At 33.1% G+C, this 72,089-nt stretch overlaps 3 protein-coding genes and 1 non-coding gene across 4 annotated transcripts; all 4 read right to left on the reverse strand.

The window, feature by feature from the left end:
- Window positions 1-14,099: 14,099 nt before the first annotated feature.
- On the reverse strand, window positions 14,100-20,708 carry LOC120076869 (Polynucleotide adenylyltransferase family protein). The gene is made up of 15 exons (XM_039030816.2): window positions 20,271-20,708; window positions 19,967-20,097; window positions 19,594-19,711; window positions 19,040-19,095; window positions 18,880-18,929; window positions 18,543-18,641; window positions 17,720-17,829; window positions 17,447-17,574; window positions 17,089-17,155; window positions 16,845-16,928; window positions 16,678-16,740; window positions 16,381-16,522; window positions 15,022-15,189; window positions 14,811-14,908; window positions 14,100-14,583 (listed from the first exon to the last, which is right to left on the reverse strand). Exons 1-15 carry the CDS (start codon window positions 20,586-20,588, stop codon window positions 14,476-14,478), a joined length of 1,740 nt encoding a protein of 579 aa, XP_038886744.1. The 5' UTR covers window positions 20,589-20,708; the 3' UTR covers window positions 14,100-14,475.
- Window positions 15,967-16,066, reverse strand: LOC120076940 (U6 spliceosomal RNA). The gene has a single exon (XR_005481685.1). It is a non-coding gene; the product is annotated as a U6 spliceosomal RNA (small nuclear RNA).
- Window positions 20,709-25,066: 4,358 nt separating the features above from the next.
- Window positions 25,067-28,774, reverse strand: FUT13 (fucosyltransferase 13). Its single transcript, XM_039029687.2, has 3 exons — window positions 27,877-28,774; window positions 26,006-26,179; window positions 25,067-25,874 (listed from the first exon to the last, which is right to left on the reverse strand). The coding sequence occupies exons 1-3, from the start codon at window positions 28,360-28,362 to the stop codon at window positions 25,314-25,316; spliced, it is 1,221 nt and encodes a 406-aa protein (XP_038885615.1). The 5' UTR covers window positions 28,363-28,774; the 3' UTR covers window positions 25,067-25,313.
- Window positions 28,775-32,105: 3,331 nt separating this feature from the next.
- LOC120075584 (uncharacterized) lies at window positions 32,106-39,539 on the reverse strand. Its single transcript, XM_039029120.2, has 10 exons — window positions 39,050-39,539; window positions 38,596-38,705; window positions 36,625-37,369; window positions 36,388-36,532; window positions 36,126-36,256; window positions 35,823-36,011; window positions 35,483-35,710; window positions 34,295-34,622; window positions 33,797-33,980; window positions 32,106-32,828 (listed from the first exon to the last, which is right to left on the reverse strand). Exons 1-10 carry the CDS (start codon window positions 39,254-39,256, stop codon window positions 32,351-32,353), a joined length of 2,745 nt encoding a protein of 914 aa, XP_038885048.1. The 5' UTR covers window positions 39,257-39,539; the 3' UTR covers window positions 32,106-32,350.
- Window positions 39,540-72,089: the final 32,550 nt, after the last annotated feature.

Here is a 72,089-nt window from a genome sequence, read left to right on the forward strand (position 1 = left end):
GCTCAGTTGGCTGGACAAACCCACGGTTCTCGGTATGTTATTTTAATCCAATTTAATTTTTATATGATTGATCTAGTTAATTCATAATCTAAATTATTGATTTAAAATTTTAGGTGGAGAGATAAATTTTGTGTAATTAGGACAACCACACATGTAGTCAGCCAGTATAAATACATGTTTAATCTGCTTCAACTTGATCAGGTACATTAATACTGAACCAAATTGAATTTTTTATGCAAATTTTTATTGTATTTGTCTATAATATTTTTCAATATAATATTTTGTGTTTCGAATTATTTGGGATGCTTAGAAAGTTGTTATGGACACTTTGCCCAATTTCTATACAAATAGTCAAACATATGGTGAACGATAAGTCCTCTCATACATTTTCACATTGGTGAGTGGCATCTTCCCGATGGGGTAATGAGACAATTCAATTTTCAGCAGGATGTCTCATCTCCTTGTAATACTGAACCTCTACTGCATGACATCGACTTAAGAACTGGAGATTGGTCCGAAAAAGTTGCACATTTGGTAGTGCAATGGCACTATCGTGCAAGGTTTATTTCAATTGGGGTTTCTATTGGGTAGTTTGATAGGGATGTCATTCAAAACTACATCAACTGGTATAATAATATTACAAGGTGCTACGTGACTCGTCCGGGAGCAGTTGTGGGTCATCTGGTACATAAATAAATATTATCTAATTATTTTCAATTTAAATTTATTTTAAATATTGTCTAATTATTTTATAATTCAAAGAGATCGAACAATAATAGACTCTGTGATGTTGCAAATGATCCGAACCAGGTTCTTGCTATATGTAGTGACAACGAGAGCTATATGGAGGAGATACATTATATGTACGATATACCTATTGTTCCTCCATCGGCTCCTAGACGTAGAAGACCTATTCGAGGAGAAGAAGATGAGTTTGATGAGGTTGCCTACAATGTAGAAGAATTGCCCCCCATGATGCAGACACGAGCCAAACTGATTATGTTAGTCTGACGATGATGATGTCAACATTTGGTTCAGGATATTATGATTCAGAGACTGGTCCATCGTCTTCATACGTGCATGGACATGGTTGTGATCGTGGAGAGCATAATGAATATTTATATTATGAAGCGCTTGCAAAAGTACTGGAGCAACATCAAGAGGAACCAGAGCAACCTCAAGTTCAAAGTCGACATCGACAACCAACTCGAAATCGACGACGTCCGCCTTGTGGAACATGTTAATTTTTTTAATTATTTTTAAATAAATGAGATAATAGTTGTATTAATATGAATATTTTAGTTTACATTTTATTATTTTTAAATTATGGAAGAAAACGTGAATGAGATATTATTTTCTATCATATTTCTTAAAGTTAAGTTAAGAAAATGGTGGTCGAAAATAATAACAAAGTGATGTTGAATATAATAAATAATAAAAGGAGAAAAGGAGGTCGAATATTAAAATAATAAAATGGAAAAGGGAGAAAATGAAAAAAATAATAAAATGGGAAAAAGTCGAGTATTCAAAACTCGACTTACCCTTGTCGAGTTTTGAACACTCGACTTCCTTTGTTGAGTTTTCAAAACTCAACATACTGAAACTTTAAAAAAATAATAATAAATAATATTTTTCTAAATTCTTTTGAAATAACCATATTTTTCTAAATAGTTTTAAAAAGAACATTTTTTTCTAGATTATTGGATTTTTAGCCCTCAATCAGCAGCCACCTCTTTCTCTCTCTTCAACATCTCCTTGTTGCTCCATTTTTAGCTTCACGTTAGAAACCCACCTTATGCCAGTCATTGTCTGACCACCGCTCATCGTCGGTAGAAGTGGTCGATGTTTCAGCCCCATTGCACGACCGTCGCGCGTCGGGTGCCCAGTCCATCGTCGGTCGTTACAACTTCCTCCACCAATGGTAAGCTCTCTCTCTCACTCTCTTCCTGATCACTCTATCTCTTTAGATCTCTCACGATTTTTTATCTCTCTAGAAGCTCTGTTCGGTCGTCGCACAGCCTCGTTAGTCTGTCGGTCGTCAAAGCCTTCATCTTGGACCGTCGTACACTTAAGCCACTGTGGATCATGTCTTCATCGGAGCTTTTCGTCTGGTGGACCGTTTGCGTATAGATCAAGTGTTGTCTATCGCATTTTTTGTTTTCCCTCTGTTCATTGATTTGGTGTGGCCAGCCCTCTATTGTTGCCAAAAGTGGTTGCGAGCCTCACCAGAGTTGGTTTTGGGTGAGGTTTTGGTGAGTTTTAGTTGAATTTCTTGAAGATTTTGGTTACCCATTGGCTTTTTGGTTGGTGTTCGTTATTTTCTGATTTATAGATTGAATATTTGGAGGATTTTGAGCTACTGTCCAACACGTTCGAGGTCACTTTTAACATGTTCTAGGTGCGTCCTTAAGGTTATTTAACCTTTTGGGTTGCTAGTAAGAATGTCGTGTGGGTTCTCTTCAAATGGTTGTGCATGGATTAGGAACATGTTGAATTTTGAGGGCTTGAGGTAGGGGTGTTTAAATAACCTGATAACCCAAACAACCCGGACTACCCAACCCAAAATGTAATGGTTATTGAGTTGGATTAGTTTTGTTCTTAGATCAGGTTAGGCTAAACTTTTTTTACTTTTATTGAGTTAGGTTGGGTTGGGTCTTGGGTTGGCTAAAAAAAATTTGAGTTGACCTAACCCAACTCAAACTGTATATATATCTTTGTTTAAAGTTTGGTTACTTTGTATTGATTAATTTGTAAATTTTTAATATTTTTCTTTTAAAATTGTTATGACATTTATCTTTGTTTGAAGTTCGGAATAAATATAATAGATATTTAGTATTTAGCATTTGAATTTTATGAGATTTTAGTTATTGATCATGTGTTGTAGATAAATTTACATATTTTTAATTAAAAAGAAAAAAATAAGTTACAACCCGAGAACTTAACCCAACCCAACCCGAAATTTACGAGTTAGGTTGCCTTAGCTTGGCTTGGAGACTTTATTTGGGTTTTTTGGGTTGCCAACTCAACCAATCCGAATTTTTGGGTTGGTCCAAAAAACATCCCCAACTCAATCCAACCCAACCCATGTTTGATTTTTTTTTTTTTTTTTTTTAACTAAGGCACTTTGGGCAAAAATTATTTGGAGTTACTTGGATAAATTGGTAAACGGAACTAGGCCCTAGAGGTTGAATTTATTTCAATTTGTATTATAGATTTTAATTCAAAATTTTGTTGGAGATTGATTGCTGGATAAATTTTTGGACTTGCAGAACTTGAGGTAAGTATCTTCCTACCGATTTACCCTCGATCCAGATACCCTAACCAAGTTGATGTTAAGATTGTGTATACATGTGAAAGCATGATATTATTGTGATGGAATGATTTGCTATGATTTACTAATGGATGGACTATTGAGGGTATTCTAAGACCTATGAGTCATGTTACTAAGATTATGATAACATGTTTATGGTTTGATACGAAATTTGGATGTTATATGTTGTATGTTAGACTAATGGTGATTGTTAGCAGTCCTATCGAACTATGTACATCTCATATTTGTGAACCTTCAAGTTCATGTCTTATGTTCATATTTTGGTGTCCCTATGGGATCGCCACCTATGCTTATGATTGTGACCTTTCGGGATCACTACCTATGAAAAGCATGTTTTCGAGTTCGCCCCTTATGCTTATGCCTATACTTATACTTATGCCTATGATACGTGATGTACACCTGTGACTCGATAAAAAGGCTAACAATATCACCTAGTGGGTCCAGTAGTAGGTCACTTATTGAGTATTTATATATTCATCCTTTTCTTTACATGTTTTTCAAGTAAAGGTAAGGACTGATCGGTGAATGACAAGAAGAATTCATGATCGAGCCTTTGGAACTTGACATCACGTCCGCACATATATTTCTTGAATGTCTATATTTTGGTTTAGGAGCTAGACACTTAGAATTCTTTGATTATTTATTTTGGTTATTTATTTAACTTATTTTAAATTGTAGTTAGAGGTACTCCGAATAGGGATTTTATGTTTTTATTCTTTTAGAGCTTTATTTAATAAAAAGTGTTTTGTTTCTTTTTCTTAAATTTACAAAAAGACCCATTTTCAAGTTATGCATGTATGTATTAACGTTAGTAATGTTGGGAATAGTGTCTTAAACCTCCTTGTAGTCTCGTACTTTGTAAACTCTGTAAACATATTGTTATTAATAAAATAAGTGTTATTTTATAAACATTTACTAGATCCCATAAACTAAGATCCGTGGTTATTTTATGTAAATTTAAACAAGTATATAGAGGCATACAGATGGATCTTGTTTAAATTAATAACCTAAATGGTCGGTAGTAGATGGATAAGGAGGGATACCTTATCCTGGTGACACTATGGTTACGGCCCACTTTGTAGATGTTACAAGTGGTCTAAAGTGCTACAAATGGTCTAATCCTGATTATTCATGTGGAGACATATGAGCGGGGTATCCTATACAAAGAGTTTGTATAAGATTGGATCACGAAATGTTAGTCTCTTTATATAACGTCATTGATAATAGAGACTTACATTTCACTAGGATGACCATAGGTGACATGACCTGAATCCTGAATGAGTTGGGAACTCCTGCCTATGAGGGCGATCCTTTGATTTGTATGGGTGAGAGTGGTCAGATTTCCAACTCAACAAGCCTACCATTTTGGGGATTCGTCTGATTGGGGAGCTGGGAACTCAACTACAAAAGACGGAATTCACTTCTTCCCCAAAGGAGGGGTAAGTAGATAAATTTCTCCCTTAAGGGCTAATTTCGAGTCTTAAACATAAGGGTCATACCCTCTCTTGGGAAGAGAGGACTCAGTCACAGTGGAACTATAACTTATTGTTCATTAGAAGAATCAGTGGTACTTAAGAAGTTAGATATAACTATAGAGGAAAAACGATAAATTGGCTCAGCTATACTTACGAGCGATTTGTGAAGGGTCATCGCACTGTTGATTGGTTATATCCGATGCACACAAAAATATATCTGCAGTGTGAAAAGTGCAACTGTCGGTCTTTACTGGAGTGTCCGGTAGTTAGCGGATGGTGGATATCGTGATTAAAGAGTTTAGTCAGTTATTCACGTACCATTGGAGCTTCAAGCTACAGGTCTATAAGGTCTCCTTAGTAGCTCAATGGGTTCAAGTTGAAAATCAGATTTTGGGTTAGTTTGAAGTGTTTAAATTAACAAGAGGAAATTTGATTATATATGATATAATTAAATTGATTCAATCATATGTGATATTATTGAAATGATGTATTTGATACATTATTAGATTAGAGGAATTAATATAAATATGATTTATATTAAATTCCATAAAATAGAAAAAGAACTATGGTTTTTATGTTGCATATGATGCAATATTAAAACTATAGGTTATAAATATAATATGATAAGTTAGTTATTATATTTATTTATAATTTATTAATTATATGATAATTAATTTTTCTTTGTCTCAATAACCGACTTGAGTGGGAGGTTATTCACGGTTTTATGGTAACTATGAGATAAAAAGGAAAGATAGTTTTTTCAAATCATTCAGTCGAAACATCTCACAGAAAAACTATCGAGTAAAAACTAGTTTTACTAAACGATAACTTTAGAGCCTAAACGATCAAATATCGAGTTTACTATACGATAGTTACTCGTTGCTACATGATTGAATATCAAGTCTATACAATAGGCTTCTTCTTCTACACGATCGTTTGATTGCATACTCGATCGTTTACTCGATTGATTACCTCCTCCATTCCTCTATCCAAAATCATACATAACCCACGACTCCTGGATTCTCACACCAAGAATACTAAGGTAACCTTGTGGTGGTGTCGAGTTCTTAATGAGGATCGAGGATCGAGTTATACTCGTTGGTGATCGAGGATCTTTCAGTTGCCATTGAGTTCGAGTTCTGATCGTTGCGTTCGAGTTCTTGTTTGGACGCCTTGGAGACTAATCGAAGGAAATACGTGAAGAAAGAGTTCTTCAAAGGTATTATACTCGATCCCCTTGTATTTACTTAAGAATTATGCTGTAATTTATTTTTTATGCATAATTGTTTCTGTATGACTATAAATGTATGTGTTCTTTCTCAATGGAGTTTGAAAATATCTGCTTCCACTCACTGGTTCTCTAGTTTTAGAGTTCTTTCAAGTAAGTGTTAGAGAGTCGGGTTGTTACAGTTGGTATCAGAGCCTAAGTTTTTAGGTTCAGTAGACTGACTTATATTGTAAGTCCAAAATGTCCTTATGACACATTCACAGATTCTTTGTCATCGTTAGGTACATTTGATCAGTAAAAGTATTATGGAAAGTTTTATATGGAAGTATTTCCTCAATTTAATGGCACAAATTATGTCCACTGCTTGTCTAGTGCCTTTACAAAAAGTTAGCATGAGTTTGTGATTTCGTTATGGTTTAATGAGAAATTGATGGATATTGGAAGTCACTTGACATTATATTATCTTATGAAAGGAATGCTAGGAGGACTAGATGTTTTAGTTCAAAGATTTTAAAGCCTAATAAAGCTATGTAACTTTATGATATGGTAGTGAAAGTAGTAAAGAATGTAATTGTTTAAACCATAGAATAAGGTAGGTGAGTTGAGAATTTACTGAGGAATAGTATTAATTGCATTGGGAGAATGAGATTGATGATGATACAAGAAACTTCATCACAGGACACACGTTCTTAGGTTTGAGATTAAAGTTGCTTTATATATAAGAAATAGATGAAAAAGGGACTATGGTTTTATTATATGATACTAGATATTGAAGTCAAATGTTTCCAAGAGGAATTTTAAAAGGATTAATAAGTCATAATTGCTTTTGTGGTAGTGAAGTTTGATGGATTGAGTAAGTTGTTGTGTTTTGCTTCTTCATGAAACGTGCCTAAGAGGAAAAAAAAATTGCTAGTTGGAGTACAAGTAATAACATGAAGATCTCTTTATAAGATAACGGTAAGATGAATTTATCAAAGAAAGCCAACATGATTGAAAATGAAGTTGATTTAAATTGGATAAAAAAAAATGAGTTGTTGAATTTAATTATTGCTTTCAAGATACTTGGGTTGGTCAATGATATCGTTGTGATGGAAAAAATCAAGTTTAATTAACTATGCTAGAGGAAGAATAAGTATCTGGAATTTAAAAGCAATATCAACTAGCAGAGAAATACTCTACTAAAGTATGAGTTTGGAGTTTGATTTTATATTCTTTTTAGGATTATGAATAGTCACATGTTTTAGTTTGGGAATTATGTTTCACTTGGGAAAAAAAAGTCTTGAATTTAATGGTTTTATCCAAAATAAGTGTGAATGAGAGAAAAGTATCTAAGAAAAGTTGCTATTTTGGAGAGAGAAAAAGAAAATGTGTTCAAGGCTCCTAAATACTACAGTATGGTTTGGATTCTAAGATATGAGTTGATCAGTGGCTGCTTGGTGGTTGTTTTGGTGTAAAAGAAGAAGAATCTCCCGTTATCATATGAAAATTTGGGACAATATGTGTTGGTTGGAAAGATAGCTTACTGAGGTGATTGATTGTGGAACTTTGTTTTAGTACAAGAATATATTTCCAGAATAAAAGATTAAGAAAGGATAATTTAAAGCAGGGTTAATGGCAACAATAGATGTCAAGCACTATTAACATGTAATGTTGAGGATTCCTTTATTAAAAGGTGGATCATAGAGATCAACTAAATATTTTGGCATACGATAGGTACGTGACCAATGTCCAATCATTCCATATTGAAAGCATTTATTTTCAACATTTTTTGGACTCTTATCTTGTGAAACTTTTCTTTTGTGATAACTATTTTTTGTGGTTCTTTTGAAATTTGAATTATTAGAACGACCACCACGAAAATAATAATTATTTCTTCCTCTTCCACAGTCACAAACTCAACCATGACCACAATCTCGACCACGATTATTAAAATTCACAGTGTTCATTTCAAGGAATGTTGTTCCAGTTGGTCGATATTCATGATTTTTTATCCACGATTATTAAAATTTACAACATTCACTTCAAGGAATGTTGTTGCTCTAGTTGGCTACGATTGTTTTTTTTTAAAAAAAATCAATAACTTGTTATTTCATTCGGTCACGTGAAGACAGCAGATGAATGCATAATACTTTTAAAATATTTCTCTCGATATTGCTACTATAGGAGCATATCCAAAATGTAGAAAAATGTCTTTTCTAACCTATTGATTTAAAATTTTGGAGCCTCAGGTGTATCCATTTATGACAAGATTTAGAAAGAAAATTTGTTTTCTGATGATCACATTTTTATGGCGTATCGATGTATTTCAGCATCAAGCACTTATGACAAATAATTATTACCATTAATATCAAATACTACAAATTTTTATTTTATAATATTTTTCATAGTAACGATATTAAAAATATTATATTTATATTAGAAATTTAATATATATCAAACATGTAAAACAACATTTAATTTATTAATTATATTGACGAGAGAAAAATCGAACATACCTTTAGGACCTACCTTTAGTGGGAAAAACAATAGAAGCTCATGCTGATGATGTGTTGTAAAATTGGGAGCACAACGGAACATAGATATGGAAAAAATATAATATAATAAGAACAATAAAATAAAGAAATATTAAAATAAAATAAAGAAATAAAGAAAATAAGAAAATCATGAATTTTCTCTAAATTTTTCTCTAAAAGTTTGGATTTCTCACGAATCTTCACCATCCTACAAAAGGCATAAATAACCACTATTTATAGAAGAATTGACAAGTAGGATGTGGCTATCAGGACACTTACCATGTATAAATTTGTGGCACATAGAGTAACATGTTTAAGGACACGTGGTCCTTTTTGGGATGAGTATCTATCTTCCATAATATACAATACTAGTTTAGTTTTTAGTCTCTAATTATAACATTTAATTTTATTTCATATTTTAAAATTTGTCCTATTTTATTATCAATTTTGTCTATCAAGTCATCAAATTAGTATTGGAAAAATTAATGGTTCAATCTCTCACATTCACATTTAACAATGTTGAATTTTAAAAAAAAAAAATATTTACTTGTTTTATGAGTTTTAATATTTAAAATTGATCATTTTAATCCTCGAATTTTCAAGAATAAGTTTAAAAGGTTCCTTTACTAATAAACTCATTGAATTTAATTGATTAAATGATGGCATGGCAAGATGTCAAGATAACTTGTAAAAAAAAAATTATTATTATTATTTTCCTCTTTTCTCTTCTCCTTTCCTCTTCTCTCTCCTCCGATCATTGAGATGTTCATTTAACCCACGACGTCAGAGTTCCGTGGGGACCCGCCTTAAATGGGATGGAAAATTCTCGATTAGACGAGGAATGGAGGAAGAAGTAGGGACACTTTTCTACCCGATGGTTAAATGAGAACGGGAATAGAGATTATATTCCTCATCCTTGAACCTGCATCACCCCGCCTTAATATATTATATATTTATACAAGCTCACTGTGAATTTATAATTATATGTACTTTTCTATATAAAAAATAATCATATCTTTTACACATTAAATGTTAAATATTATTACTTTTAGCAAAGATTTCGTAATGAAATGACCATTTAATATAGAAAAATTTAAAACTTTTATTTGGTTGAGAATGAATTAAAACAACTAGTTAAAAAAGAATAAATCAAACAAACAAACGGGGAATTTTTTTGGTGAAAAATTTTGCATAGATGGGAATTAAAATAAGGAGTGGGAATGGGAATGGAGAAGCCTTTTCCGTCGACATCTTTAGTGACATACCATTGTGAAATCTAGAGATCAAATAAAAATTAAATATAAAACTTATTAAAAAAAAAAAAAAAAAAAAAAAAAAAAACTTCTTTATTAGTTTTATTGGCAAAATTGGACAAGTAGAAAGGCTTCTCAAGTATACTCAAGTGCTAGTTGACACATAAAATTTAACAAGTTTATAAGCAAAAATCCAATAATCTTTAGGTTAACAATTCTTTTGAAAAGATAAATTTGAGAATTACTAAAACATTATAGACTATTTAACAAAATATTAGTTAAACTTTAAAAAAAATTTAAAAAAAAAAAAAAAAAAAAAAAAAAAAAAAAACAGCATTACAATTGAGATTAAATAGTCTTAAAATAAACCAATATTTTAAAGAAAAATTTTCACAAAAAGAAAAAATGTCAAACTATTTACAGAAATAACAAAAAAAAAATATTGATAGACTTCTATCAGCATTTATCACATAGTATCAATAATAGACTTCTATCAATTTCTATTACTGATAGATATAAAGGGTGTGTTTGGGGTAAGAATTATCCTAAGACTATAATAACCACCTCTTGTAAATACTATTTTGTATTCTTCAACTAGGCACGGTCAATACTATTTTAAAATCTCATTTGTTACATTATTTACTATTTGCTACCGTTTTTACTATTTTACATTCATATTTTTTTATTTTTTGTTACATTATTTACTATTTCCTTCTCAAATTAAAATAGTTTACACCTCAAATACATACTATTATAACTCAAACTAAAATAATCTATACCTCAAATAAAAACTATTATAACTCAACTATAATAATATAGGACTTCTATTAGCCTCTATCAGTCTCTATGAAAAAAATAAATAAATTTTGCTATTTTGTGCAAATAGTTTTTCTTATTTTTCTATTTTTAAAAATCCTGCAATTTTAAAGGTTGAACTATGTTTGCATTGGTACGATAAATTATAGTACAATCTCTACTTTTACTCTCATTTTGATCGACCGTGTTTTGTTTATAATTTTAAACCAAAACGCTATCAAAGTCAACATTGCTAATTAATGTTTTCCCATCTTAGGCATAAAGATATCTTTGACGAGATCACGATCAAAGTGTGTACAAACAATATTTGAGAGATTATCATCATTCTTCAGTTCTTCTTTCATGTACTCCATGAGCTCTTCAAAAGGATGAAAGAATAAACATCTTGGGATTTGCCATCCGAAGAACGAATGAAATTCGCTTTCAAAATCGAACTAATTCATGGAATGTTTCCTGCTTCATTTAACACATGATTTTTTAGATTTTTGAAAGACTTGTGCGATAGGTAAGAAAAAGTAGGAACCATAGGATAAAAATCTAAAAGGGTTGCTCAAAAAGTGTTTTCAATAAATATAAGGAAATATTGCAAGATAACATAATATATTAAATTTTAAAATAGTCAAATTTAACCTAATCAAAGTTCTCATCAAATTTCAAGCCTAGAGGTTGATTGGTTAGAAAAGTCTTCTCAATCATAGATATCTTTTTAATTGATTCACACCATTCCATTTAATAAAGAATTTTAAAAAATATATATATTGAGTCTTTCACTTTCCAAAAATACTACATATTTTATTTATTGACACTAATTCCATTTAGCTGAATTTTAGTTTTTTGAGTTCACATTTAAAATAAATTGAACAGATATGTAATATTTTTTTATAAAAAAAAAATACCATTAGAAAAAGAATAATATTGGGTTGAATAAGATAGATCACCATGATGACTTAAATAGGTTATATTTAATTAACTAAATAATAACATAAAAAGCATAGGATAGGTCAACTTTCATGCATTGAAACAGTCCAACATGACCTTCAAATTAAATTTAATTAAACAAATGCAAAATTACTAATATATAGATAACATCAAGTTGAATCTTTCTCGAAAATAATAATAAAAAGATCAATAACAATAATGTAAAAAATATATATATACACTATTATGATTCTATCATTTGAAACTTATATTACTTTAGTCTATACTTTCATTCAAATTTAATTATCTAATTTTCAATCAATCTTAACATTAATCCATAGCCTTAATTTACAGTTAACTTTCCCAAAAAGAGAAAATTCACTATTCTATTAACATTTTTGTTTTTTTTTTTTTTTTTTTTTGTTCCATTTGGGAAACATATTCCACATGGTATATTTTCTTAAATGAAAACTATTGTTTTTTGTGGTCAAATTATATAAAAATTAGCCAAATTTAATCATCTTCCCTTTTTTCCGTCTTCCTCCCTGTCTTCTTTTCCGTTTCCGCCATCTTCTCCTTATCCTTTTCCGTCTCTATCTCTGTCTGCTCCTCCTCCTCCTCCGTCTCTGTCTTCTTCTGTTCGATCTCGGTCTCTCTTTAACCCACGAACTTTCTTCTTCTTCTTCAGTCCAATCTCAGTCTCTCTCTCTAATCCACACACTCTAACATTCAGCAGCCACCACACTCATGCCCTATCGTCAATCCACCACCATTTGGGTCTACATCGCAAATCTAGTTGTACGTCGCTGTCAATGAGCCAATTTTCTCTCTCTACCTGATTCACTGTCTCTCTTCCTCTAACTCTTAGATCCATGTAGCCAATCCTCATCATCGTTGTCTTGTCATCGCCAGTGCTAGAGTTCGTCGGATTTTTGGATGTTTTAGGATAATTTTATTTGGTTCTTGAAACATCCATTAACTTTTGGGGTTAAAATTGATTATTAACCCATGAAGTTGGATACTAGATTTGAGTTATGTTGCTTTTAGATAGTTGTGATAGACATTGTTACATATGGATACTAATAGAATCAACATTTATTAGTGATAGAAACTGATACAAGTCTATCATTGATACTATCAGTAATAAAAACTGATAAAAGTCTATCACTAATGGACGTTGATAGAAGTAATCATTGATAAAGATTGATAGAAGTCTATCAGTGTCTATCAATGTCTATCAGTGATAAAAATGTATAAAAGTCTATCAGTGTTTATCAATGTCTATTGTCTATCAGTGATAAAAATGTATAGAAGTCTATCATTGATACTATAGTACTAGAAAATACAAGTTTGTTAGCGTTTTTTGCTATTTATGTAAATAGTTTGACATTTTTTCTATGTGTGAAAATTTTCTTAAAAGTTAACCTCATAGTAATGTTCTCTAATTAAAAAAATCACACTAATAACGAAAACTTATATTAAAATTTATTGAAAATCTATAACTAAAATAAATGAATTTCTAAGTACATAAACCAAAATTAAACGTAAGTTTAATTTATAGTATTTGAGTATTTGTTACAATCTACAAAATCTAAAATTGGTTGGCCGATTCACCTACAGATAATTTTTGTTAGTTTTAACCAATTTCAATACACTCAATTTTGATTTTTGGTCTTACACGAAAAGAGAACGATTTTGGTCCAATTAGTAGTCGATCGAGTGGTCAATTTGATTTTCAAAAAATTAATTTTGACTTTGATTGTACATTTTTCTAAAATAAATAGGCTTGTTCGAATTAAAAATCAGAGTTCCTGACTTAAACCACAAAATAATGCAAAGGTTAAATTATCATTTCCGTCTCTGCATTACAAATTACCTGCCATGTTCGTTCATATACTTTTACATTCTAATTTTAGCTCTTGAAAATAATCTGGGGTATTAGTTTGTCGCTAATTTTTTAGTTTTGAAAATATATTTATGATTAAATTTCAAATTTATTTAGAAAATCTCAAATATTTTATGATTTAATAAAAACCTCATCAATTGGACTATTTATGATGCTTTATCAAATCATAGTGACTAAATTCTAATTTTTATAAAAACATTCGAAACAAATTTACAATTTAAACCTATATTTATAATGCCTTTATTTTAATAAAAAAAAATATTTTTTTATTTAAATAATTTAATAAAAATTAGTTAAACTTAAGATTTACTGACATGAACTAATTTTTAATAATTGAAAACAGAAAATTAAAATGAAATGAAATTTGAAATATATGAACAATAAGTGGTATTTTAATTTATAATATAATATAAATTCAACGATGTTACTTTAAAAGCCTTCCCAGACGCGCACCTAGGTGCTTAGACATCGCATGGTGCTTGCTTGACAAAATAAGGCGCATGTCTTTTCCATTATTTTTAAGAAATAATAATGACCAATGTTTTCCTTATTTATTAACTAGAAAGATTAATAAGCTTAAATACAAAAATTTGTGTGTTTAGAATTTTGTTTTTCCATATTCCAATTCAGATATGTTTTCTTTATGTAAAATTAATAAATTTAAAAAAAAAAAAAAAATGCTTTATTCTCACTTGTGTTCAAGCTCCAAAAGACTCAAATATCAATAAACAAAAAAAATAATAAAAAATAATATAGTTTCCACTGACTAAATAAATTAAAACAAAAAGACTTATAAAATCCAACCTAAAAATCCTTTTTTTTCTCTAGCTTCTAGTTAATACCTATATGGCTATATACACTACCCCCAATCTCCCAGCTCATTCATATGCATTCTAAGGAATTTTGAGTACCTCAGAACTCAGCATTGTTATCCCTATCCTTTTTAACAAAACACCTACCTCTCCTCCTCTCTAAGTTCTACCAGAAACAGAACCTCAGAAAAAATGTTGAGATATGGAAAAATTAGAGCCAACCTCATTCATCCAATTTAACGCGCTTCGAATGCATTTCCCGTATCCAATCGAGGCATTCTTCAGACGTTCCTGAGGGGCGTGCAAGCTGCCATGCAAGTATCTTTTGTTGCTGTAGAATATTTAAAGATGATCAGTACCAGAAAATCGCTTCGGTTTCATGCCATAATATTTTCTTGATAATTATAATATTCAATCGATATTTATGTATTAGAAATAATGATTGATCCTTCAATATCAGTGTAAAATGACTCAAATCCTTCATTTTCCATTTTATTGAAATATTGGCATAACGGAATTGTAATCCTTGGCTTGGCCTTTACTTGAAAATCCACTCACCCATTCTCTAACAAGTGGTCCTCCTGCTTTCAGCTGCAAAATGTTCATAATCTCCTTCCCATTCACCAGAGGTTTCACCTCCCACACATTTTCCAGACCTGAAAAGCAACAGGAAAATGGGCACGCCCGAGGAGAGGAGTTAGAAGCTAAAGATTGAACGAGGAAACGCAATGTTCTCATAATGCTTTGCTGCGCAGCTTTTGGGTTATACCTAATTTAACAATCTCATTGTAAACAACGTCAAAAAGTTCCTTTCGCTTTTCCAGTTCGTAGTGTCGGTTTAACAGATCTTGTGTATAATCTACATTAGCAGGATATAACAAGGTGGCCATCAATAAAGCTACAGGCCAGAAGTCTTTAATTTCCCGTAAAAGAAGCCCTGCGAAGAAAAAAATGTGTCAACAAAAACAAGGAACGAGTTATTACCCCCTGTAATTAGGACAAAATCATGATCAATAGAAAATCCAATAAACAACACATAATTTAGGAGAGGCCAACAGAAAATCCAATCAACAGATTAGAAGTAGATCGTTGAGGTTAATCTTAAAGGTTCCAAGATCCTTCATTGACAAAAGCTATTCTTGCATTTCTCTGATTGTAGATAACCAATAATTGATTCTCTAATTTTGTAAATTCACCTCTCCAGATATATGGTTGTGAAAGATGCTGTATTTTCTTCCACAAAGGGTCCTTATGATTAGTCTTTGAACATGCAAGCATTTACATACATTACAACAGATGTTTCTTCCATCAAAATGCGAGGAAAAAAACCTCCAAATACAAAACTAATTATCCAACTCCACAGGGACTTTCTGTATTGACTTACTAGGAAAACGAATATAAAACAAGCTCCAAGTAGAATGTAAGATACTTTAGTTTCGGATATTAGTAAGGTCATAAGGGTAATTAGTTAGGGAGTTAGTTTGTGTAATTTGTTAAAAAGAGGAGGGTGAGTGAGAGAAGGAAGACAATTGTTAAGTGATCTAGAGCTTGGGCTGGCATACTGATGAGGGGAGGTTCCAAGTGCCTTTATACTTAAATTATCTTGTTGTTCTTCCTCTTTTATATAAGAGTATATTTCTGATCTTATTCTAGTTAGAAAGTATTCTAAAATAGAATTAAATATATGACCAAGCCCTGCTATCAGAACATTCCTAAAGAATTACATTTTTTTTTTTATTTGTGTGTCATCCTTGCGCAAGGGCCATGCTAATCTTCTATATCATTCCAATTTTATCAGATGTCCCCGAATGAACATTCCTAAAGAATTACATTAAAAGTGGTCATCTATTCTTAAATCCGAAAGTGACTAAGCTGACTGATGCATGCAATGAAGAAGGGTACTGCTTCCAATGAATGAATAGACGGGAAAATAAAATTATGACAATTTTTTTTTTGAAAAAAAAAAGAAGAAGAAGAAAAAGGAGAGAGAGAGAGAGAGAGGAGCTTATTATGAATCTACATCATAAAAATCGTGGCAATAGCTAAATTTTCTTTCAAAGATATCAATCACACCGTTTCTTAATTGTCCATTGCTATAATTTGTTTTATATGAGGTTTTATATAGTACCAGTCAATACTCGAATCCTTGACGTAACAGGAACATCTTCACATCCAACACCCCAATCAAGTCCATTGGGTTGAATCTCCTCTTTAGATACAAGAGGAATCAAGGACAAAAACTTCTCCAAGGCCTGATGTACGTTAACAACCTATATGGGAAAGATGTAATCTGTAAAACAATCTCTGCAGATTCAAAATTCCACGGAAGCGTGTGACTTTGGATATATATATATATATATATATATATATATATATATATATATATATAATTGCAAAGAACAAACTAGGTCAGAGTATAACTAACTGTGTCGGCATCGCTAACTTTTCGCTTCAGAGAATCCCGAAAAATATAGTTGACAACAGGAACCTGCAGGGCACAGGATTCAAAATTTAAAGCAGACAAGAATATCGTAAACATATAATACAACATTTAGTGAAATGTCAAATACCAAAATGACTTTAGATGAATACCTTTTTGGACTTCTTGTCTTTAAATGTGAATTTTCTGAATGGAAGGAAGAGAGAAGCATACATAGAGAGCCTTTTCTGTTCATCCTAAAATTCAAATGTTACAGAACACCATAAGTAAAATAAAAACACTACCAAGGGCATAAAAGAAACAAATAAATAAATACCCATAATAAATTTATGCATATAAAAAAAACTATCAAGGGAGAAACTGCAAGGACATAACTCTAATAGCCCTTTCACTTACATTAAAGGTAAAGCATTTTATAAGTTGAATGAGGTTCCACGTGGCATCCAGACAAGCAATGCAAAGGCTGACAAAAAGGATAACCCAAAAACATAAGAGAGAGAAAGACAAGGAGAGACCGAGTTTCTGAGAATGAACTATAAGGCATATGGTAGAACTGCATGTATTCATTTAACAAGAAGCATTGATTTTTATCAATTTTCTTGATCTAAAGAATAATTATAATGTCAAATAGACAGTATGGGGTAATAGAACCCAGAGTGTTCGTTCTCCAACTTCTTGGCCTTATGCATGGCTCACGATATTATGTACTTGGTAAACTACACAAACAACTTTTTGGCAAGATGAACAGTCATACCTATTACACACCTCAGATATTTCAGGTTCAGTGTTAGCAGGAAGAGTAAAGACAGTCCAAAATAAAGTTAAATCACAAATGTAGCTCATTGCTTTAACTGGCTGATTCCCAGCAATCATAAGATCAATCTACATAAATGATAAAACCAAGAAAGAGTATCAAACCACTAAAATAGAGTAGGTTTACTGGATTTTATATATAAATATATTGTAATTAAATCATTTATGACTTATGAGAGAAACTAGAACATAAGATATTCGATATTAAGTGCACCTCAACTCCAATACGTTCTCTGCTAATCTTTGCAGCAAGAGCAGCCTTTACTTCTTCACATGCTGCAGCTTCTTTCAGTTCTTCGTCCAATGTGAACTCAAATCTTGCACCTGAAATAATAAATAAAGTAAATGTGCCATAAAGATAAAATGTAAATACAGAGCTTGGTTCAGAGAGCATATGCTCTCCTTTTCCAGTAAACAATTTTAGGCAATTAGAGAATAGAAACTAAAACAGTGTGCCACATTGAAGAGAAGTAAAGAGACAGTAGAAAGAGTAAAACGTAGCATATAAAGAAAATATATTTCACTCTAAGACCAAGAAAATGCAAAACACCTGAGAAACGATAGAAATTTAGTAAAAATGAAGGCAAACGAGGAAAAAGTACCGAAGTATTTTAACATAGAATCCTAAGCTAGCTTGTGAGAGAAAAGAAGCCCTAAACCAAATGAAAACCCAATAATTGGAATGATAAAGATTTAGATGATTGGAATGAATGACTTAATATCTTTCTAATATGATCAATTACAACGATATCGAGTTTTAAAGGATATACATTTTCCTATTAAAAAAATGAAATAAAATAAAATAAAAATGTTTTAAGAGATATATTAGTTTCCATATGTTGGTATTGTTTCAAGTAAGCCACGCCTTCAAGAGAATGATAGTATTGATAAACAGAAAATACAAGTAGGTCATGCCCCTTAAAAGAGATTAGAGTTCAAGACCAATGCTAAACCCGTGAACATAGAAGGAGAAAACAACATAAGATAGATGCAAGGCTCACATAATTAGTAAGACAAAGAAATAAATACAAACATACAGAAACGTATGGCTCGAAGGACTCGAAGTGGATCATCCATAAATGTAGCTTTAGCAGGTAAAGGAGTCACAATTTTCCCAAACTTCAAATCTGAAAGGCCTGCAGCAAGGTTGTAAAAGAAGTGGAGAAATGTAGAAAATGTTCCAACTAGTACTATTTTTAGATCTCAATTATCAAAGAATTTTGTAATATTCAATCCTTCTTTTTATGCATTAAATAGCCCATTTCATCTCTTATAATTATTTTATGATAAGAAATGAAGCTTTGTTTCTTTTTTAGAAAAGTTAAATAAATCAGTTCTCAACTTGGATTGCAAACAGAAGTAATTGATACAAACCTCTTTTCGTAAAATCTTCAACTATGCTCAAGTTGATATTGTAGAACAAGCTTTTGGGAAGAAAAAAAACCAACATTAATATAACAAGAAATAAATGTATATAATGTTGAAGGAATATAAGATCTTGAATGGGCAGGCTATGTGATAAAGAAAAATATACCTATTGATTGTTAAATCCCTTCTATATGCATCCTCTTCTGCCGTCCCAAACTTTTGCTGTAAAATCAAGTAAACGATTAACCATCATGCATATAACATACATTTAGACAAAATATCCAGCATTAGTTATACAAAATGTTGCAGATGACGTGATTGATTAAAGGTTTAAGCAAAGGTGCCTGAGTTAGCCCTTGCAAATCTAACAAGAACTTGGCCAAAATATCAATAACCAATGAAGATTTCTGCACTCACAACTAACCAGTCATCTTATGGCCAAAAATACACTATTTCTTACAGTCTGAAGTAGAAAATTTTTTATCTCCATAAGAACAAATATTAACAAATAAAGGGGGAAAACACATAGTCCAAAAGCTAAAAAGCTTTTCATCCTACAATGTTTGACATTTTAGACCATTGATCTCCCAGGTCGTTGCCTGGTAAAATTCCAACCTATAACTATAATCTTAAGGACAGCTGAAATTTCCCTATTAAAAACAAAACATGAACGTGGAAATTAATAAGACTGCACGTGGAAAACAGCAAATGACTACATACCTTAGCAGGAATACGGCTATTCTCACTGTACTCCTCACACCTCAAGTTTACAAAATCAATCCATATATCAAAGATACGCATCCTTGCTGTTTCTAGATGTTTTGATTGGTCAGGGTTACTGGAAAAATATAATTAGAAGTTAGGAATCGCTTCCAAACTGTTCAAAGGAATCCAAAAACTCACAAAGATCATGGGGGATTGAAACAGAATGTTCTGTCAATAACTTCATGCAGTGAAAATAAGGCCACAGCATAACAAACTTGAAAAGTTAAAATGAAACTATCTCCTCCTTAAACTAAAATGCCACCAAATATTCTCTTCAATACTCCTCCTAATTAGCATATAACTATGCAAATACACGCGATTCTCATACCATGGAATAACAGCGACTCCTTGCGCTTCTTCCCCAACTGTCAACAAATACTCTCTAACCTTATCCACAAACTCGCTACCCAACATATTGTCCAGAGCGATATCGATGTCATAACAATCTTTGCCGAGAAGCTGTAGAAACAAAAACCCATAAAAATTTATCCAAACCCAAATGAAATAAAAGAAATCTCCAAAACCCCACGAAATAGTTCCTAAATTCTGGCCCGTCAAAAGCAAGCAAACAATAATTAACACAATCTCAAAGCATGAGGGAGGGAGAGAGAGAGAGAGAGAGAGAGTGGGACCTTATCGCGAACCCAACCGCCAGCAACACGAAGCTGTGTTTGGAGATTGAAGTGACGAAGAGTCCCGAGAAGCCTATGAAAAATCTTTTCCTCGGTTTCAGTGAGTTCGATGTTGTCCTTGACTTGAACAAGTGGTTTGGGGGAAGAGATTGAGGTCGCCATTGATTTTGGAGAGGGAGTCGATGGGGGTCTGGTTGTGGGGAATTTGAGGGCAGGGAGAGAAGTTGAAAACTTGAGGAAAGAAGTGTGGAAAGAGAGTGAGGGAAGGATGAGAGAGTGGAGCTTCAGAGGTGATTTGAAAGAGAGAAGCAGTTTCATGGCTTTGTAGAGAAGAAGAAGAATAACTTGTCGCCTTCCATTTTCTCACAAACCTCAAAACTACGCGCCCTCCCGCCTGCTCTGTAATTTTTCGACCCTCTTCTGATTTTGTTCCATTGTAAAGGTTAAAAATTAAATAATAGTAATAATAATAACAATAATAATAATGGTTTAAATCAATTTGGGTCCCGAATGCACCAGTTGAACGGAGTCGATTTTTTATCAAATTTTCGATGAATAGACTATGATCGATTTAGTAGATGTTCAACTCGATCCTGACTATCAAGGGGTGTAAACTGTCAATCAACTTAATTCTTCAAAAAAAAAGTTTAAATGTCGGTTTAGATTTTTTTTCATACCGATGTCGACCAAGCCCCTCCTCTTCTCCGATCGACAGACTTCGGTTCAATCTTTAGTTGGTTGACTCGATTTTTCGGTCAATCATGCATACTCCTACTAAGGACCCATTAGATGACGTCTTTGTTTCTTGTTTTTCATTTTTGTTTCTCATTTTTTAAAATACTAGTTTACATATATCTCATTTGATAATCATTTTATTTTTTGTTTCCGTGTTTTAAAATTAAGTCTTGGATACTACTTTCACCTCTAAATTTATTCCTTTGTTATATAGTTTTTACTAATAGGACGTTTTTGGGCAAAGAGCTGGTTATTATAGTCATAGGTTATTATAGCTGGGTTATAATATAAACTATTTTAGTTTGAGAATAAAATAGTAAACACAATGAATTAAAACATGATGAATGTAAAATAGTAAAATTTGTAGTAAATAGTAAATAGGGAATACAAATTAGTATTTACTATAGCAAGAGGTGGTTACTATAATCTTACGATAATTTCTTGCCCAAAACACATCATAATAGTTTTAAAAATCAAGCCAATTTTTTAGAACTAAAAAAAAATAGCTTTCAAAATTTTATTTTTGGAATTTGGAATATAGTTAAGAATTCAATCATTGTATTTAAAAGATGCAATATAAGAAATGTAGATAAAATGGGTTAATTTTCAAAAACATAAACTAAAAACCAAATGGTTACCAAATGGAATCTTAATAATTGTTTCTTTTATTGTTTCTAAAATTCGAGAAACTGTTTTTTTATTTTATTTTAAATAAGGCCAAATTTGAGAAACATATTCAGTTTCTATTTTTATTTATTTCCATGTTTAACATGAATAAAAAAAATTGGATTTAGATTACGTTTCACGTTGTGTTAGTTGTGTAAAAAGTCACTTAGGAAAAAATATTAACAGTTTTTTGCATTTGGTAAAATAAATTTAAATTAAATCTGTTAATATCAGCTTTAAAAATACATTAATTTCATGTTGACTTCAAGAGTAGTATCCTTTTAGTATACATTAATTTATGATTCTCCTAAAATCAGTATAATTTTTAATTAATATTTAATTTTCAATTTTATATCTTAAAAAAAAAATTATTTTATATATTTATCTATTTCTTATCTAATCAAATATATTTTCTATCTTTCATGAATTAAATGCAACATTAAAAAAAGTATATAATATTCATTTCTTTAAAATAAAGCTATTTTCCAAAATATTTAAAAATCAATCTATAACAAACAAAATTTATTATACTAAACAATTATTTAAAATTTTAAATTAAAAAAAAAATTGATTATAAATCTATTTTAGTTAATATATCTAAAATAGTATGTTCTTGTATTTATTTATCAAACACTCTAATCTACCTTATCACGTTTAAGCTGAAATTTACCAAATACTATTTTACTTATTTTCATATCCAATTTTTCTAAAAGCACAGATACCAATAGTTATTTTAAAAGCTACTGCAATCTAAAACAAAACCATAGTTGATTGGTAGGCATGCACGCCCCAAGTCATTAGTGGACTTCAAAATGAAGTGACTTGTATTTTTAGATGATTAAGTTGTCAAATAAACTAGCCACCCTAAAAAAGTCTAGGGTTTCAATTTTAAGTTAAATGGTAAATTGGAAATTGATAGGAGAACTCAAAATGATACCATTGCATTTGTCTACAAAATGTTCATCAAGTGCTACATATAAAAACAACGTTCGAATGATGTCACTACATTGTTCTACAAATCGATTTGTAAGTTCATCTATGATTCTTTGCATTGTCTTGTATCATAAAGGGTCATGTTCGATTGAATGCTATACATGAAGAGAAACAGATCTATGAGTTGATATTGAAAAATGAGTTTGATGTGGATACGTTTGTTTTGAGTAGCTTAGTTAGCATGCGTAAGAAATGATGGGAAGAAGAACGCAAGAGCTTGTATTGATGGTGGAACATGTGTTCCTTACACCTATCAACCAACATCGAAAATAGCTCCGAAGGAAGGTAAATAGGTTGAAACCATGTCGGAGAGCAAAGGAGTTGAATATTAAATATTTTGTGGGTTATAAAAATGGAAACGACCAACCCAATTGACCTAAAGAAACTAGATCTCTATGATTATTAGCCTAAAGTAGACCAACGTATTTGGCATATAGAGCCTATTCATTTAAAGATTTTTTAAAAGTTACTAAAACGAAAGTTTTTTTAAAGTTTAGGGATAAAAAATATAATAACATTCAAAATTGATACATCAAAATAAAATTTAAACCAAAATTAAATCAGTATCACATAAAAAATATATCTATATAATACAAATAAATAGAGAGATCAAACTGCCAACCTTGCATGAAGGAGTTCATGGCAGTTTTTTTTTAAGTTCAAATAGTTTTTTTTTTTTTTTTTTTAAATGTTTGACTGCAATTTAATTACCACTAAGCTGTAAGCTCATTTGGTGGGATTTATTTATTTATTTATTTGTCAATTTTGTTAGTTAATATTAACCCTATTATTTGGATAAATATCAATTTATATTTTTCAACTTTAAAATTCAAGAGTTAGTATCAATTTAACATAACTTTTGAACTTTTTATATAAGTGAATCAATTTAGACTTATATTATGATTTATTTTTCTTTAATAATTTTAACTTTTTTTCATTTTTAAATTATTAATGCATATAACTTTCACATTGTCTATAAAATTTCTTTTAAGTATAAATATTACAGTAAATTAAAGATGTGATAGTCAAATAAACGGTATCATTTTTTTAGGTAAATTTGAGTTGATTTTAAATGAAATTGTGTGGAAAAAGCTACCAACTACTAACAAATTGTCTAAATTAAATTCACCTATAAAAATTTGAGGTTTAACTTGATGCAAATAAACGTTTTCTTTTTCTTTTTAAAAGAGATGCAAACAAGCTAATTATAAATATATTTTTTTTCAAACTTAAAACACAAACCTTCGAAAACAAAGGTGTATTTTGTCCTAGATTTTTTTTTTTTAAAAAAAAAAATTGAACTTATAAATGATGTTTTCTTAATTTTATATATATTGTTATCTACTTTCGATTAGTGTTTTCAAAAACTAAGTCAATTCATACAAGAGGGAACAAAAAAGTTAACTTTTAGAAATTAAAAAAGATAGTGTTTTTGTTCCTAGAATTTGACTAGAAAAATAAATGGGTTGTTTGGGACACCAATTAGAAGTTGATCTAGTGAATAACTCACCCCATATTCAGGGCATCAAATATAGCATAGTATGTACAACTATTTATAACATACAATTAAGTATAATAAATAATATTTCAAAACTCTCTTTACATTACTATTTTCCACTCATCTTCTATTTTTTTCTTTGCTACAATGTTATTATTTCCTACTCAAATAACCACTCCAAATGCCCCAATTTTTTTTAACACAGAAGATTTTAAAAAAAAAATTACAAAAAAGACATGTAGAGCTAGGGGTGCAACAAAAAAACCGAAAAACCAAAAAAGAACCAAACCAATCCAAATCGATTCAATGATTTGGTTTGGTTTTTAGTATAAAATTGGACATATTAGTTTGCATTTGGAGAAAAACAAAAATAGTGGTTCGGATCGATTTTTTATTTAAAAAACCAATAAAAACCAAATCAAACGGAGGTATATACATACATTTAAAAATAAACTATGACATCAGGTATCTTTTAGTATTTTAATTATTATGGTGCATTATTTATCGTTTATAAAATAAAACCAATTATCATGGTGCTTGTATGTTCTTTATTTAAAAAAGTGCTAAGAAAAAAATAAAAATATCAAATTTCAATCTAGAAGAAAAAGAAATAGACTCAACTATAATTTAAAATTAATCAATTTTAAACAAAAATAGAAAGAAAAATAAAACCTGGAAAGAAAAAAGAAAATATCAAAAACCAAGAACCAAATCGATGATAAATCAAACCAATCTATTGGTTTTGTTCTTTATTTGACATTAGTTTGGATCCCTTCTTTGTAAAACCATTAGGTTTGATTGATTATTGGTTAGCCCCAAAACCGATTATTACCCTACAGTAACGATGAAGTGGATCAAAGTAATAAAAACAAAATAATAATAATACTAATAATAATTACAAAAATTTATAAGAAAAGAGTACACTAAACAAATTATAAATTTTTTCTAAAGTGTGTAATATAACATAAATCAAATACATTTTTCTCTCATCATTTATGATCTTTCTACCTACACTAATTTCCTTATACAGCAACTCATTCCCCTGTCTACTGGTGACAACAAAAACAAAGGCAATTAGAAATGGAGATTCCAATTCACATTGATAAACAACAGTATAACAATGGAAACCAAAAAAAAGAAACTGGATGAGCTCAGCCATTTCTACCACCCCTTCTGCTCACAGCATCACACACACGGCATGGCAGCGTGTCGAGGCTTGCAGCTCGGGTCCTTCTATAGTTACCCAATGCACGGCATCGTCTCCAAGCATGGTACTCGGCATAAGCTACTGGATCATCCGCAAGTCGCTTTACATAAGAAGCTAACTCTTCCAAGGAGCTGAATTTAGATCCATCAATTATAGAATGTGGAGGAACAAAGTCCCAAACATTAGGGGCACCAAAATAGATCGGAACCGAACCAGAGTCTAGCGCATAAAATAGCTTCTCTGTTACGTAACTCTCAGTCATTGTGTTTTCAATTGCGAGAACGAATTTGTAGTGAGACATTGCACAATGCAAGTGATCCCACCATTTTGGGGTGACACTGCCATCATTTGCACATTCAGGGTACATCGAAAGGGCCATATCGAGTCCACCTACGTTGTTCAAGCACTTGCCAAATGAATGATGAGGCAGCAAACTTAGAAGCTTCTTAGCAAGCTGATTTCTTTGGGGAAGACAACGAGACGACGACCAATAAATGAGTGTATCCTAAGAAAATTTCAATATCATTAGTATCACATTCCTTAACAAGTTAAGTCCTGCATTGCAGCACAGAAGAGGGGAGAAAATTCGGGTGGCATTACAAAGACAAACATCAGATGGGAAACCGAAAGGCTCACATTGTTTTTTTTAGAAGATACGTGATAGTTTCGACCATTGTGAAAGAGTGCTCCTGCATAAGTTGACTGAACATCATCGTCTGCATGATAACTAACAAATAGATCCTCCAAACCTGAGCGCTTCCGACCAGCCTCGAGATCCATATATATGCGAAGCGGATCTCCTCTGTGCCTCTAACAAACATTGAAGAGAAAAGTAAACAAAATTGGTCCAACCCCAACATAACAATAACAATGACAAAGGAGTTGGTACCCAGCATATTATCATGTCTAAGATAGAGGAAGCTGAAAAGGTATAGCATATTAAATCATGTACAAAGGGCAGAGACTAAGATTTCACAATGAAGTTTACACATTCTCAACGAAAGCTCTGTTACTCGTAGAAATGAAAACACGTTACCAAAATCAACAAGCAGTATTACTTCACAAAAACCTGGGAATCCTGATAGTTCCAATGATCCATGGTTATCGAGGTCGTATGACACGGTAAAGAATTTCTATTATACCGTCGATGAATTTATTTCAATTCTTCCTTCAAAAAGTGATATCTGTATTAAATCCAGTTACTTCAACAGATCGAAAGAAATAATCACCAAATAATGTGCAGAATCCATGTAGCTACCCCTTAAGAATCCATGTAGCTACCCCTTAACCAAACGACTTTGAACAAAATGTCACCCATAATTCGAACGGGATAAATGCGTTTTACTTTAAGAGTACCTCCACGTATATATAAAATCAATTTTCAGCATAAATGTGGAAATTTTTGCTTAGCAATCATCTATAGACTTGACTCGAGAATGCATCAGAACTTTCTACCTGCTCAGTATTCCTCATGTCATGTGGCTGACAAGGCAAAAAACTAATTGTTTAGCTTAAGTCGATGAATTCTTTGGGATGGACTAATACTTACAAGACAACTCCATTTCGTAATAACTAAAACAAAGTAGTCTGCCTAAGTATGGCAACGCTATGGCAGCACATTGGAACTGAAATAAGAACAAGGCCACATCCCAACCACCATTGAATTTAAACTCTCTGCAATCTTCATTTCCACAGTCGAAGAACAGATTTAAGATAAGACCACTAGTATTAAATCAGTTTTAAGGCAGGCCAGGATCCATTGGAACTGAAATAAGAACATGGCCACATCCTAACCACCATTGAACTTAAATTCTCTGCAATCTTCATTTCCACGGTCGAATAACAGATTTAAGATAAGTCCACTGGTACTAAATATCAGTTTTAAGGCCAGCCAGGATCCATCAGATCAAATTGTACTGAGTAATACTATCTACGGGCTCTCTCTCTCTCTCTCTCTTTTTCTGTCAGACCACCTTCCCGGACGAGCCAGCCGATAACTTTCCTCTACAGTCACTGGACCAAGGTCAGTTGAACCATTAATCACGCTCCAGCCACAAGACAATGATTCATCCACCAGACTTGGCTCTCCATTACATTAGTAGTACTAAACACAAAAACACTAACAACGATCAGCTCAAGATCTATTTCCAGCCAACCCCTTGATATAAAACAACAGAAATCAGCACTGCAGTAAAGCATAGCCTAATAACTTCAAGCACTTTATAGAGATTTAATCCCAAACATAAAGCACTTCTCATTATCTTCCATGGTTCAAACAATTAGAACTAACAATGGCTTCATCAAAACAGATCATAAGAACTGAACGAGGCAGAACAAACAATCATCCAAAATCGAGCAAAATGCAAATATTAGTGAGAGAGGAAGAGATTCAGATCTCTTCAAATACTACCAAACTATGATCTTAAAGTAGTAGAAAATTCGGCATCCAAACAGATTGTAGAATTCGAATAGAATAATGGAAATTTAAGGCTACGAAGAGAATCTACCTGCCGCGGAGGCGTACTGGTTTCGAATAACAAGGCGTCAGGTTTATCGGCAAGAACAGAAGATTTAGTCCAAAGACAGCTCAATCCACAAGAACACGAATACAAATTGTCTAAATTATCAGGAATCCAAGTCCATCCTTTCACCAAAACAGCAACATGATTCAGTTTCAGCCCCCCACATTCCGAATTAGAGTCGCCGCCGACTTGCTGCAGCGAAACTGACGAAGACCCATTGCTCAAACCGCCGCTAATTTTCTCCCGGAACCGATCACAACCCACCTGAGAATCCCATTTCTTGAAGGCGATGATCAAATCAGTGAAAGGGTCGGAAGCGAATTGGGGTGCGGAGAGATTCAGATCGTCGGTGGGCGGTACGATGGAAGTGGATGCTGGTGGAAATTCGAGGAAGCCAGTGAAGAAGATGATGAATAATGCGAAAGCGAGCATGAATACGACGGCAACGGTGTTGGAGGGCTTCAAGAGCATGGTTGGTCGGAAATGGCGGTCGCCGGTGGGTTTTCTCTCTCCGGAGAGAGAGAGAGAGAGAAAAGGGGGAAATTGGTGAAGAACGTCTATGTGAAGTGAAGTCGTTGAAGAGGGTAAAAGTGGAATTATACAGTAACAAATTTGTAGATAATCTTTACGTTTTACATTAAGAATTCATTTTGCAATTCCAATTTAATAACTCCCATTCCACACGTTAAAATTTTTTCCAAAAGAGAGAGAGAGAAAAAAAAAGGCAAATTACATTTCAAAACACTGTCACTTTCACTTACCGTTGGCAAAAATTCTTGTAGGATTCCATATACATGTAAATCTTCAGAAGAATGAGATCAAATTGGAGATACAAAATGAATCCTTTGAGACGGAACGGAGAAATTATCTCTATCCCGTTCTCAATCTTGACCTCACTTCGAATAAATTTTTATTATTTCTTAATATGTGTGTGTGAATGTATATTTTTATTAATTATTTACTTTTTATATAGGTATATTTTTAATATTTACAATTTCAATATGAATACAAAAAAAATTAATTGATTTCTAATAAAAAATAAAATATGGGGAATTTTTTCTCAAATGGGGATTCCCGACCCTAATCCCAACTTCTCAAAACAAGAAATGGGGTAGAGACGAGGATTACATATCCCAATGAAGACAAGGATGGGAGTGCATCCCCGATCTCTCCCCACCCCGTTGCCAACCCTACTTTCACTCAATTAAAAAGTAATATTCTATTCTCTTTTAAAGAAAAGAAGTAAAATTCTAAACAAATAATAATATTTAAAAATTGTAAAAATATCATTTTGATCTATATTCTAAAATTTGTTCAATTTTAGTTAATAAATTTCAATTGTTCAATTTTAATTAATGTATTTTCAATCAATTTTAAATTTAATTATTTAAAATAGATTAAATAATAATAATAATGTTCATATAAGAAAATCACATTTTCAATATTTATGGCAGATATGCTAATAATAAAACATTTTAGAAAAAGTAAGAAATAAATAACAACTACTGAAATTAAAGTTTATTGGTCGCATATAACTCAACTGCCATCTAGTATGTGTAATGACTTAAAATTCTGTTTGAGATTATCGTAGCTTTTAAAATAATTGTTGTCATCTATGTCTTAAAAAAAAAGCTCTAAAAATATAATGATTGATAAATTTCAATTTTAAACTAAAAAACATATTATGTTGTTTAGTAAATTAATAAATTCTCGTTTTTTTAACAAAGGTTTTGAACAAATCAGACATGTTATTTCAATTATTTTTATATCAATGATTAATATCATTATATTTTTAAATGAATATTTAATATCAAATTCATTATAAGATAACTATTTTGAAAATTTGTATGCTTAAAATTGAAAATAAATTTGTTTAATCTAAAATATTTCATCAAAGTTTTTCCTAAAAAAAATGGATTAATCCAAAGTTTGTTAATACTAAAGAATATATGTGACAAAAAGAAAAGGACATATTCGAAATTTCTTAATTCAATGAGAGAAGCATATTTTTAGAGAGTTGAATTCTAAAGTTTGTATGAGTGTGATTATAAACCTAAGAATAAAATGAAAGCGGTTTTATATGAATCAATGAGGTCTCGTTTGATAACCATTCAGGTCTTATTTGGTAATTATTTTGTTTTTTGTTTTTTGAAAATTAAGTCTATAAACACTACTTCTATTTCCAAATTTTTTATTTCGTTATCTGTTTTTTACCAATATTTAAAAAGGCAAACCAAATTTTAAACTAAAAAGTAACTTTTAAAAGGGTATTTATATTTTTTGAGTTTGGCTAAAAATTCAACCATTGTAATTATGCAAATTATTATAAGAAATATAGAGAAAATAAGCTTATTTTCAAAAACCAAAAAACCCAAAACGAAATGATTATCAAACTAAGTCTTAACTTTTTTGTTTTCTATTTTTGAAAATTAAGTTTATAGACATTACATTCACATCTAAATTTTCTTCATTTGTTATCTATTTTTTACCAATGATTTAAAAAATCAAGCCAAATTTGGAAAAATAAAAAAGTAACTTTAAAAACTTGTTTTTGTTTTGGGAAGTTGACTAAAAATTCAACCATTATTACTTAAAAAAATGTAAATCAAATCATTGTAAAAAATAGGGAGGAAACAAACTTAATTTTCAAAAATAAAAAACAAAGAACAAATCAGACGTAAATAATCAAATTTACCAATACAATGCAAAAAGCAAAATAGATTTTTACTCTAGAAAAACATTCTCAAACGCTCTAAAAGGCTATAGTTCCAATCTCTCTAGCTTTTTTATTATACTTCAAAAAATATTTAAAATCTATTTAAAATATATAGACTAAAATGATATTTTAATTTAAAAAATAGAGATCTTTACTAATATATGGGATTTTTTTAAGATATAAGGGATAAACACTCGAACTTACCTGTTTCAAAATATTAACAAAAAGACTTTGAACCTTTACTTTTATATTAAAATGTTAAATCACAATTTATTATTATTATTTTTAACTTTTTAACTTTTTGGTTTTTAGTAGATAAACTTATATGAAAAAAAAGTCTAAAACTTTCTCAATTTCCAATTTTGTATTTATGTGTTTTAACACAAATTTTGTGAACGATCAATTTTTTACATATCCAACGTTCTTTGAAATTCACTAACCTATTAAACGCATATCAAAAGTTTAATATCCTTTAAACATGAAAATTGTTACAATAAATCTATTATTATTTATTAAAGAAAATGTTGTATCATGTACAATGGTATGGTGACGAATCCAAAAATTTTATTGACAGGAGCTTTTTATAACCTAAATCTACGGGAGGCTGGCAAGCAAATCTATCACTAAACTAGCTAATGGTTTTGATACAATGCTACTTTTATATTATATATATATAAAGAGCATAAAGTTGAGAGAAGACTCAACCCATACTAAATCGGCCGCCAACCATGTATGCATCACGAACCTATTATATTCAAAACTAAAATTTCAAAAATTTATCTAGATCCTTTCACCAAATGAAACTTATTAGACATAAAATAAAAATGTTAAAACCTACTAAAAATTCATATATATTAGATATAAATCTAAAAATTTAGAAATTAAACTTATAATTTAATATAAAATATTGTTGATTTTTTAAAAAATAATTAAATCAAATCTACAAGTGAAATCAATATAATTCTATTTTTCATATTTTCAAAACAATGTAACAAAAAAAAATGACTTGAGACTCTTTAAAACCAATTTAAAACATAATCTCTTACCAACATGAACATGACTGACATAAATTTATATTAACAACATCAAAGTCAATGTTTGATTCTCACCTCACAAATTGTAAAAAAAAAAACAAAAAAACAATTGTCATAAAATGACATATCGCACGTCTTATTTAATAATAAAATAACCAATATTTTATTTTTCTTCAAGGACCTAATATTAGTCACCAATTAAGATATTTAAAAACACAGATATGACCAACATTCAAAGTCCACGATCACTTTTTTTCCTTCTCCCTCTTTTTTTAAATATAGAAAAGTCTAAACACAAATATTATATTGAATATTCAACTTACAAATATTTAGGTATCATTCGATATTCATTTTATTTTTTATTTTTAAAAATTAAACCTATAAACATTATTTTTATCTTTAAGTTATCTACTTGTCACCAATGATTCAAATTTTGAAAACTAAAAAAAATAACTTCAAAAAAGTTATTTTAATGATGCAAATCATTATAGAAAGGTAGATAAATCCAATGATTGTTTTGACCCTTAATGTTTGCCTATCAAACTCAAACAAATATACAAATCTTAGCAAACTCCAACCTCCATTACACAACAAACATTCCCATACCCTCTTTCACTTGCTTGTGGGGATCTGCATTTAACTTATGTACAAATATTTTAAGCATAAGAAACTATTGCTATTTAACAAATAAAAATAAATAAATAAAATCTCACCAGTTTTTAATTAACTCTCTATACCAATCTCCATGAACAATCACAGACACAACAGCCATCACAACCAGAACTTCTGCTGCCTCAACCACCTTTTCTGTAAGGGCTCCGGCTCCGATGGGCAAAAGAGTCACCTCCGCCAGTTGCCTTCCCTTTCTACCACTTCCCCCAAGCACAACACCCCGCATGGCCAGATAAACGTTACGTGAAACCCGTGTGTATATGACATCGCCTTCTTGTAAGCTTTTTATCAGCATGTTTGCTATAATCTGCTTTCTTGCTTGAAGTTTTTCAGGATCTGAATCGCGATCGACTAGAACACTATCGAGGGCTTCGACGATCTCCAGTATTCCTGCATTTTCTACAGTATCCAAGAGGTTGCAAAGACGCTTGCCACATGTTGATAAGATACTATCGACTTCACTTGGACTGGAGACTAATCTCTCGTTGAGAAGAATTTGACGCATGACCAACAAGCTGGACAGAATATTTATATATTAAGATTACAAGACTAGATTCTATGCCATGTTATCTATCATAATCTGAAACTGCAATTTGTAGACAGAGGAATGCAATATGATGTTGATTTGAATCGTAACTTGTTTTAGTTGAGACTTCTTTTCATAACAATATTCAGATCCTGATTTGCTTCCTGTTTCTCAACTTCGAATTTACTATTATAGCTCCGATTTTTTTTTCCTTTTGATAAAAAACAAATTTTATTGATGTATGAAATTTACCAAAGGAGGGCAAAAGCCAAAGAGTTTAAAAAAGAAAAAAAAGAAAAAAAAGAAAAAAATCTCCAGTCAAAAGAGAAGAGAGAGGGTAAGAGAGGGTTAAGAGCTATAGCCCCTGTACTTTTAGATAAGAGAAATTAATTAGGACTACGCTTTTAAGCCAAACATTGGATGCCCAATAGAAATTCAAAATAATTGTTTACGTGGGCTTTTCGGCTAAATTAAAATACTTTACTATTTGGTTCTCGTCCAATGATTTTTAATAACCCCAACATCTGAACCCACAAGAAATCAACGATTATATATATATATATATATATATATTAAGCTCATCCAAAGGTTCGTTTTTTTTTTTTCTTTAGACGAAGTAATCAAAGAAACCAATCCAAACTATTCTCTCACTTCCTCATCATGGATGAGAGGGAGAATACAACCAGGAAAGGGGCATCTTTCCAGAACAGAGAACAACCTTAAGAGGATACCAAAGCTGCAGGAGCAGTTTTGTTCTTCTCTCTGAAGGTTGGTATTTGGGACTGCTAAACTTGGTATGACAAAAGATCCCAACCTGACCAAAGGCTATAATTCGATTTGGGGGTGGGCAACCAGGTAAATTTCATTTTAAATGTTGACTATATATAAATAGAATAAATTTGAAATTGTAGTCTACCAAAACAGGGCTTAAAGGTAAGAGCTGCAAATTTCACCAACCTGGTAGAAATGACGATGATCCTCTGAAGTCGAGACTGAACCATCCTCAGCCTGGCTAGATTAAGCTTGAAAGTCTCTGGCAGAGTATCACTGCTGAGCCCGGTTATTTGATTTACTAACTTTAGCAGTCCGAGCCTAATTAATAAATCAAGTCTCTCTCCCTTGCACTCTGGCTGTTCTTTGCCTGCATACATTAAAGCTCATAGTTAAAACTAATAAGTTGGAATTAAACAAAGAACGTGGATATAATTGGAAGTGATTTTGAAACGGTTGAAGTCACTTTTGTCACATCTAAAATCTCTCCCAGACGTAACTTTAACCATTGGTTCTGATTGTATGGAAGTGCATTTTAAAATGCAAAACCAGACATTAAAATGATTATATGGAAACTATTTTCGATAGATCACTTTTTTTTTTTTTTTTTTTTTAAAAAAAAAAGACACTAAAATCACTCATAAGCATGTACAAATACATCATCAATGTGACAACTGGAGTTACCATGGACACTTATTCCAGATGTCAGGCTTATCTTTGACGGAACCAGACTGCTTCCTCCAGTTCGTATGGTAGACGGCAGGATCTCTGGCTGAACTGTATTCTTTGATATAGCAGCAGCCACAGAATCAGTGTGTTCTTTCCACTCCAGCTCCACATCCGGCCATACAGATGAAAGCCATTGCCTTGTAAGGGGTAAAGTGGTAGGTGCATCAGTAGGAGATCCACATCGCTTAGTGAATGAATTTCTTAGGTACTCCAAACCAGCAGGACCCTTGATGAGCGGTTCCACCATCCTTAAATGTGCATTTGCTATTTCTTCTTTTAGATTCTGCCATCAAATATAGAAGTTCAGTTAAAAATCAACATGGACAAGTATCTTGCAGGCGTGACCAAACAATATATGTTTCTAACTAACATATCCAGAAATGTAAAACCACTCACTGAATCAAGAAGCAAGGAGAAAATATGCTTTCTTTGGAGTTCAAGAGGGAGGCACAAAAGAAACAGACTATGGAGACTCTGATACGTGCACTTTCCCTATACCCACTATATCTCTCATTTCAAAACACAAAGATTCAAAAGTTTCAGGCGCCACCTAGAGAGAGGAAGTTTACGGCCTTCGGTCGTACCATTTGTTAGCTTCTGAGAAAGATGATACCTTTAAAATATCAGAAGTTTTGATTGAGGATGATGCAAATGGTAAATCCCTGCTTTATAATTTAGAAAGAAGCTGGAGGAGGCGGAAAGAAACTTGTGGATTAATTGCGATGTCCACTGTTAGCACAATTATATCCATTTATGAACATCCCCATACAGCAGCAAAGGCTATTGAGAGACTGATGAACGCTTTAGTATAAAGGATGGGTGGAAAAGAATAACAAATATTACTTGGTCTCCTGTGAAGGACTCAAAATCTATATTCAAGGAAGCTCAGACTCTGGTACCATGGTACTTAAAAAATAAAGAATAATAAAGCTATATTTGGCAAGTCGTTGAGGAGGTTTCTCGTGAAGAAAACATTGGTTCTGGCAATTGGAAGTTAAAGAATGAAAATGATTGGGAGAGTGCTACAGCGTCAAAAGGGTTTACTTCTATCATATACTTGAATAGGAATTGATTTTGAACTTTTAAGTAAAATACCCAGAACGCGAGGTGACAAAATATGAAAATAATTAACTTAAAATGGACCTGAATCTGATGTAGAACAAAGCGTAAACCTTTGACCATCAAGAGAGCAAATGAATGCTTTAAGTTCTTTCCAGAACAGGAAACGTCTCCTAACTCTTCCATCAGCTTCTGGTAACTTGCTTCCATCTCTTTCTCTTTAGCTGGGGCGGAAAGTTTTTGTAGAGTGACTAAACTAAAGTCCAGGAGTTGTTTGAAGTAACCCACATCCAGAGTCCCTGAATTTAAAATCTTCAGCCAACAAAGAAACAAGAGGAATCAGTAAGCGAGATCGATACTTCATTATCATTTACCATTTTATGCGGCCACCAATTGCTGACAAAAATACTCAAAGTAGATGTACCTGCGTTAGAATTCCAATATCAATTTTCTCAGCAATCTCTGATCTCCAGGACGGTGGAGACATCTCACACAATTCATTCCTGACCTCTTTCAGGACCTTGACAACCCAGCTGAAATCAGGATCATCTTTTTCCATAGATTCCATTACGCCATCCCAAAATGCTTTTTCCATTGTCTCTTTCAGTTTTGCCTACATAAGTCGGTGCGTATAAATAGTTAAGTCCAGAAATCACAAATTGATTCTTCCTTCGCTATTTATCATTTACATATCAGAAAATAGAATGAAACATTCAGAAGTGTCAACCTTTAAACTGGTTTCAGCTTCAGTTGGAGCATTCGAGGTGACCGTAAGGAAATGGTGATAGTCATGGACAATCTCATTTGCAACTAACTCATTCTCAGTGACTAGCATTTCACTGGAACTTGTATGTTGCTCTGTAATATATTTGGAAGAAGGGAAATTGTCATTTTACTAAATGAAGAAGAATTAAAACATCTATCTTAAGCAAGATTATTCATCATTTCAGACAAAGAAGCCAACAAAGCATCCGATAAGCTATGCAGACCTGACTTAGAACTTTCTGCTCGTCGGAACCCTGTAGAATAGTCAGTATCCAATTCCGAGGAGCGTGACCCGGCAACTGATAAAGAATTTTCTGAAGTCCCAACTTGCTGTAACTTTTCTCTCATTATCTTCTGCTCTTCGTTGACCTACCATCAACCAGATGAGTCCAAAAACCATTGACCAACTAGGATTTTGTTGCTAAAAATGTGCTTTAGAAACTACAACCAAAGAGAATTACCTGTATATCATGTACGATATTGCCATTATCACCTTCCAATCTCAGCTTAGAAGTTTGCGCCATAAAAAGCTCCAACTGGCGAGCAACACCCTTCATATTCTCCTCAAAAAATATAGCATCCTTGTCTTTCCACACCACAAAGTGATGAAGGTAAGAGCACCATCTTTTGTCAAATATCTCCAACTGGGATCTAAACGAAGGTGGCGTGGAAGATTGCTCCTGATGAAAGGTTCGTAAGGGACCCTCTAATATAATCTTAATCAACAATTCGAATTCCTGAACAAAATTTGATGCCGACTCCAGCAGCGCATTTTCAACCTCACTCTTCCCAATAAAAACTGTCTCCGGATGACCCAGTATCATGTAAGCAAAAAGCACTACTTTAGCAGGGTATCTAGATAATTTAGAGGCAACCTTTGCAGCTTTCCTCAAGCCAATAGTCTCCGACCTACTTGTCTTGTTTACTTGATTACTGCTTCTGCCATGCAGTCCAACACGCTTGAGAAGGTGATCTAACTTCTCGATGCTCAATTTATTTCCAGAAATCGTTTTCAAGATTGTAAATCTGCTCTCTATGCGAACTAATAAAGCTCTGACAGTTTGTATGGTTGCAGTTGCATTGATCTTAGAAGCAAGCTGCTCAAATTCCATTGACTTCACAGATTCTGCAGTAATATCTAATTCTTGATATGCTTTTGCCAAAGCAAATGTAGTTTTTCTCATTTGTACAAAACTCCTCCAGAATCTGAAGATGGGACAGATTGCATTATAATTCATGTTATCACACAAACAAAAATAAAAAAATAAAACATAACAGCAGGGAGAGCAAGCAGGCAAAGCATAGATACAGGGAAAAGCTAAAACTGAACCAGTATCCACAACAATAGAAATAGTTGCAATTAAACTGTACATTAGTAATTAGGCATTAAATTTCAGATTTTTCTTTCTATTCCAAGTCCTTTCAAGGCCAAACCATTCCTTTCTAGTGTTACTCTTGAAGCCTCAAATTGATATCCCAAGAAATTAGATATTAGATTTTGCACCTGAGCAAACTTACTCATGGACACAAACATTTAAAACCTGCCTACAGAAAACAAAGGAAAAGTGAATTTGTATTACTTTCCTTCAAAATTACTTTCCTTCAATCAGTTCTTAGATATTTAAAATACGAAAAAACATGTGGGGGTGTCCATCAACCGTTCTCCTTCCTGGCTTCAAATCAACCTGAGGGGAAACGTGCCAATATTTAATGTTCTTCAGTTGTGTTTCATGAACCTATTCCAAAACTAAATCAATGGAGAATATTCATATACTTAACTTCGCAGACAGAACAACTAACACAAATGCAATTCTAGGGTAACTATTTACCAGGGTCAGAATTTCTCACAACATGCCACCATTTCTCAGGTGACTATTTACTTCCAATTTATGCCAGGAGTCAGGAGACCTTGGCCAAAACACCCACCACATAATTGCTTTCTTCATAAATGCAATTTAATCATTTCTTTGTTCATAAAGAGGTTTTATCATCTCTGCACTCTTCGGATCATATGCACTTAATATCCCATTCTATTACGAGAGAAAGAAAAATCAATTTCTCATGGGCCGCATATAAATACACTTAAATTGCCGTGCTTATTAATGCTACTCAGTTACTTCTTTAGCTTTACCTTGATTTAACAGACTAAAATAGAATGCAAAAGACTAAAATATGCCAAAGAAGATTCAGAACTTCCATTGTCACTCTTATCTTGATCTTAAGCAAGATGCATGACATAAATAATCAAACTGTGATACTTGATTGACCGTGTAAAAATTTTCAATACCACAGGTAAAGACCTAATCACGCACATGCAGTCGAAATTAGGACCACTCTAACAACCTTAATCCCTGGAAAATTTAATATTATAGTCATCAGTCATCGGGCTAGAACAGATTTCAGAAATATGAAGCAGTATAAGGGTCTAGTACCTCGCTATAACTGCCGACGGGTCCAGCTTAGGCATCCCTTTTATATTAGCATGAACAGTATCACATGTTCTTCTTCTCTCCATCAAAAACCCAGCTCTTTGCCTCTTCGCCTATTCGAATATTTAAATAAGATTAATTTTTGTTTAAAAAGGATCTCCATTTGAAGTGGAAAACAAATGAAACAACTCGTAAAAGAATTGGGTAGAATTTTCTTACAGAAGAAATCAAAGTCTATTGTAATTCAAACAAATAAAATCACCCGGCCAACGTTGTCGCTTAGCTTTTCTTAGTTTGTATTTTGGGAATAGCCGACAAAAAGATATTCTATAACTTTCTTTACAAAATTAAGGTTGAACAATCTTTATCCAATATGGTACGTCATACTGAAGAGAGAACAACAATCGCAAGAAAAACTATGAACTTAAATAAGAACAATAGAGCACAAGGAAGAAACCTGACGACGTAGATCAGCCTTCTGGAGCTTGGCTTCAATCTCTTCAGCAGTAGACGGCGCCTTAGACTCCATTAGGCGACGGCGAAGCCTGCGAGGCAGCTTAGGAGGAGTAGAAGACGATGCCGACGAAGGCTCGTCGTCATTTGCCGGAAAATACAGCGCTACTCCGCCCTTCCTCTCCGATTCCTCCTCCAGTCCCACAGCCATCGAACTGAAACAATTCGAACAAAAATTCACCAACTTAATCGACTCCAAGACTTCGATTTGGTCAAAGCTTTACAAGATAAATGCCGATCTCAGAGATTCAACAACGGATTTCTCGTCGAAATTCAGAGATTGTTTCTGGAATTTGGAATCCAAATGTTTTTGAGTTAACGCATCTGTACATGAAAAAGGAAAATGATGATGGATTTGGATCGCGCCATTTTCTTCTAGAGTCTTCGAGATCTTTTTTGGCGTTTGTAAATTTTGAAATATCGAGAAACAGCTGGATTTTTTTTTTATTTCTTTATTTGCATTTATTTATTAAAAAAAAAAAAAAAAAACATTTCTTTTAGTCAATACTTTTGAGTTTAGGCCGTTCACTTCATAAATCAACCCACATGTAAAAGTAGTCCATTTGATTATTTTCGATATTGTTTACTTATGTTCAATATTTGAATTTATATTTAGGGTTTATTTTCAAAATCTACAGTAAAAAATACAAAATGATTGATAAATAGAAGATGTTCAAGCCAACTACGTCTAAAAATTACGTCGTATTGTTTACTGTTGTGATTACCATTTATTGTTACTGTTCCAAATAAAAAATTATAAATTTTGACACATTTACGGTAGACTCTCGAAGGTAAGAGTAATGGAATTGATAATAATAAATGTGATAAAATTCATTATTCTAAGTAAAAGTGATAGAAAACAATTCAATTACATTTTCAATTTTGGCCCATTACAATTGAACTATCAATGAAGTTCCACTACAATTATACCAATTTTCATTATGGATTGATAAACGTAGCCTTAGTTTTAATTTAGTTCCTATATTTCAAAATGTTACAAATCTACATTTGAATTTTGATCAGGTTTCACTATCTTTCATCGTTATTAAAATGTCAATTGGAATTTAGCTTCATATTGATTTTAAGATAATCGATATATGCAAACACCAAATATTAAAAGTGGGTATTTAATGAAAAGTTTGAGATTAAAAATGTAAATTTTAAAATTTATAGACTAAAATGAATAAAACTTAAATCTGAAGGCTAAATTTGTAACGTTTTAAAACATACAAATTAAATTGAAATGAACATTGGAATTTAAAAAATATATATGTGACATTTTAAACAATGATGATGATAATGGTTTTCATTCATAATTTATAAAAAGGATGTTTGTGGAGAGTAAAAACTACATTTTTTTAAGAAAAAATCAACTCCATACAAAAATATCTACATGACTAAATCTAAGATTTGATAGAAATATATAGACTAAAATTACATAATTAAAAATATAAATGACCAAAATAGAGCAATACTAAAAAAAACACTAACAAAAGTATTATTTTTAGGATAAAATGCAAAGATTATCTCAACGTGTAGTGGTACTGGAATTATATAATTAAACTTTTAATCGTTAAGTTTTGACTCTCAAACTTCTATCAATGTTAAAATTAGACTCTCGATCTTACATTAGTTATAGAAACTGAATCGTTGATGCCCTGTTTGATAACCATTTTTTTTAAACTTAAGTTTACATCATCCACATTTTTTACCATGATTTGCATCGTTATTAAGTACGATGGTTGAATTCTTAGCCAAATTCCAAATTCCAAAAACAACATTTTGAAAGCTTTTTTAGTTTTTAAAATTTAGCTTGTTTTTTAAACTATCGGTGAAAAGTATATAAGAAAATAAGAAATTTCGAGCTAGAAGTAGTGTCCATAGACTTGTTTTTTAAAACTAAAAAAAAAAAAAAAAAAAAAAAAAAAAAAAAGTGAAACTCACGAACTTATACAATTGTTGCAATTTATATATTATGTGAGTTTGAGAGTCCAATTTTTACACTGGTACTCAATTTTTACCGTCTAAAGTTTGAGAATATAATTGTAACTGCTACCATATTTGATAGGTGATTTTTGCGATTTACCCTTATTTAGTTATTGTAAGGGATAATTATAGATGTAGACCTTCTACAAAACTTGTTTTCATAAATGTCTAAAGATGATTTGATTGGAAACTGTGACGAAAATACCTTTTCATGGGTAGTGGTGTGCATTTATTGCTGTTTAGTAGGTAAAATTTTTTCATATTTTTCGATCATTCTTAATGATGGAGAGAGAAATTGATCATATATATATATATATTTTCACGTATGAGACATTTTTTAAATAAACATTAAAACATTATGTTAGATGTCTGAAAATATTTTAACCAATATATGATATATACCACAATATATAAATAATAAATTGACTAAATGTTCAACATAAATCACGATATATATCATAACTTTCATTTATATTACAATATGTATGATCCCAACAAAACAAAATTTAACAAGAGCTCCCTAAGAGAAATGTAATTCAAAATTAATTTAACAATGTCAATATATTACAGTATATAAATCACTCGACATTCAGCATAAATCACAGTATATGTCATAAATTTCATTTATATTACAATGTGTATGATTCTAATAGATCAAAATTTAACAACAACTCTCTAACATAAATGTACTTAAAAATTAATCTAACAACTTTAATGTACCACGATATATAAATCACTCGACATTCAACATAAATCATAATATATATCATAAAGTTCATTTATATAACAGTATATAAAATCCTAACAAATAAAAAATTAACCACAACTCCCTAATAGAAATGTAATTTAAAATCGATTTAACAATTTCAGTATACCACAGTATATAAATCACTCAACATCCAACATAAATCACAGTATATATATCATAAATTCCATTTATATCACACACATAATATATATACATCATAAGACAAAAAGTCACACATATACGTACACTTATATACCACAAGACATAATGCCTAAATAAAAAATATATTTCACACTTCATTTATATCAAATAAACGAATAATATATCACAGTATATATCAAAATTTCTACAAAAACTCTGAAAAATCGGAGAAGTACACTTATCCATGTTTAAAATTTTCATCAAGTTATGGGAATTTTGAGTACAATGACCTCAAAATCTCGATTGGGGAAATTTCGTTTTTCCTCCAAATTCGAAAAAATTCCGAGAATATTTTGATTCCCTCCATTTCGACAAAATTCGAGAATTCAAGAAAATTTTGAGAAATTTCGACATTTTGAGATTTTTTTTTTTTTTTTGAATTATCTACATTAGCCCAGTTCAAGTTTTTAAATTTCATGGTTCTGATTACACATCATTCCATAGTTTCACAAGTTGACTTTTTTACCCTTAATCTCAAATTAATTAATTAATTAATTAATATTTTGATGATAACAAACCTGATTTTATTTACTAACAATTTTAGTACTTGTACGAGTCTGTATGTAGAGCTCGGATTTACAAATCCATCGCAATTTGAATTACTGAAACAAAGCTTAAACGAAAAAAGACATGAACGAAACAAGCTTAGCATAAAAATTATGAGCTGATGATGTGGTAGAATTTTTCTCATCAAAGTAGATCAACTAAAAGGTGCCACTTTGAGCAATAGATGAGAAACACACAATGGACTTTTGATTTTTAAAAAGGAAATTAATTTAAAAGAAAGTAAATTTAATATTATTTTATGTTCATGTCTAATAGCTAGTTTCATATACATATTGGATATTTTGTTTTTTTGTTGGGTTTTAAAAGAAACCATTTTTAAAGAAGTGTCTAACTTTTAGTTGAATTAAAAATCTCCCCAATTGATTTTTGTTTTCTAAGATCCAATGACCCAAGTTAAATGTGGGTTTCAATAAATTTTTCTCTTTATTTAAACTCACCTTCTTTTCCAAATCATGACAACAATCTTTATTATTTTCAATCATCCATAACTCATTAAGCCACAATTTTTGCTCTCTTCAAGCTTCAATTTCCTTATTTTCATATTTGTTTAGAGAGATATTTTATGTTGTAATAAATTGAGTGCTAAATTTGTAAGTCCACTCTTTTAGAGAATCTGTCGAGTGTACGCTTTATTTTTCCAAACTATTGTAAGAGTTGTTATTGACAAAAAAAAAAAAAAAAATGATGTTGTAACGGTTTGATCCTTAATCGTGGAAAGGATAAGGTTTGTTTTTGCATCCGAAAAAATAACGTTGTATGGTTCGACTCTAAGCCGTGGAAAGAGTCAAGCTCGTAGTGACATACCCAAAAGGAACTTAGAAGTGGATGTAAGCGGGTTCTGCCGAACCATTGTAAAATGATCGATGTCAATTTCTTTATCCCCTCATATTTAGTTTTGCAATTAATTTGTTATTATATTTTATAACTTGAAATCAATTACATTTGTTGTTCTTGGAATTGATTGCTCGTATTGGACTAGTTTGATTGGTCATTCCTGAATTTTTATATCCATTATAAATCTTGTTACTATAATCAAATTAGGTACTTAAAGTAGTATTATTAACTCTTTGATTATTTTGGGTTGAATTGATTTGCATGAAATTATTGTTTAAATCATTTTTTACAAAAAAAAGCTGTTAATTTGTTTATTTTGGCCCACATTAGTAAAAGTTTTTATTAAGTTAAATAAACCCTATTCACCCCTCTAGGGTTGGCATACCGATCCTCCATCACACGCTAATGCCATTTTTGACAAAGGATCAAACCATTTTTATGTGATACCTTTTATAATATCCAACTTTTACCATTTTAGCTTTATTTTCGACGCATAACTTTAATTATAAAGAAATTGAATTTGAAAAAAAAAAAAACCACAAAAAATAACATATATCTATTTTTAACCTCATTCAATTTGTTTTCCATTAAATGTTTACATTCACCTAAAAATTAAAGTGGTGTGAGTTTTTTTTTTTCTTTATTTAACCATCCAAAACTTTCATAATTTTCATATAATTTCACCTCATAATATTCCTAAACTTTATACTCAAAATATTCCTAAACTTCATATTATTTTGTAATTATTTTCTATTTACTTTTAAAATTTTGCTTTTATACCAACATTTACAATAGACATCTAAATGTTGTCTTACTTTATAAAAATTATGATTAAAAATGGTTAATTATAGTATAATTAAACCACAATCAAACTATCATTAACTAATTATAACAATTTCTATAAAATCAGGATCTCGATATTTTAAACCTGGCATATATCATAGTATATATCGAAAATACGCGCCTCGTTTAAAATTGATTTCTGTTTTAAAAAGCGCGTAATTAATTGATGGTTGGAGTCTAAACCGTTTGTGTGTGATTTTAAGGTAATTAGACATTTTTGTAAATAATTGAAAGGTTGAATATAAATGAAATATTGGATATTTATGAGGGCTTATGTGTCATTCTTTATTTTAGCGGAATTGTTATTGTATTTTGCAATAACTTTAGTACGGTTGGCCAAGGGCCTGCTGGTGGGCTGTGATTTGAACGCAGCCCGAAAGCGCGAGCAAGAAATCCAATGCGTTCGACCACCTAAATAAGGCCCATAGGCTGGGCCTTTGAATGTAGCCCAATATGTAGTTCAAATAGTTGTGGGATTATTATACATTCAATCCATTTTCAAAATTTATTTTTATAAATATCCAAACTATTTTATATTTTTGTATATAAGATTTAATAGATTTTTTGGACTAAAATACTCTTGAGTGTGATGGACGGCCGGAGAGAATGTGACATTGAAAAAAATTTATCTATCTTTATGAAGCACCTTTAATGTAGGAGAGATAAAATGTATTTATTTGTTGAGATTATATATTTTTTTTTGTTTAATCGAAGAGAGAAAATGTAATTAATGAAATTTTATTTTCTATTTATGGTGTTTTCATTTATCGACTTATTGGTTTATATGGTAGATTCATGGTTATTTTAAATATACCTTAGAACTAAACCAACATATGAAATTTATCACGGTATATAAACCATATATTGACTTAATGTTCGACATAAATCACAATATATATCATAAATTTCATTTACATCACAATATATATGTCATATATACCATTTAGATAGTCAAAAACCGCAACAAATCAAAATGTGTATATATGAAGTCTAAATAATAATAATAATAATTAATAATAAAAACTCTAATTTATATCAAATAAATAAATACACATATCACAATATATATCAAATTTCCTATAAAAGTTACGTCTCATTTAGAACTGTCTCTCTTTCCCATTTTAAAAGGCGTATAATTAATTTATTAGTGGGACTAAATGATAATTTGACCTTAATTTTATTGTAATTTTTAAAGAAAGTTAGACATTATTGTAAATAAGGATAAACTTGAATGAAATAATAGGTCCCTTATTAGGTTTCATGTGTATGTAGCCCAATAATTTTGGAGGATAATTGCAATCGATAATATCCTTAGAGCTAATTATTCAAGTGTATTACGACCTTTTTTAAAAAGTGCAAATATAATCAAATTCATCAACGGGCAATGATAGACTCCAAAAGGTAAAAAAATAAATTTTACCATATCTATAATATATATTTTTCTAAACATTGTCTTATACCTGCTAATATTTTAGATTTGATTACTATATTTTTAATTGTTCCAATAATTTTAAACTCAAATTAGGGTAACTCGACCAAGGACTAAATTTAAATAATTGAACAGACTAAAATACCCCAAGTAACAAAATTCTGGAACTAAAAAGTAATCTCGATAGTTATTAATAATAAAAAAAAACTAAGTGGTAAAGAATCATTTGAATTGCAATTTAAGCTTAAAAAAATTGTTAATTTAAATTTAATAAAAAAATTAAGATAAATAAACTACCTTGTGTTTTGTCAAATTGGAGGAAAATCAGGATTGTGGGGAATGTGGACACAAATACCTGTTATTTGGTGTATAAAGCATTATAAATACCATATTATTATATGAGAGAACATAAAAAATGCACCACTATTTTCGATAATTTTAGTTACATTGGATTTATTTTGACTTGTTATATATTATACATAACCAATCAAGAAATGATGTGGTTACCGTTAAGGTGAAACTCGTTCTTAATGCACATGGTGAAATTGTTGTAGGTTAATGTATATTAAAACTTTTATGACAGTCATTTTAAAGTCGTTGTACTATTAATTATCATCTCATTATCCATCATACAATGTCGTAATGTATTGAAAGAATCTATCTACCTAAAATAATTCGAAAATATTGATATCGATAAAGTTGAAAATAATAATTGATATAGGAATCTAAATAAATTATAAAAGAATGTGGTATACTTGATATTAATATTGACTATTGATAGAGAAATTGACGGAGAATCCCAAGGGTGTGTAATGGTAGAAGCAAAGTTGGGGTCTCCTAAATACCACTTGGCCATTTTTAATTAAAATCTAGAGTTAGTCATTTTTCAAAAATAGTGTATTTATGGCCATTTAGTCTAGTTTCTTTAAAAAATTATCTATGAAGATAAGTTGTGTTCAAAAAGATTTTTGAATTTTCAAAATGAATAAGTCTCTCGTCATAAAATTTAAAACTATTTAATAAATCTTTTAAACTTTTTTAATTCTGTATCTACTCGATTCATGAATTTTTAAAAAATGGTGAATAGATCGATAACTTATTAAATTCAAAATTGAAAATTCACGAGCTTTATTAGACAAAATTTTAAAGTTAAAAACATATTATATATTTATGATTTAATTATTTTTATGTGAGATGAAAAAGGAAAAATGTTTTCCAGGAAAACAAAACTTTTGCTCATAGTTTAGCACTTTTGACACCTCAAAGTTGTTTTTTGATATGAAAATATATTTTTCCACATGGTATTATCCTCCTCATTCTCAATGAGGTATCTAAGCCATAGTTGGTTGTGGTGTCTTGATGTTTGTTTATGTATGTTTTAGTGAAAACAAATGATATGTTTTAGAAAGCTTATAGATACTCGAGACAAGAAATTGAAAATTAAAAATATCATTAAACACTTTTGAAAATGAAAAATTTTTACGGATAGAAAAAATGTCAAACTATTTACAGAAATAGCAAAAAACACGCTGATAAGTGTCTATTAGTGATAGACTTGCATTAATTTCTATCACCATAGTATCAATGATAGATTTCTTTCAGTTTCTATCATTGATAGACACTAGTATACTTCTATCAACCTCTAATAATGATAAACTTGTATTAGTTTTTATCACTGATAGTATCAATGATAAACTTTTTTTAGTTTTTATTATTGATAGACACTAATATACTTCTATCAACCTCTAATAATGATAAACTTGTATCAGTTTTTATCATTGATAGTATCAATAATAGACTTCTATCGATTTCTATCACAGGTAGACACTGATAGATTCATATCAGCATCTATCAAAGAAGATTAAAATTTTCTATTTTGTGTAAATAATTTTTTTTACTTTTTAATTTTTGAAAATCTCCCTTTTAAAATCCATCTAGTTATACATGAATTTGAAACTACATGAACTAAACTTATGATTTAATCATTTTATGTGTGTCGAAAAAGGATGGTATACCCTAATTGATTAATCAAAGAGTATTTAAAATATCAACCTAATAAGTTATCATTCTTCAATAAAATAGGAAAATAAATTTTCATGGCAATAAACATCTTAACTATAGAAATTATCCTCAAATTGACTTCCATGAACATTGTTCTATTTTATATCTACTATACAATCTCAATGGTCGAGTCATTGGTAACTTTTTGGCTGAAATATCATTTTGTAATTTTTGTCATGGTCTTTTCAATTAATGTTAAATGTAATCTCAATGGCTATTTTATTGTTTTTTTTTAAATGTTTTATTATCTACTAATTTTTCTACTGTCAATTTTGAAAACATATTTACATACTATATCTTTAGTGCATAATTTCTTATACTATTATTTAAGTAATTTTAATAAAAATTAATTCCGAAACTATTAATTTAAAATTAGATAAAATAACATTTTGGTCGTTGAATTCTAAAGTTTGTTCAATTTTAGTACTTTCAAGTATGTCCAGTTTTAGTTTATATACTTTCAATAAATTTTAAATTTAGTCTCTATTGCTTAGTGTCGTTGATTTTTTTTTTAAAAGTGTATAGTTATTTATTAGCCTTTTTACTCTCAATTTTGAAAACATACTCATATATATAATTTTAATATATATATATATATATATATATCTTGCATGAAGGATGTTATGATTATTTACCCAATTTCAATAAAAAATAATTTAAAAGAACTCAATTTAAGATTTATTTAAAATATAGGGACTAAAATTGAACAAGCCTCAAAGTACAAAAACTAAAATAGTATTTTTAATCTTTAGAATTGATTTAAAGTATAGAGATTAAAATTGAACATTTAAAACTTAAAGTATAACAATTCAAGAATGCTTCCCCGTCCATTGAGATCCCCGAGAAATCTTTGCAACATTCTCTTTGGAAGGCTAGAGGCTCTTCCCAGGGCTAAACATTGTGCTTTGAGGATTTTACAGGATATCGTTCCCACCAATGCCAACATATCTGTTGAGTTTTGTGTCCTAAATTTCGTAGGGTTCTATAATTTATAATTGTATTGTACAAACGTCTTTTTTTATCTAATAAAATATGTGATGTTTTATTTGTAAAGTATAGGTCTATGAGACAGACCATGTTTAGACTAGGAAAAGTGGGAGATTTGTACTGGGCGTGTTATGCCCTAGTTTATTGTTTTGTGTATTTTGCATATTAGTTTTGACTTTTATATTGTACACCCCACTAGCTTTAAGTCAAGTGGGAGATTGTTGGAGTTGATGCCCTAAATCTTGTAGGGTCCTATAGTTTGTAATTGTATTGTAAAAACATCTTATTTATCTAATAAAATATGTAATGTTTTATTTGACATTTAGTTGCATTAAACCCACAAACCAATAAACTAGTATCCAAGGTTATCTTGTAGCTTAAACATGTATGTAGAGACATATGGGTGGATCATGTTTAAGTGATAACCTAAATGGTCTGTAGTAGATAGAAAATACTGGATACCTTATCCTGGTGACACTACGAGTATGACTCGTTTTGTAAATGATACAATTGTTGTAAAGTGCTACAAGTGATATGATCCTGATCATTCATGTAGAGACATGTGAGTGAGGGTATTCTATATAAAGGAATTTGTATAAGACTGGACCACGAAATATTTTGTCTTATTATATAACACCATTCATAATAGAGACTTACATTTCACCAAGATGACCATAGGTGACATGACCTAAATCCTGAGTGAGTTGTGAACTCTTGCCTATGAAGGCAGTCATTTGATTAATATGGGTGAGAGTGGTCAGATCACCGCTCAACAAGCCTACCCTTTTAGGGATTTGTCTGATTGAGGAGTTGGGAACACATCTACACAAGAAGGAACTCACTCATTCCCCAATGTCGGCGTAAGTGGATAAATTACTCCTTAAGGGTTGATTTCAGGGCTTGAACAATGTGGCGCCACACCCTCTCCTGGTCCCAGAGGGGTTTGGTCATAGTTGGACTATTATTTATTGTTCATTAGAGGGATTAGTGATACTTAAAATGTTAGATGTAACTATAAGAGCAAAACGGTAATTTTGGCCAAATGTCGGGGCCAAAATGTGGATAAATTGAACTATTAAGGGTTGATAAATTGCTCTTTAAGGGTTGGTTTCAGGGCTTGAACAATGTGCCGCCACACCCTCTCCTGGTCCAAGAGGGGTTTGGTCATAGTTAGATTATTATTTATTGTTCATTAGAGGGATCAGTGGTACTTAAGAAATTAGATGTAATTATAGAAGCAAAATGGTAATTTTGGCCCAACTGTACTTACGAGCAATTTATGAAGGGTCATCGTACTGTTGACTGGTTATATCCAATGGACACAAATATATCTGTAGTACAAAGAGTACAACTATCGGTCTTTAATGGAGTGCCCGACAGTTAACAGATAGTGAATAATTTAATTAAAAAGTTTAATTAATTATTCACGTACCGTTTGAGCTTCAAGCTATAGGTTCATGAGATTCCCTCTGTAGCTCAACGAGAATTAATGAGAATAAATTTTTGGATTAATTTGAATTGTTCAAATTGATTGGGGGAATTAATTATGTGTGATATAATTAATTTAGTCTAATTGTATATGATATAATTACTATAATGTAAAGTTTATATGAGAGGAAATAAATATTTGAGTATGATTCAAATATTAATGATGTGAATTGAGTTCATATAATTAAATTTAATATAAATATGATTTATATTAAAAGCTATTGGTGAAAGAATTGAAACTATAGGTTATATTCTATTTGATACAATATAGAAACTATAGATTATACGTTATATTTGATATAGCATATAGTTTATATATATATATATATATATACATACATAGATACATACATATATATTATATGATAAGGTAGTTATCATATAAATATATAAATTAATTGATTTATTAAAAATAAATTAATTTTATTTATTTTTAAAAATCATTTTTTGGGAGGAAGCTGTAACTTCCTCCCCTCTCTTTTCTCTCCTCTATGTGATTGTGGGGGGTTGCTTGCTACTTCTTCTCATTCTGTATTTTCACAAAAACACAATACAGAGAAATCACATAACTGTTTTGAGATCTCTGAACAATCATCTTTCTCCTCTTTTCTCTCTATCTTCTTCCAAAATAGCAAGAGTCTAGACCTCCTATATTCTCATCCAGAGAATACAGTGAAATTCTTGTGTTGGTGTTCCATTCGGTTCAAGGGTTTTACAATTGAAGACAGTTTTTCAGAGGTAGGGGTTTATAAACCCATTTACTTTTCTGTTTTAATCTTCTCAAGCATGTTGTAAATTATTTTTTAAATGCATAATTTCTGTTTGTTTGTTGTAAAATTATTGTTTTGTAAATTTGGTTTTTTGAGTATGATCCCGTTTCCGCTCAAGGATTTTCAATGGTTTATTCAATATCCCTATTTTTTAACCTTTCGTGTTTGTTTTGTAAAAAAGATTGGAATCTCATGCTCTTTAATTTTGTAAGTTGGCAAAAAATATTTGGCTTAAGTATATTCCTAATATGTAGTTTTTATTCTTGATGTGTAAGTCTTTGTGGCACCCTTTGGAACTCTGGAGTTAGATGGTAAGAAACCTAAACGAGAAAGAGCAGAGCATGACGATTACTATATTATGGTGTATCTGAAGCTACCGAGACTCTATTAAGATCAATGGGACAAAAGCCTCCTCGGAGGCATTGTTGAGAATGGTTGGTTTGGCTCTCATACGAGATGTTTCTATGCAGGAACTTGATCGATGCTATAGCCGGTGGGAGAGCTTATCGAGTCCTATTTTGTGAAACCCTCATCAGCAAAATGAGTGGAAAATGAACGTTGATGTTACATGGAACAAGGAGAAGTGTTGCGGTGGTGTGGGTTGGGTAGTGCATGACTCTATTGGATCTCTGAAAGAGGCAGGGCTTAAGAAGATTTGCGGTGGGTGGTCCATAAAACTTCTCAAAGCTCAGACTATCATTGATTTGATAGACTAGCTTTCCTCTTCTGATTTACCTTTCCCTTTCTCTTTAGTGGTAAAAATCAATGTTATAGAGGGCGTGAACTTAATTAGAAACTACTCAAAAGATTTTATTGAGGTAAAAGATGCATTTGTCAGAATTTGGAATTTTGTGAGAAGATTAGTTCCTGTCTCCATTTCATTTTGTCCCCATGTTTGTAATGTTGGGGTTGATGCCCTAAATATCGTAGGGTCCTATGGTTTGTAATTATAATATACAAACATTTTATTTATGTAATAAAATATGTGGTGTTTTATTTCAAATTTGGTTGCATTAACCACAAACAATAAACTAACATCCATGGTTTAGGTGAGATGTAAGTCTCTAGTATCAATGGTGTTATATACAGAGTTTAGTCATCTCGTGGTCCAGGTCTTATACAAACTCTTTGTATAGGACACCCCAGCTCCATGTCTCCACATGAATGGTCAGGATCTACCATCTGCAATAGTTTACAACACTTGCAAACCTCTACAAAGTGGGCCGTATCCGTAGTGTCACTAGGATCAGGTATCCCACCTTAATCCTTATACTACAGACCGATTTAGGTTATCACATAAGGCATGATCCACTTGTATATCACATATATATGTTTAAGTTCACATAAGATAACCAAAGAGCTTTGTTTATTGGATATGAGTAAATGCCAAATTAAATAATACTTATTTTATTCATTGAACAATGTATATCTTTACAAAACAACGAGACTCCGGGAGAATTAGGACACCAATCCCAACAATCTTTGTAGCTTAAACATATATGTAGAGACATACAGGTGGATCATGTTTAAGTGATAACTTGAATAGTCTGTTGATGGATAAGGCTAGGTACCTTAGCCTGGTGACGCTACTGTTGGGGTTTGTGCTCTAAAGTCTCGTATCCTGTAGTTTGTAAACAACTTTGTAAAAACGCTTGTGATGTATAATATATATGATATTTACTTCACTTCTTGACTTTGCACATTTAGATTTTTTTTATTTTAACACAAACCAATAAACTTAATATCCCTGGTTGTCTTTATGTAACTTAAGCATGTATGTAATGACATACAAGTGGATCATGTCTTAAGTGACAACCAAAATAGTCTGTAGTATATGGATATAGGAGGGAAACCTTATCATGGTAACACTACAGATGCGACCCACTTTGTGAAATAGTTACAAGTGTTGTGACTTGTCACAGATGGTCTGATCCCTATCATTCGTATAGGGGACATGCGAGCGGGGGTGTTCTATACAAAGAGTTTGTATAAGACCTGACCTCGAAGTGTTAACGTCTCGTCATATAACTTTGTTCATTACTGAGACTTCATTTCATTAGGATGACCATAGGTAACATTACCTCAATCCTGAGTGAGTCGGGAACTCCTGTCATTGAGGGCAATCCTTTGATTTGCATGGGTACAAGTGGCCAGAGTGTTGACTCAAACCTACCACTTTGGGGATTCATCTGATTTGGGAGTTGGGAACTCAACTTCACAAGATAGAGTTCACTTATTCCCCGAAGTAGGGGTAAGTAGATAGATTGCTCTCTTAATGGCTGATCCAGAGGTTTGAACGATGTGGCGTCACACACCTTCTCATGGCCCGAGAGGTGTTCACACATAGTAGGACTATGTTGTATTGTTCATTAGAAGGATCAGTGGTACTTAAGGAGTAAGATGTAACTATAGGGGCAAAACGGTAAATCGGCCAACTGTACTTACGAGCATCTGTGAAGGGTCATCGTACTGATGATTGGTTATATCCAATAGACATAGAAATATATCTATGGTAAGAAGAGTTCAATTGTCAGTCTTTAGTTGAATGCCTGGCAGTTAACGGATGGTGGATATCGTGGCTAAAAAGTTTAGTCAGCTATTCAGTACCGTTGCAGCTTCGAGCCATAGGTCCATAAGGTCCCCTTGGTAGCTTGGATACAAGTTGAGAATCAATTTTTGGGTCAGTTTGAAATGTTCAAATTGACAAGAGGGAGTTCGATTATATATGATATAATTGAACTAGTTAATTATATATGATATAATTAACTTTATGTATGAGATATATTAATTTGGAGGAAATTGAATATAAATATGATTTATATCCAGTAGAGGAAAAATACTATGATTAATATATGATATTAATTCATAGGTTATGAATATGATGTGATGATGTTCATTGTCTATTAAAGGGGTATTAGGACGACGTCTCTTATGTTTTCATAACGGATGAGTAAGTTGAAAAATCATTTTGAGATGCTTAAATAGCTCACGGTGTGTTAAGCATTGGATGCGTGGACATTGTGTTAAAGAGTGTCATCGTTTAGCAAAACTTGTGCCTATACAATAGTGCTTGAATGATCGCTTACCTATACGATAGTACTAAGTGATCGCTTAACGATTACACCCATACGCGCTATTTATTAAACGACCGTTTACCTTTTCCTAAGCGATCATTTAGCACCCGATATTTACTAAGCGATCATATAGATGATCGCTTAGTTTTTCCTACATGATCGTTTAGAAAATCGCTTACCTTTTCCTACACGATCGTATACTTTACCTAAACGATCAAGCATTTTGTCTATATGATAAACGAGTCTATCTCCCACTTGCTTGATCATTGTATACGATCTCCCTTCCTCCTTCCCTCTACCAAATCCGAACAAAACCCACCATTTGGATTCTCACTCTAAGAATGTTGAGGGCTCTGAGTGATAGTGTCATCCCCGTTTTCTTCTGTTCGTGTGGAGACTGTTCGAGGTAGACGATTGGATTTTGCTGAGCGATAGCTTACCGTCTCAACGAAAGCGAGATTTGCTGTGAAGAATAAGTCTTCAACTGGTATGATCTCTCGATCTCTTATTTATTGTTCCTTTGATCATGTCAATAATTTAGTATTATGAGTGCATATTAGTATGTTTGAATGTATATGTGGAAATTCTGTCACAATGAATTGGAAAGATTCGCTTTTGCTTGTAGGTACTCTTGAACAAGAGTTCTAGCAACTACGAGTATGACCCACTTTGTAGATGTTACAATTTTTGTAAAGTGCTACAAATGATCTGGTCCTAATCATTTATGTGGAGATATTCGAGTGGGGATATTCTATACAAAAAAATTTGTATAAAACCGGATAATAAAATGTTTAGTCTCATTATATAAGCCCGTTAATAATAGAGACTTTCATTTCACCAGGATGACCATAGGTAACATGACTTGAATCCTAGTGAGTTATGAACTCCTGTCAATGAAAGCGGTCCGAGTGAGAGTGGACAGATCGTTGACTCAACAAGCCTACCATTTTGGGGATTCTTCTGATTGGGAGTTGGGAACACAACTACACAAGAAGGAATTCACTTCTTCCTTAATGTCCGGGCAAGTAGATAAATTGTTCCCTTAAGGACTGATTATGGGGCTTGAACAATATGACATCACACCCTCTTCTAGCCCAAGAGGGGTTTGATCATAGTTTGACTATGATTTATTGTTCATTAGAGGGATCAATGGTACTTAAGAATTTAGATGTAACTACAGAGGCAAAATGATATTTTTGGCCCAATTTTTACTTACGAGCAATTTTTGAAGGGTCATTGTACTGCTGATTGGTTATATCCAATGGATACAGAAATATATCTGTAGTGCGAAGAGGGCAACTGTCAGTCTTTAATGGAGTACCCGAAAATTAACGAGAGATGAATAATTTAATTAAAAAAGTTTAATTAATTATTCACATACCGTTAGAGCTTCAAGCTACAGGTCCATGAGGTCTCCTCTGTAGCTCAACGGGAATTAATGAGAATCAATTTAATTTTTGGATTAATTTGAATTGTTCAAATTAATTGAAGAAATTAATTTTATGTTATATAATTAATTTAATCTAATTATATATGATATAATCACTATAATGTATTTGATACATTATAATATAAAGTTTATTTGAGAGGAAATAAATTTTGAATATGATTCAAATATTAATTATATCATTCAATTCATATAATTGAATTTAATATAAATGAGATTTATATTAAATGTCATTGTTGAGAGAATAGAGCTAGAGGTTATATTGTATTTGATACAATATAGAATCTATAGATTATGTGTTATATTTGATATAACATATATATATATATGATAAGGTAGTTACCATATAAATATATATTAAATTGATTTATGAAAATAAATAAATTTATTTTAGTTTATTTTAAAAATTATTTTCGAAGGGAGTTGTAACTCTCTTTCCCTTTTCTCTAAAAAACGTGGTAGTGGGAAGTAAGAAGGTAGGTAGTTCTTCATCTTCCTGGTGTGGTTTTCTAAAGAGAGAGATAGAAGTATAGAAGAGTCTTGTGAAAATTGAAAATATCTCTTCCTCTCAAAACTCTCAACTCCCTATTTTTTTCCAAATTAGCCAGAGCCCACAAAACTCCTAGATTCTCATCCAGAGTGTTGGGAATGATGCCCTAAACTCTCGTCTCCTATAGTTTGTAAACACAGTTTTGAACAAACGCTTGTGATGTATAATATATGATATTTTCTTCACTTATTGTCTATGAACATTGGATGTTTTATTTGTTTTACCACAAACCAATAAACTAAAATCTCTGGTTGTCGTTTGTAACTTAAGCATATATGTGGAGACATACAAGTGGATCATGTCTTAAGTGATAACCAAAATGGTCTGTATTATATGGATATAGGAGGGAAACCTTATCCTGGTAATGCTATAGATGCGACCTGCTTTGTATAATTGTTACAAGTGTTATGACTTGCTACAGATGGTCTGATCCTGATCATTCATGTGGGGACATGCAAGCGATGGCGTCCTATACAAAGGAGTTTGTATAAGACCGGACCATGAAGTGTTAACGTCTTGTTATATAACGTCATTCATGACAGAGACTTCACTTCACTAGGATGACCATAGGTAACATGAGCTCAATCCTGAGTGAGTTGGGAACTCTTGCCTAAAGATGTCTACGGGGTGGGGCGGGACGGGGTCGGGGATGCCATTCCCCATCCCCGTTCCCATTTCATTTCTCATCCCCATGAAATTTTCCACGGGGATCGGGTTCCCCGCGGGGAGTTTTTCCCCGTTACCTTTTTTTTTATTATTTATAAAAAGATAATTAATTTAAATCATTAATGTGAGTAATTTTTAATTAAATAATTAACTTTATCACTAAATTATTTATTATGGATAGTTTTATAAGACAATTTGAATTTAAAGATAAATTACTCAAATTTTGACCTAAAAAAGCAAATTAATTTTTTTAATAGAAAGAAAGAAATATAAATCAAATTATTTACATATATAATCTAAATTTAAACATATTCATTATCTTTCCCAATAAATAATCAAATTTGAAATTTAAATGTAATATTTATATAAAAATAATAATAACATAACATTAAATAACTATATTAAATAATACGTAAAAGTTAATCGGGGCGTGGATGGGGAACGGGGCAGGGTCGGGACCGGGGGCGGGGACGGGGAATGCATTCCCTATTCCCTCCCCCATTCCCCACCTAATCGGGGAATCCCCATCCCCATGGGGAAATTGGACATCTCTACAGTCCTGTCTTTGACGGCGGTCCTTTGGGAATGATGTGGTGCCACACATCTTTGCATGCCCCAAGAGGTGTCCACACATAGTAGGACTATGTTGTATTGTTCATTAGAGGAATTAGTGGTACTTAAGGAGTTAGATGTAACTACAGTGGCAAAACGGTAAATTGGCCCAACTGTACTTACGAGCATCTGTGAAGGGTTATCGTACTGTTGATTGGTTATATCCGATGGACACAGAAATATATCTGTGGTAAGAAGAGTTTAGCTGTCGGTCTTTAGTGGAATGCCTGACTGTTAACGAATGGTGGATCTCGTGGCTAAATAGTTTAGTCAGCTATTCACGTACCGTTGGAGCTTCAAGCCATAGGTCCATAAGGTACCCTTGGTAGCTCAATGGATTTAAGTTGAGAATCAGTTTTTGGGTCAGTTTAAAGTGTTCAAATTGACAAGAGAGAGTTCGATTATATATGATATGATTGAATTAGGTAATTATATATGATATGGTTGACTTTATGTATCAGATACATTGAAGGAAAATGGATATAAATATGATTTATATCTAGTGGAGGAGAAAAAACTATGGTTTTTATATGATATTAATGATGGATCTCTTACGAAAGAGTTCTATGAGCGCGTTCGAATTGCTGCAATTTCACAATGACCGAAAAACAACAAATACGTTCAAACGCACAGTTATTCAAACGAATAGTCAATTAAAGGCATGCTTTGAAAAAAAATAAACGAGGGAGAGAGTTGCCATACCAGTTGAAGACGTTGTTCGAACTTTGGAACTCAACGCAGCGGAAACCTCTGCCCGATCAACCAATGCCTAGCAGATGCATCGACTATAGCAACGCGAACAACCTTTTCCTAAGGGAAACCCAAATGAAAAAGTGACGTAAACCAGCTTTACGGCCGTTCCACAACTCCAGAGGTGTTCTTGCAACACTCTTGGAGGGAACACAGTTGAGTATGTATACCGCAGTCTCTACTGCGAAACCCCAAAACGAGTTCAGTAAGAAAGCATAACTCATTATCGAGCGAACCATGTCTAACAAGGTCTTATTTCTCCTCTTCGTTACACCATTCTGCTGAGGTGTACCCGGCGCTGAAAGTTAGGAAACGATTCTATATTCTATCAAATAGTCTTGGAATGCCGAGTCCAAAGACTCTCCACCTCGATCCGATCGAAGTTTTTTAATCCGTTTATCCAATGCGTTTTCAACTTCTGCTTTGAACTCTTTGAACTTTTCAAAGGATTCAGACTTCCATTGCATAAGATAAACATGCCCGTACCTGAAGTAATCATCGGTGAAACTGATAAAATACTCATAGCCACCTTGGTCTCGCACATTCATATGACCACAAAGGTCAGAATGTACTAACTCAAGAGGCTCCTTGGCTCTATAATCTTTTCCAGTAAAAATTCGTTTAGTTATCTTACCCTTAAGGCAAGATTCGCACACTGGTAAAGAATTTTCTTCTAACTCACTTAGAAGTCCATTCTTCACCAATCTCTCAATCCGATTGAGATTGATGTGCCTTAAACGTAGATTTTACTAAACGATCATTTAGGAAATGGTATACGATCGTTTAGCAAACATGGTACACTATAAGATCGTTTAGGGAAGCTATTCGATTGTGTAGGAACTAGCGTGCGATCATTTAGGCGCAAGGTGGACGATCGTTTAGGCGCAGAGCGACTACCGTATAGGCTCTCAAGATTAAGCGATCAATTACGATTTCACCAACGCGCTCTCTCTATCTCTTTTCGTATGAACAATTCAAAATGAAAAAAAAAATCATTTTAATTCATCGGTTACAATAACCGACGCATTCCCACTAACGCACGTCCGAACATGAATTTGGGTTAATTATCATATAATTAACCAATTAAAATATTAATAAATATAATCATATTATATTTTTACCCTATAGTTTGATATCACATATCTACTATAGTAATTTCTCTTCTACTTGATATAAATCATATTTATATCTAATTTTCTCCAAAATAATGTATCTTATGTATTTAGCCAATTATATCATATATAATTAACTAGTCTAATTATATCATATATAATCAAACTTCCTCTTGTCAATTTGAACATTTCAAATTAATCCAAACACTAATTCTCGACTTTATCCAAGCTACCTAAGAGACCTAATGGACTTGTGGCTCGAATCTCCAACGGTCCGTGAATAGCTGACCAAACTCTTTAGCCACGCGGTCCACCATCCGTTAACTGTCAGACATTCCACTAAAGACCAACAGTTGAATTCTTCTTACCACAAATATATTTCTGTGTCCATCGAATATAACCAATCATGAGTACGATGACCCTTCACAGATGCTCATAAGTACAACTGGGTCAAATTACCGTTTTGCCCCTATAGTTACCTCTGATTCTTCTAATGAATAATACGACATAGTCCTACTATGTGTGAACTCCTCTCGGGCCAAGAGAAGGTGTGTGGCGCCACATCGTTCAAGCCTCAGAATTAGCCCTTAAGGGAGCTATCTATATACTTACCCCTACCTTAGGGAATGAGTGAATTCCATCTTGTGTAGCTGAGTTCTCAGCTCCGAAATCAGATGAATCCCCAAAATGGTAGGTTTGAATCGGCGAACTGGCCACTCGCACCCATACAGATCAAAGGACCGCCCTCAATGGTAAAAGTTCCCAACTCACTCAGGATTGAGGTCATGTTACCTATGGTCATCCTAGTGAAGTGAAGTCTGTGTCATGAACGGTGTTATATAACGAGACGTTAACACTTCGTGGTCAGGTTTTATACAAACTCTTTGTATATGATGCTCCCGCTCGCATGTCCTCAACACGAATGATCAGGATCGGACCATCTTTTACATGTCACAACACTTGTGATCATTCCACAAAGCGAACCGCATCCGTAGCGTTACCAGGATAAGGTTTCCCTCTTATATCAATATACTACAGACCATTTTGGTTATCACTCAAGACATGATCCATTTATATGTCACCACATACATGCTTGAGTTACATACAGATAACCAGGGCTTTTATGTTTATTGGTTTGTGGTAAAACAAATAAAACAAGCAACTGAGCAAAATACAAGATGTAAAGTAAATATCATATATTATATAACACAAGTGTTCGTACAAACTGTTTACAAACTACAGGACACGAGACTTTAGGGCATCAACCCCAACAATTAAACCATAGGTTAATGAATATAATATGTTTATATTTATTATTTTTAATTGGACAATTATGGGATAATTGTGCCGGTGTTTTCTTTGTAACCGTGTGATAGTGGGAGGTTGCTTGCAGTTTTCGTAACTAAAGAATAAAATGAAAATCGTTTTTATTTTGCGAGAGATCAAAGTATTCGTTCACGAATTGTATACAGCCTATCGCATAGCAAACCGAGAGACTACACGATAGCTCAATGTTTCTACACGATCGTATACACGCACGCTTCTTTCTAAATGATCGCATAGGATTTACTAAACGGGACCGTTTAGCTTTTTCCTAAACGACCGTACACCCGAGCATTTATAAACGATCGTCTATACGATCGCAACCTATTTACTAAAAGATCTTGTACATTCTACTAAACAATCAAGCATCGTCTATACGATTGATCAGCTTTCTCCCACTTGCTTAGTCGTGGTATATGATCTTCCTTTCCTCATTCCCTCTACCAAATCCTACAGAGCCCACACCTCATGGATTCTCACACTAAGAATACCGAGGGTTCTAAGTGGTGGTGTCATCCTCATTGCTGTGTTCGTGTGGAGGCCGCTTGTGGGTTGACGACAGGTGATTTGATGAATGATTGCTTGGACTTTCCAGCGAGAGTGAGAGAAGCAGTCCATTGTTCGAGAGCGAGATTTTGGTGAAGAAGAGTTCTTCAACTAGTACATATTTCGTTCTCTTGTTATTTATTGTTCTAAGCATGCCGATAATTTGTTGTTAAATGCATATCTGTTAGAATGTAAATGAGGTAATTCTATCACAATGAGTTTTGAATGACCCGCTTCCGCTCAGAGGTACTCTTGTATAAGAGTTCCTTCAATTGGTATCAGAGCCAGGTTCTGATATTCCAAATTCATTGATGCAAAGAATGACATTTACTTTCTCGATTGGTAAAAGCATGTTTGCTCTCTGTTTAAGCGTTAAATAGTTTGTGGATGTGAGATTAATGGAGTTTTCTGGGATGAAGCCCTGGTTGTTTAAATTCTTTTAAATTTGACATTAACTGTAAGGGCCCCTGTGTTTTGGGCATATTAACTGCTATCGAGTCTGTAATTTCAAAGTTGCTTGAGTCTGTGAGTCATTCGTGAAGAAGCTTCAAGGCAAGGGTTGCTGTTCTTCGAGAATGAAGACAACCAAGCATTGATCGGGTCATGTAAACGAGGGGGTAGACGATTGTTGAGTATCGAATACTCAGAAGCTGGTTAACACGCGTACACTAGACGATCGTGTAGGTACACAAGCTTCATCACTTAGTTACTGACTATACGATCGCAGGGTAAATTGTTTACTTATCGCTTTTAAGTAATCATTTAAACGATCGGGTTTCGTCGCTACGTTGTCGTCTAAACGATCGTTTAACACCCGCGTGTTTTTTTTCTTGTACGCTAAACGATTGGGTACCTCATGCTTCAACGCATAGTTATTGGTACTCGATCGTAGCTAAACGATCGTATACCCGACCACGTTTACTAAATGATCGGGAGCCTTACCTGGCGGTTCAAGACCTGGTTCGCCTGTGAACCGGTTTGCTCAATGAAAAATGTAATAGATAGAATCTTTCCTTTCGATTTTGAGGTGGTTCATCCCGATCCATTAATATTTTTGAATGTACATAGGATGTATGTTTAATTTATATGTCATAAGATATGCCATATAGAAGAAATCCCACCTTAAGTTATGCATTGGTCATGCATCATCTCTTTATTATAAGTGTTATGATTTAGAGAAGCATGATTTAAATTACATAAGAGCATGTTCATGCATCATATAATATAAGAGTTATATTTATGCATAGACATGCATCATCTTTATATTATAAGTGTTATAGTATAATGGTGTATGAAGCATGTTTGTTTGGTTCGTTACTTGTATATAAAAGTAATGTATAGTAATGAACGGACATTGCATGAAGCATGACACACAGGTCAAATTTATAAGTGTTATAAATACCTCGTTGTGTGGCAATGTAGTTTTAATTGTTTCTTTTATAAAGGTTATAAGGAAATTAAAACTAAAATCAATAAGAAAGACATGCATGCTCACTTAGGTTTAAATCATGGTTTTAAAAGTGTTTTAAAACTTGGTTGAGTTAGACCTAAGATCACGGTTCTAATATGATTAACAACCTTAGGCTTTAATCTTTAATTAATTTAATAAAATTAAATTGACTAAGAAAAGGTTAAAGTGTAGCAAATCTATCTATAAGGGACCTATTGTCTAAGGCGGGTTCTATCTAGGTTGGGGTATTTAAGGTGACGAAAACGGAACACCCCTACCTGGGAACCTACCTGAAAAGGTGAATTAGATAGATTTGATGCATGCATGCAAGATTGATAACAGTCCATTAAAGAGTTTAATGTGACTACTTGAACTTGTTTAATTTCAAAGACAAACGTTGTCTTTCAGCAGATTAAACTCACTTAGATTAAAATCAGTAGCCAGATTGTCTATATTAATGAACCCCTAGGTAGAACATTCAGTTGGTAGTACTTAGGGCATCTAATGTTTCATTTAAACCTTTCGTGTTTCTCCCTTTATTGTTCACATCATGAGATCTATCCTCAACCTCAAAGCACCTTGGGAGTGTCCTCCTAAAGGATGATGTTTGGTAGGTCAATATCAAGGTGGATGGAGAGAATGTTCATAGTAAGTGCGAGCGGAACGTGCGACAACATATCCCATGATCTCTCTCATTAGGTTGAATAAAGTTTATGTGCATCGCCTCGAGGCACCCTGGGAGTGCCCCTCTATAGGATGGAAGTTTTGCATGTTTCTTTATTTGATCTCTTGTATAGGATAAGGTTACTTAGTCTTTTATCCTAATATGCTTTTTCCCTACAGTGGGCGCATTAGGGCGGGACTCTAGGGCCGAAAACGAGGGGTTACACTTATGCGAAATTGTTAAGGGTTAACAGTTCTGGAACGAACAAATGGTGACGATTAGGTGCAGTTCTAAGAGTTGGTTCTGCCTAATGGTTGAGAGTGTCTCATCCCAGTGAAGGGGCATCTGATCACCCCACCTGTGACGTTTGTCCTGCCTCACTGGGGCATCATCGTGAAATAGAAGTCTTTTCACTTATGGTACTTGATAACTATTTTGCTAAAACTAATTGGTGTTAAGATGTTGTTTAGAAAAAGACTTATAAAAGTTTGTTCGTTTTCAGCAACGGTTTTAAATGGCTACAGCCATAATTGCTTTGCTTAGCGCCAATAAGTTAACTGGCGACAATTACGCTAGTTGGAAACATATGATTACGACTATACTAATCATCGAGGATCTTATGTTTGCCCTTATGGAGGAGTGCCCTCCTATTCCAGCTCCTAACGCCGCTCAAAATGTTCGAGAGGCTTACGAGCGTTAGAAACGGGCGAACGAGAAGGCCCGAGCCTATACTTAACCAGTCTTAGCGACATTTTGGCAAAGAAGCATGAGCCCATGGTCTCAGCGGATGAGATCATGGAGTTCCTGCGGGGGATGTTCGGACAACCGTCTGGATAGCTCAAGCACGAGGCTCTGAAATATATCTTCAACTCCAAAATGGAGGAAGGCACCTCTGTTCGTGAACACGTGCTTAACATGATGGTCCACTTCAATGTGGCGGAGATGAATGCGTCTAGGATCATGAGGGCAGTCAGGTTAGCATAATCTTGCTTCGTTGCCGGAAAGCTTCCTACACTTTTTTAGCAATGCGATTCTTAACAAAGTGGACTATACCCTTACAACTCCCCTCAACGAGTTGCAGACATATCAATCTTTGCTGAAAATTAAGGAGAATAAGGGAGAAGAGGCAAATGTTGCCTAAGCAGTTCCATCGAGGTTCAACCTAAGGAACGAAGTCTGTACCTTCTACTTCTAACATTGGAAAGTGGAAGAAGAAGAAGGGTAGTAAGGGGAAGGGGAAGACGCTTTCTAACCAACCACCCGTCGCCCAGCAGAATAGGTGTCCGACGCAGGTTGACACGGAAAAGTGTTTCCACTGCAACCAAGATGGACATTGGAAGAGGATTTGTCCTTGGTTGTTAAAGGAAAAGAAGGCGGCCAAGGCGAACAACCGTAAATATGATTTACTGGTGTTAGAAACTTGCTTAGTGGAGAATGATGATTCTACCTTGATTATTGATTCAGGCGCCACTAATCATGTTTGTTCTTCTTTTCAGGGGATTAGATCCCGACGACAGCTAGAGGCTGGTGAGATGACGATGCGAGTAGGCACCGGGCATGTCGTCTCATCTGTGGCAGTGAGAGGGATTCAATTGACTTTACAGAAAAAATTTCTTATTTTACAAGATGTATTTGTAGTTCCTAAGTTAAAAAGGAACTTAATTTCTTTAAAATGCACGTTACAATGTAAATATACTCTTGAGTTTAATGTGAATAAAGTGTTTATTCATAAAGATGGAGTAGAAATTGATGCGTTGTTTTATTGAATGGAAATACAGATGATATGCATTGATGGATTGTGTTGTACAATCAAGTTTCCTCAGCGGAACTCAAGTGTAAATTCCCCAAAGTTTCCTGGTAAGTCCAGGGTCGAACACAGGGACTTGTGAAAATAGTTGCGTTGGTAATGTTTATGAAAAATTTGCGGTAACCAAGTAAATAAATAAGTGTTGCGTGTGTTGTTGCGTTGATGAAAAAGAAATAAATAAAGGCGGCGGATTTGAGAAAGATAGTTGCATTGATAGATGCAATGAGTATGTGATGAACGAGTTGAGAAGATCTTTAGCTAGCGTTACTCGAGAATGTGTCAGACTATGCGATCATGTTACAACCATGCACAACAAGTCATTTCCCAATGTAAATGCGATGCTCCTAAGTCTAGGACGCATGTGTTGAATGCAAAATGTCCATAGAGCTTATCCTTAAGTCTCTACTCTTGTCCTATGCATTGATGCAAAATGCATGAAAGTGAGGTGACCGCATACAATCATATCTTATCACTAAGATGCATGCGATGCGTTAATAACAAATAGGGCTCATTCCTAAGCACCTATCTCTCGTTTATGCCTTCTAATATGGTTCTTCCAAACCTAGATTCTGACCTGACCTTCCCAAGTCTAGATTCTGTCCTTAGACTACCCTCTCGAGTATCTCTAATAGACGAATAAAGTATTCATAAACAAGACAATCGCAAGAATGAAGATTCCCTCGTCATGCTAGCTAATTGTTTCTCAACCCATTCAACTAATTTAACTACTCATGCGTGAACAACAGAGAGTGAACAAATATAGAGAAGGAAATTCCATTCTTATAAATAAGTTGAATACAAAATGACAGTGGAAAGTAAAGGTAGAGAGCCTAGTAGCAATTCCTTGTTGACCGAGGCTTTTTACATTGAATCTCTATTCTGAATTAAAGATGTTCCCGCTTCCGCAGGCATTGACGCTCTCTTTGTTTTGGAGCTTCCGGTGCTTTCCCAATCTTACCGGAACGATCTACCGGCACACTTTCTTCCTCGCGTCCGCCTTAAAATGAATGAACACTAAGGACAGAGGCGTGAACTTGTAAAGTGGTGAAAAGTGGTGAATTAATCGACTGCTTAACCCCTTCTCTGAATAATGCACTTGGTATTTATAGAGCTTCCATGGTGAAAGGCGGTTTCTCTCTCCCGGTTGTACAGATGGGACAACTTTAATTCCTGATTGACGTGCCGAATAAGTATCATCGATAAAGTTGAATGTACTTCGTGACTGTTATCGGCTGTCAACTTAATTTGGATTCGACAGTCATCAGCTTTCTCTCCCATCGCTCTTAATTATCCTTTCACCCGGATGCACCCACCATGTTGCGCTGACCAAGTTGCGGCGATTCTTCTTATGTGAATGTTTGCGAGTAGGATCAACGCAAAGCCTTGCGGTGAAGGTGCGCTCGACCAATGAATTCCTATGATCGCAATCTTTGCATTGTGTTAATGCATATTCTGCACAAAAATATAAAGATCAACTGTTCTGATGCGTTGGACGCATGCGACCGCAATATTATAGATTTTATGCTTAATGGACGCAATTTAACATATTTCATCAACGCAATCCAATCATTGTTTAAGAACTTAGCACTATGATAACGTGCATTTCTGCCCGTTATCAGAAATTTGTACAGCAAAACTGGAACATAACTTGTATGTGCTCAGGCTGTTAGCATTAAGTTTCCTCCATAACATAGAGATGTTTAAAACTGTCGTAACTCAAAATAAACGTCAACCAGTTTCTCTAAAAGAAAATGCCCAACTTGGCACTTTCAATTAGGGTACCTCAATCTCAATAGGATTGAGAGGTTGGTAAAGAATGGCCTTCTGAGTGAGTTAGAAGAAAATTCTTTACTGGTGTGCGAATCTTACCTTGAGGGTAAGATGACTAAAAGACCTTTTACTGGAAAAGGTTATCGAGCCAAAGAGCCTCTAGAGTTTGTGCATTCTGACCTCTGTGGTCCTATGAATGTGTGAGCCAGGGGAGGCTATGAGTATTTTATCAGTTTTACTGATGATTACTCTAGGTATAAGTATGTCTATCTAATGCAATGCAAGTTTGAATCCTTTGAAAAGTTCAGAGAGTTCAAGGTTGAAGTTGAAAATGCATTGGATAGACGAATTAAAACACTTTGATCGGATCAAGGTGGAGAGTTTTTGGATTCGGGGTTCCAGGACTATTTGATAGAACATGGAATCATTTCCCAACTTTCAGTCAGCAGAATGGTGTAGTGGAGAGGAAAAACAGAACTTTGTTGGACATAGTTCGGTCGAGGTTTGGTCGATGATGAGTTACGCTTCTTTACCGGACTCGTTTTGGGGTTTTGCAGTGCAGACTGTAGTGTATATACTCAACTGCGTTATTTCCAAGAGTGTTGCGAGAACACCTCTGGAGTTGTGGAATGGACGTAAAGCTGGTTAACGTCACTTCTACATATGGGGTTGCCCAGCACATGTACTTGTGGCTAATCTAAAGAAATTGGAACCACGATCGAGGTTGTGCCTCTTTGTAGGCTACCCCAGAGGTACACGAGGGGGTTACTTTTATGATCCGTCAGAAAGCAGAGTGTTTGTTTCCACGAACGCTACTTTTTTGGAGGAGGATTATATTAGGGAGCATAGTCCACGTAGTAAGGACGTGTTACTAAGCTTTCCAACGAGACTACTAAAACTTCAACAAGAGTTATTGAAGGGCCTGCTTCATTAGCAAGAGTTATTGATAATAGTTAATCTGGTAGGTCGGTTCCACTTCAAGAGTCGAGGGAACCTCGACGTAGTGGGGGGGCTGTGAACCCACCTGTTTGTTATCTGGGTTTCACGGAAATCCTGGCTATGGTAGCCGATGGCGTTTTTTAGGATCAGTTTGTTGGGATTGGTGTCCTAATTCTATCGGAGTCTCGTTGTTTTGTAAAGATACACATTGTTTAATGAATAAAATAAGTATTATTTAGTTCTGACATTTACTCATATCCAATAAACAAAGCTCCTTGGTTATCTTATGTGAACTTAAGCATGTATATGTGATATATAAATGGATCATGCCTTAAGTGATAACCTAAATAGATATGTAGTATAAGGATTAAGGTGGGATACCTAATCCTGGTGACACTACGGATACGACCTACTTTGTAGAGGTTTGTAAGTATTGTAAACTAATACATATGGTTGATCCTGACCATTCATGTGGAGACATGCGAGTGGGGGTGTCCTATATAAAGAGTTTGTATAAGACCTGGACCACGAGATGACTAGACTCTGTATATAACGTTGTTGATACTAGAGACTTGTTTCTCACCTAAACGACCATAGGTGACACGACTTCAATCCTGAGTGTTCTGGGAACTCTTGCCTTTGAGGGCAGTCCTTTGATTAGTATGGGTGAGAGTAGCCAGATTACCAACGCAACATGCCTACCTTTTTGGGAACTGGTCTGATCTGGGAGCTGGGAACTCAATCCACAATATGGAATTCACTTCTTTTCCGAAACAGGGATAAGTAGAGAGATTGCTCCCTTAAGGGCTGATTTCGGGGCTTGAACATAGTGGCCACGGCTTCTCTTTGGAAGACAGGACTCTGTCATAGTAGAACTATGACTTATGTTCATTAGAGGGATCAGTGGTACTTAAGAAGACATATGTAACTACAGGGGCATAACAGTTATTGGGCCAACTATACTTACGAGAGATCTGTGAAGGGCTGTCGCACTGCTGATTGGTTAAGATGGACATATAATATATCTGTGGTAAGGAGAGTTCAGCTGTCGGTCTTTAGTTGAGTGCCTGACAGTTAACGGATGGTGGATCCTGTGACTAAAAATTTTATTCAGTTATTCACGTACCGTTGGAGCTTTGAGCTACAGGTCCATGAGGTCTCCTTGGTAGCTCAATGGATTTAGTTGAGATACATCTAGTGGAGGATTGATGTAAATGAGATTTACATTAAGTACCGTAGAATAGAAAAAGAACTATGATTTATATGTTTCATGAGATGAAATATTAAAACTATAAGTTATAAATATAGTATGATAAGTTTGTTATCATTTATATTTATAATAATATTAATTATTGGATAATTAATTATTTTTCTTTAATAACCAAGTGAGTGGGTGGTTATTGATTCATGGTAACCTTGAGTTTAGAAGAAAAATGGTTTTCCTATTTTGAAAAAAAAATTACAAACGATTGAAAAAGTTTTTTGGGTTTTTCTCTCTCGCGCAAAAGAAACTCACGGGGTCTTCAAGTAAATGCAAATTTACTAAACAACGGTTGGGTGAGCTAAACGATCATGTAATGGTGAGCTAAACGATCGTACAGTATTTACTAAACGATCGCATAGTTTTGCTAGACGATCTCTTGTTCTAAGTAAACGATCGTATAGTGTCTGTAGGCGACAAACCGAGCTAAACGATCGCATAGCTTTTGTTAGATAATCGCATAGCTTTATCTAAACGATTGGGCATCAATCTATACGATAGATCTCCGCCATCTCCCACTTGCCCAATCATGTACGCGATCGATGTTTTCTTCTTCATCTACCTCACACTAAGTCCGAACAAAGCCCACCCTCTGGATTCTCACACCGAGAACACCAAGGTAGCCTTTTTGGTGGTGTCGGACTCAACTTGACACCATCGAGGTTTTCTGGAGCTCATTCGTGATGCTGTGGAGGCCGTGTTGTTACTGAGGAGTTTGTGACCGAGGATATCGTTGAGGACGAGCGCGAAGTGTTCGTGCGGTGTTGCGGTCGTGTAGATCGGGCATTCGAGGTTGTTGTTGTTCGAGCGTTCGTGCGCAACGGAGCGTGGAGACACTTCTTTGATTGTTCGTAAAGTTTGCTCTTTGTGCATTTGTTATTCATGCTGTAATTTCTGCATTTGAATTGTATAACCACTTGTTTCAAGTCGACTGTAAATGTATTGTTCATTCATGATTGTGATTTGGAATTATCTTTCTTCCGCTGCTCATGGAAATCTCGCTTCCGATTTCCTTCACAGTTGTTTTATCAGAAAGCAATGGAGGATGTAGACTGGGATGAATGGGATAAAGCCATGGATCTCAAGATGGAGTCGAAGTACTTCAACTTAGTATGAGATCTTGTAGATCAGCCTGATGGGGTAAGACCTATAGGTTGTAAATGGATCTACAGGATGAAATGGGGTGCGGATGGGAAGGTGCAAAGCTTCAAGGCTCGACTTGTGGCAAAGGGTTATACCCAGGTAAAGGGAGTCAACTATGAGGAGACTTTCTCGCCTGTTACCATGTTGAAGTCGATCCCAATCCTCTTGTCCATTTTCACTTATTATGATTATGAGATTTGGAAAATGGACGTCAAGACGGCCTTCCTGAATGGCAATCTTGAGGAGACCATTCATATGGTGTAGCCCGAGGGATTCATTGTCCAAGGTCAAGAGCAAAAAATTTTCAAACTAAATCGATCCATTTATGGGCTGAAACAGGTGTCTCGATCTTGGAACATTCGGATACTGCGATAAAATCATACAGCTTTGACCGAAACGTTGATAAGTCTTGTGTGTACAAGAAGATCGTTAATGGTTCAGTAGTTTTCTTAGTGTTGTATGTAGACGATATCCTACTCATTGGGAATGATGTAGGACTACTGACTGCAGTTAGAAACTGGCTAGCGACCCAATTCCAAATGAAAGTTTGGAAGAGGCTCAGTTTGTTCTGGGTATACAGATCTTTCGGGATCGTAAGAACAAAGTGCTAGCATTGTCTCAGGTCAAGATGTTGCTCAAGTACTCGATGCAGAACTCCAAAAAGGGCCTATTGCCCTTCAGGCTTGGAGTTACTTTGTCTAAGAAAATGTGTCCTAAGACGCCTCAAAAGGTTTAGAAGATGAGACGGGTCCCATATGCATCTACCGTTGGCAGTTTGATGTATGTGATACACGACCAGACATCTGCTATGTTGTGGGAATAAAGGTATCAATCTAACCTAGGTCAGAGTCACTGGACTGCAGTTAAGAACATCCTCAAGTATCTTCGGAGAATGATGGACTACATGCTCGTGTATGGAACTAAGGATTTGATCCTTACTGGATACATAGATTCTGACTTTTAGACTGATAAGGACTATCAGAAGTCCACTTCAGGGTTAGTTTTTACTCTTAATGGAGGAGTAGTAGTATAGCGAAGCACTAAGCAGGGGTGCATCACCGACTCCACGATGGAGGCCGAGTATGTAGCGGTGTGCAAAGTTGCTAAGGAGGTCGTTTGGCTCAGAAAGTTTCTGACAGAGCTGGAAGTTGTTCCAGACATGTCTAGGCCCATCACCCTCTGTTGTGACAATAGTGGTGCTGTGATGAACTCCAAGGAACCGAGAAGTCACAGGCACGACAAACACATAGAGAGGAAGTATCATATGATTTGCGAGATAGTGCATCGAGGGGACGTGATAGTCATGAAGATCGCTTCAGAGCACAACATTATTGACCCGTTTACGAAGGCTCTCACGTCTACAGGGTTTGATGGTCACCTTTAAAGCATGGGTCTAGGGGACCGCCCACGGTTGGACTAGGGCAAGTGGGAGATATTTTTATACTAGGCCTTTGTGCCCTAGTTTATTGTTTTGTATTAGTTGTATATACACCCCACTCGCTTTAGGACAAGTGGGAGATTGTTGAGGATGATACCCTGTAAAACCCGAACCCTAATTACTTTAAGTAAGAGTAGGTAATGTGATGTCTTCTAATGATCTATGATGAAATCATGTCTTAGGAATTATGGAAGAAAGAAGAAATCCATGATGTGGTAGATGACCTAAGTGGCAAAGTGAATGAAGGGTGAATTGATCGGCTGAATTTCACTAAATGTTGGCTAAGGATGGAGCTCACGTGATGGGCTTGGAGATGAAGAATCAAACACGAGGTTGTGAAGAATTTTAAATGTGGGTTAACTATACTAAGTAGAGAGGTTAGTTAAAATGTAGAACTAAATTTGTTAGAATTCCCAAAATAGAGAAAGTAGGAAATTAAGAATTTTTCTTTCAAAAGAAAAATGTTATACCTATCAAGTAAATTGTTAAATACTACATTAGGATATAAAATTTAAAGG

Source organism: Benincasa hispida, chromosome 4 (assembly GCF_027475165.1).
Source record: "Benincasa hispida cultivar pf3 chromosome 4, pf3_genome.v1.1, whole genome shotgun sequence".
NCBI lineage: Eukaryota > Viridiplantae > Streptophyta > Magnoliopsida > Cucurbitales > Cucurbitaceae > Benincasa > Benincasa hispida.

Coding starts and splice junctions, on each gene's coding strand:
- LOC120076869 (XM_039030816.2), bottom strand. CDS start 20,588: ATGAAACTGCTTCTCTCTTTCAAATCACCTCTGAAGCTCCACTCTCTC. Junction 18,642..18,879: donor TGAAGATTTTACGAAAAGAG/GTTTGTATCAAT, acceptor ACCTTGCTGCAG/GCCTTTCAGATTTGAAGTTT. Junction 16,741..16,844: donor AAGACAAGAAGTCCAAAAAG/GTATTCATCTAA, acceptor TGTGCCCTGCAG/GTTCCTGTTGTCAACTATAT.
- FUT13 (XM_039029687.2), bottom strand. CDS start 28,362: ATGCTCTTGAAGCCCTCCAACACCGTTGCCGTCGTATTCATGCTCGCT. Junction 26,180..27,876: donor CCAGTACGCCTCCGCGGCAG/GTAGATTCTCTT, acceptor AATGTTTGTTAG/AGGCACAGAGGAGATCCGCT. Junction 25,875..26,005: donor TATCTTCTAAAAAAAACAAT/GTGAGCCTTTCG, acceptor AAATTTTCTTAG/GATACACTCATTTATTGGTC.
- LOC120075584 (XM_039029120.2), bottom strand. CDS start 39,256: ATGGCTGTGGGACTGGAGGAGGAATCGGAGAGGAAGGGCGGAGTAGCG. Junction 37,370..38,595: donor CCGTCGGCAGTTATAGCGAG/GTACTAGACCCT, acceptor TCCCATCTTCAG/ATTCTGGAGGAGTTTTGTAC. Junction 34,623..35,482: donor TTGTTCTACATCAGATTCAG/GTCCATTTTAAG, acceptor ATTTGATGGCAG/AATCTAAAAGAAGAAATAGC.